The sequence below is a fragment of the Mobula hypostoma genome, chromosome 19 (genome assembly GCF_963921235.1).
Source record: "Mobula hypostoma chromosome 19, sMobHyp1.1, whole genome shotgun sequence".
NCBI classification, from domain to species: domain Eukaryota; kingdom Metazoa; phylum Chordata; class Chondrichthyes; order Myliobatiformes; family Myliobatidae; genus Mobula; species Mobula hypostoma.
This window is the reverse complement of record NC_086115.1, coordinates 26,193,949-26,266,037: the sequence shown is the minus strand read 5'-3', so window position 1 is coordinate 26,266,037 and position 72,089 is coordinate 26,193,949. Positions and strand designations below refer to the sequence as shown.

Below are 72,089 nucleotides of genomic sequence, written 5' to 3'. Positions count from 1 at the left end.
TCGCCACGGTGCTGAACCTGCCTCCGCGGCTGTGGCCGTCAGCCATCGTGCTTTTGGAATGGCTGCAATGCTGAACTGGCTGTGAGCAACTTTTGTAGACTCTACAGTTCATGTTCTGTGCCAGTGGGTTGTTGGCTTCTTGACTGTTTGCACTATTCAAACTTTCTTTTTGCACATTGAATGTTTGACTGTGGTGTGGGGTTTTCATGAATTCTATTGTGTTTCTTTGGTTTGTGGCTGCCTGTAAGAAGACAAATCTCAAGGTTGTATATGGTATGCATATTTTGATAATAAATGTACTTTGAACTTAGATTTGTGTCTATAAATAAAATTAAAGGTTTCTTAAGCAACTAAAACAACCTTATCAACTGGTTCTTCCACCTTAAAATATTTGTGTTTTCCTTTCAGTCAGTACTCAAGAATTAAGAACAATAACTGTTCCGAGTTACAGTGCATTATAAACACTTTGATCCTCGATTAACTGGAAAATGGAAATTGAAAATCAAACCAAAGTGCTGGAAGCAATCCATAAATGTGATTACTTTGCAGCTGTGTTACTTAAAATTATTCAGATTCTCACTGGTATATTCTGCCAGTTGCTACCTATCACTCTAGATGCCGAGGTTCCCAACTTAGGGTCCACCAACCCCTCGTTTAATGGTAGGGGTCCACAGCATAGAAAAGGTTGGGAACCCCTGCTCTAAAGGCTGACTACCAATTCTAAAGCCTACTGAGACCTCTAACCATTTCTATAGCATGTTCAGAACTTTGAAACTACCCAAGAGATACAATTAGGATGCAACAGAGATGAGGAGGAATTTATTTGGCCAGAGTTTCAAAGATTCAAACTACATTTATTATCAAAGTATGTACTATACAGAATACAACCCTGAGATTCATCTTCCCCACAGTATTACAGAGATTTACCCCTTACTAATAATGATCAGTTAGGCACAGAAAGAATCTGTATTTACTGATAAATACTTCTATTGGCTCAGTTCACAAGCGTGTGAATTTACACAACTGAATACCTGTGTGCACACCTACTAAGTTTCCCACACCCTCCATGAACAGTCAAAGAATAAAAAAGATAATATCTTCTTAAGAAAGGAATCAACACTAGCCATGTGTTTCTTGTGGTTGCGATCTCATCTCCATATCCACATCCACAATGATTGCCTCACATTTTCATACTCTTTCCTCACCAATTCAAATGTTGTGCTTCAATCTGCTTGGTGTAATATCACCTGAGTAGCCTGGGTCACCTTACTGGCTCTGGTCCAGGGCTACAATCAGTATTGTTCTATGGCCTTTGCCCTCAGCCTCATGTCTTTCGTTCCTTTCAACTCTGACTGGTTCAAATCGGGTGACCTAAACACTAAACCTAACAACATTACAGATTGCTCCTCCTATAAGCCTGACACTTTACATAATAAATAGCTACTTCTATGAGAATGGTCTCAGGTTTAGCAGCTCATCAGCAGAAACACCTTCTGCCCACATTGTTGTTCTCAATAAGTGATCATAGAGCAAGAATGAATTCATGAAACAGTTCACAAAATGGCAGCTGCAAGGACAGTCTCACAAAATAGCCACCTCCATTCCTGTTCACTGATTGTCATTCTTTCTGGCCAACAGCAGGCAGCCACGAAACAAAGAAATGCCATGGAACCCATTCAAGAAAACATCAAACACCCATCATATGAAAAAAGAACAAATTGCACAAGTGGCAAAAACCAAGTGAACAACACATAGAATATCAAATATCAAACCAGGAGTCCAGTAATATTCAGTTCAGCGTCACACTGCTAGCCCACTGCAGGCCGCAGGGGAAAGCACTCTGATGGAAGTGCCCCAAACCGCATCGATCACTCCAATCAAACTACTCAAAAAACAGCAAGAAAAAGGAGTAACCAGAATCCAGGAGCACATGCAACATGAACCCCAAAGCCCCCAAAACGTGTCAAGAGCCTCTCTGATCAATCCTCGCAATGTGGATCCCAAGGCTCCTGCACTTTCCTCCGACAGCAGCTTGCAAGAGGGAGAGGAAGAACAGTCAATTGTCGGCAGATGGTGCCGAACATTTGCCTGTCCTCTGCTCTCATCCTCGTCAACTTTCAAACTTACGCGATGTGAGAGAAACAATGGAGTCAATTATGGGCTTGTGCCCTGTTTCCAGGATTCCAGGCCCCCAGACACTCCACTCCAAACCTCACCAAACTCCCTCAGAGACAGTAAAGTGCCAGAGTGCTCAATCATCAATTACAGCTTCCAATCTCACACAGCCTAGTGGTAGAATCATACTTTGCTAGTGCCATCTTAACTGATTCAGTGGTTAATCTGTGGAATTCATTGCCACAGATATCTGTGGAGACCAAGTCATGGGATATATTTAAAACAGAGCTTAATATGTTCTTGATCAGTCAGATTGTCAAAGGTTGTGAGGAGAAGGCAGGAAAAATGGTGTAGAGAAGTGTAATAAATCACTCATGATGGAATAGCGAAGCAAATTTGATGGGTTGAATGCCCTAATTCTGCTCCCATGTCAAATGGTCTAAGTGACCGTAGATGCTCTAATCTGGAGCAAAAATAAACTGCTGGAGAAAGACACCATCTGCAGAGCCAAAGGCATTGTTAGCATTTTGGGTAGAAACCCTACATCAGGACTGAGAATGTAGACGGGAAATAGCCAGAGTATAGACATGCTAAGAGCATTTACTTCCAATGTAGATCAGTCATAGGAATATGTGCACAATAGATAATGGAAATAGACAAATTGTCAACCAAATGATCAGACTATCAAGATGAAAATGATCCTAGGCATATAAACATCCTCCTGGATGTGAAGGAAACTTCTTGAAATATCACTGTCCATGATTCCAGTGGATTGCAAATGAGTGCAAAACAGGTAAACGAGTAAGTCCCTTCCTTCCTCTTCTCCCTTTCTCTTAATCTGAAACATTTTTAACACTAACTTTTCCATTCTAATGAAAGATCACTGGCCTGAAACATTAATTCAGTTTTTTGCTCTCCCTCATGCTACCCCAGTTGTTGAGTGTTTCCAGCATATGGTCTTACTTCAGGGGTAAACTATAGAGTTATCTGGAAGCAGCTAATTCAGTATGAGTCAAGGCTCAGATCTGGGATCCATAAATTTGTCCATATGTTGGATTAAAATACTGAGCCTAAAGGGGAAATTTGGAAAAGATGCAGTTAAATACATAATATAAACATTTCCTATTAAGCTAATGATTCAGTCATAAAGGGTTTGCTTTCTTTAACTGGCGACAAACCACTGTGTATCAAACTCACAATTTAGTCCACTAAGCTGCTGACCTGTTCTGAATAGAGATATTCATTTCTGATCTTGAAATGACTAGTTGCCAAATTAAGCTAGTAGTGATCACTTACCAGTGTCCCTTGCCAGCACGTACCTCGTTCAAGTCTCACTTAAAAAAAGTACATTTCCATTTGAAATGTGGGGAAATAATTTTAATATGATAGTTCCTATGTCTACCTGAGAGAAATAATTCACCAAAACATACTTGTAAATATACAATAATATCCAGTATTATTATTTAATAAATACTAAGAACCTGCAAACAGAAAATGCATCAAGAAACATTGGGCAATAGAGCTAAATACATATACTTAGTGTTAATCCTCCAACTTTCACCCTGCCCTCAAGTTTACCTGGTCCATTTCCGACACCTCCCTCCCCTTTCTAGATCTTTCTGTCTCTGTCTCTGGAGACAGCTTATCCACTGATGTCTACTATAAGCCTACTGACTCTCACAGCTATCTGGACTATTCCTCTTCTCACCCTGTCTCTTGCAAAAACGCCATCCCCTTCTCGCAATTCCTCCGTCTCCGCCGCATCTGCTCTCAGGATGAGGCTTTTCATTCTAGGACGAGGGAGATGTCTTCCTTTTTTAAAGAAAGGGGCTTCCCTTCCTCCACTATCAACTCTGCTCTTAAACGCATCTCCCCCATTTCACGTACATCTGCTCTCACTCCATCCTCCCACCACCCCACTAGGAATAGGGTTCCCCTGGTCCTCACCTACCACCCCACCAGCCTCCAGGTCCAACATATTATTCTCCGTAACTTCCGCCACCTCCAACGGGATCCCACCACTATAGCACATCTTTCCCTCCCCCCATCTCTCTGCATTCCGCAGGGATCGCTCCCTACACAACTCCCTTGTCCATTCGTCCCCCCCATCCCTGCCCACTGATCTCCCTCCTGGCACTTATCCGTGTAAGCGGAACAAGTGCTACACATGCCCTTACACTTCCTCCCTTACCACCATTCAGGGCCCCAAACAGTCCTTCCAGGTGAGACATCACTTCACCTGTGAGTCGACTGGGGTGATATACTGCGTCCGGTGCTCCCGATGTGGCCTTTTATATATTGGTGAGACCCGACGCAGACTGGGAGACCGCTTTGCTGAACATCTACGCTCTGTCCGCCAGAGAAAGCAGGATCTCCCAGTGGCCACACATTTTAATTCCACATCCCATTCCCATTCTGACATGTCTATGCACGGCCTCCTCTACTGTAAAGATGAAGCCACACTCAGGTTGGAGGAACAACACCTTATATTCCGTCTGGGTAGCCTCCAACCTGATGGCATGAACATCGACTTCACTAACTTCTGCTAAGGCCCCACCTCCCCCTTGTACCCCATCTGTTACTCATTTTTATGCACACATTCTTTCTCTCACTCTCCTTTTTCTCCCTCTGTCCCTCTGAATATACCTCTTGCCCATCCTCTGGGTCACCCCCCCCCCACCTTGTCTTTCTTCCCGGACCTCCTGTCCCATGATCCTCTCGTATCCCCTTTTGCCTGTCACCTGTCCAGCTCTCGGCTCTATCCCTCCCCCTCCTGTCTTCTCCTATCATTTTGCATCTCCCCCTCCGACTCCAGCTTTCAAATCCCTTACTCACTCTTCCTTCAGTTAGTCCTGACGAAGGGTCTCGGCCTGAAACGTCGACTGCGCCTCTTCCTATAGATGCTGCTTGGCCTGCTGCGTTTACCAGCAACTTTGATGTATGTTGCTTGAATTTCCAGCATCTGCAGAATTCCTGTTGTTTACTTAGTGTTAAGTTGCTCATGTTTATTGGTATCATTCTCATTTCACTGCTAGTAGCAGGTTAGTAACTGAATCATTATTATATACTAGTTATACTCAATGTCAGTAAGACCAAAGAATTGATTGTGGACTTCAGGAAGGGGAAGTCGAGGGAACACACACCAGTGGAACAGGTGAACAGTTGCAAGTTCCTGGGTGTCAACACCTCTGAAGGTCTATCCTGGGCCCATCATATTGATGCAATTACAAAGAAGGTATGCCAGTGGCTATTATTCATTAGGAGTTTGAGATTTGTTATGTCACCAAAGATTGTAGCAAATTTCTCCAGATGTATGGGTGGCGAGCACTCGAACTAGTAGCATCATCATCAGTATGGAGGGGCCACCGCACAGGATTGACAAGAGCTGCAGAGGGTTATAACCTCAGCCATCTCCCCCATGGACATTAGCCTCTCCACCATCGAGGACCTCTTCAAAAGCCGATGCCTCAAAAAGATTGCATCCATCATTAAGGACCTGCATCACCGAGAAAATGCCCTCTTCTCATTATTAGCATCAGGGAGGAGCTACAGGAGCCCAAAGACTGTTCCATAGAATGTTGGGAATAGCGAGGGTGGAGCACCGCGAGAGAAGTGTGGGACACGCGGCAGAAAAGGAGTGCTGGTGATGAAGGGTGACACGAGTTCAGACACGCCCAGGCCCGAGACACCATGCATGGTCACATGTTGCCAAATAAATGGTTTATTGATCATTACAGAATGTCTCTCTGGTGCTTCCTGCTCCCTCCCCTCTCCCTTCCCCTTTTCCCAACCAGGTTTATCATCACTCACATATATCCTGAAATTTGTTTTGTTTTGTGGCAGCAGTAGAATGGTGTACATAAAATTACTACAGTACTGTGCAAAAGTCATATAGTATACTTCATGCATTGAACTGTACTGCTGCTGCAAAACAACAAATTTCATGACATATGTCAGTGATAATAAACCCGATTCTGATTTCTGCTTTTAATTATCAGCTATTATCTAAATATTGGAAATGAAGCACTTGGCTCTGGTAGGTCCTCAATGGCAGATTTACCACTGGTACTGGTAAGAGCATGATCAGGAAGTTGAGTGCTGAAGAGAAATGAAACTCGGTATACAACAAACTACATCCAAGGCAAACATAGCTTTCTGGATGTTTAGTGTATACTCAGTGGCCACTTTATTATGTACACCTGTACACCTTTACACCTGCTCACTAATGCAAATCTCTAATCATGTGGCAGCAACTCAATGCACGAAAGCATGCATTTACGACCAAGAGGTTCAGTTGTTGCTCAGGCCAAACATCAGGATGGGGAAGAAATGTCATCTACTTGACTTTGACTATGGAATGATTGATGGTGCCAGAAGGGGTAGTTTGAGTATCTCAGAAACTGCTGATCTTCTAGGATTTTCATGCACAACAGTCTCTAGAATTTACAGAGAATGGTGCAAAAACAAAAAAAAAAAAAAAAAATCCAGTGTGTGGCAGTTCTGTGTGTGAAAGAACCTTGTTAATGAGAGGGGTTGGAGGAGAATGGCCAGACCATTTCAAGCTGACAGGAAGGCGACAGTATCTTAAATAACCATGCATTACAACAGTGGTGTGCAGAAGACCATCGCTGAATGTACATCCTGTTGAACCTGGAAGGGGATGGGGTACAGCAGCAGAAGACCACACTGGATTCAACTACTGCAACTAAGAAAGTGGCCACTGAGTGTAAGTACACATCTAGTTTATGGAGAATATCCTGTGTCTTTCATGCAAATTCTATGTACTTCACTAACGGTTTTAATCTTTTTCTCTTCTTTTCTACCCATCATCACTTAGTGCAGCAAAGTCTTAAGCTTAACTGAAGACATTAAGGCCCTGATCAGCAACTACTAGGTATTAGGTTCGATTCATAAGTTTTATTTCAAAGAAGGCATACAACAGCATAATCTGAAATCTAAAGATTGTGAAGAAAAAGGACAGAAATGGGGAAAAGAAAGACAAATGGGAAGTGCACGACAGGGTTCAGACAAGAGGATTATTTTCTTTACTTTGAAGAATAGTGACACATCCACAGAGGGACATCATTCAGATATCTATCTGAACAATAAATCCTGTTACGTATCCACCTCGTACTTCATGCCTTTTGGAAAAAGGGTAGTCTTAATACAATAAAGATTCACAATCCTCTTTTGATAACTGTCGGGAGAAAAACCCACAAATGATGCATCACCAAGCTTGGCATGTCCTCAGTCTTTTATAACTATTTCAAGTAAATCTGTTAGTCATACCCACGTGATATAGTTTTGTCACATTGTGAAGCTTGTCCCAAACAGAAACTGTAGACTATTTTAAGAAAAAAAAATTAAGCATTGTCTTCTTAATAGCAGACCAGTATCAGCACGTTGGCCCAGCAATGGCTGAAGTTGATTTGACTATTTTGAAATCCACCTAATAAAGTGGCCACTGAGTGTAAATTGTGGTCTGATTCAGATGTGTTTGGAAATGCATACTGTTTCTGCTCTTTTGAAATGGTTTCATAACATCATTGAGAATTTTTAAACATTCTATTAAAAATTACGAATTTAGAAAATATGTTAAAATATGTCAAATCTGAAGTACAGGATACAACTCATCCTTATAGAATTATTTGGGGGAAATAACACAAAATATGAAATAACAAATTTTGTTTGTTTTTCATCTAGCATTTCTTGACACGTGCATATAAAGTGATAGTTCTTTTTAGCGAAGTAGATTGATTTTGCTGATAAAGTTTTCCATATTATTTACCCTTAAGGTGTCTGAAACAGGCCCAGCAAGCTTAGGTGCAAGTTATAAACCACTGTTGTCTGCTAAGTGTTTTATCATCAAACTATCTTTCTGATATTTGTACTGTTTTATGTGCCACATTCTATATTTTATATGCAATTCAAAGTGTGTGTCTCCCTTCAAACTGAAGGCGGGAAGGCAATAAGCATCTCCAATGGCAGCTGCTAACCACTTAAGCAATTTGTTTCGGAAATTGACAAGTCAATTTCTTAAGAACCCATCACTGCAAACTAGCAGCCTCTAAACCCATCATTACTGTTGAGAGAAAAACTTCCTGCATCTCCACTTTTTCTGTGTGACTTGATGGGAAATAGGGTTTCATATTAGAGAAAATTGTAACTGTAATTTCTAGGAATGTAACCCCTCCATATCACAGGGGATACCTGCATTTCTAAAAATGAATACACTAACAAAATTAAAATCGTAAAGTTAGAAAAGTGTTAATCATGGCATGCTATTTTAATTATTGATTAGATGCTTTTCATTCAGCAATTCACACATAACGACTGGGCATGGAGTTCAGTTCTGAGGCACTGGTAGCTGAATGTTGCTGAAAAGGAATTGGTTATTTATTCATGTTATAGTTGCTGTAATATATAGGCTAGTAAACAAGGTTACGTTATATTTATTTGGGAAAGCAAATGTACACTGTGTGAGTAAATTCTGTATTTCAAAGCCAATCCCAAGGAAAGATTTGATATTCCTCAGTAGGAGTCAGGCAGAATATTCAAGGCCGCTGTATTCATTCCCTGGCTGACAGATAGCAACATTGTCTTGAGAAGTTACATTCTTATTGGCATCTTACACCCCATCTCCTTATTAAAAATGCATTGTGTAGGGTGCACAAACTTGGCTACATCACACTTTAATAGAAGCCATCCTAAATGAATACTAATTACTTGCCCTGTCAACCATGTTACCTGAAGCACTCATAACGTCAATAACAGACAAACACAAGCTTTTCCTTTTGATACAAAACACATGACGAGGGAGGCAGCTGGCTAATCTTAGAAAATATGTTAAATGAGATTCCTCTTGTCTACAATACTTTTCTATTAATAGAATAATTTTAATTTCATTATAACAGAAGTAATATTAATCGAGTGAGTATGACTTAAAAAGTAGTCTGTTGGTTACAAAGTGCTTTGTGTTGTCTTGAGGATTATGAAAGATGTTATATATGGACTAGTCTTTTTTTAGTTTTGATAATTCTGTACAACTTGTACAAATGCCCAGCCTTTGATCTGAACTCCAAAATTCTGAAAGACATTTTTCTGCTATTCTTGAGTGAGAGCACAGTGTATGCTGATTTTTGGATCAAACAAATGTCATCAAATGAAAGCTCTGCCTAAGCATAAAGTCAATGCCGGATGTGTCCATGAAGGATGACTACGACAATTACTCATTCTCCTCCTCGTTCCCATAGCATCACCATTGAGCACATCTATAAGGAGTGCTGCCACAAGAAAGCAGCATCCGTCATCAAGGACCCCCACCATCCAGGCAATGCTCTCTTCTCACTGTTGTCATCAGAAAGGAGATACAGGAGCCTTAGCTTCCACACCACCAGATTCAGGAACAGTTATTACCCCACAGCCATCAAGCTCCTGAACCAGTCTGAATAACTTCACTCACCCTAATTCTGAAGTGATTCCATAACCTATGGACCCACTTCCAAGGAGTCTACAACTCATGTTCTCAGTATTATTTCTTTACATTTTATTATTGTGTTTTTATTTGTCTTCTTTTATAGATTAATTGCCAGCCTTTGTGTGCAATTGTACTGTTCTATCTGAAATGTGGTAACATCAACTAGACAATCAGCCAAACTTCATTTAAAAATGAAATGAGAATCATGATATAGCCTCTTATCTCCTTGGTTTTATTGCAGACTCAATGGCATGACATAGTGAATAAGTATTGAAACTGAAAAACAACAAAATAGAGTGCAATTACCATGTTGTTCCATTTTACACGAGTAAATATGCACAGATAAGGAAGACTCTAGTTAAGTTTCATGCAGGTAAATATTTTAAGATTTGGAGAAGTAAATACCACAGGGTAAATAGTATGTGTAAACCATTAGTATCCAGGTTGGTGTCTAATAAACACAAAAATAACGTGCAATTTCAGCAAAAATCTTACTAATACCTTTAGATTAACTTCTAAACAAAATAACATCAATTTACAAGCAATGCTTCAGCTGGGGAAACAACAGGATGACTTTAGATAGAAACTTCTTTAGCTCCTAACAAAATCCTCTGACCTTCTGCCAGCCAGTGTGCTTTCCTACTTACTATTTCATACTATTTGTGCCCTTGAGCAAGGCACTTAATCACACATTGCTCTGCGACAACACTGGTGCCAAGCTGTATGGGTCCTAATGCCCTTCCCTTGAACAACATTGGTATCGTGGAGAGGGGAGACTTACAACATGGGCAACTGCTGGTCTTCCATACAACCTTGCCCAGGCCTGCGCCCTGGAGAGTGAAGACTTTCCAGGCTCAGATCCATGGTCTCACAAGACTAATGGATGCCTTTATTTCATAACTGCACAGGAAGTGACATAATACTGATCTGAACCTGCTTATTTAAAATAAAAGCTGAATATGCTTAATCATATAGAAAATTATCTATCAATTTCCTAAAGGGCAGAACACTTCCTCCCCGACCTTTGTGAGGTCACTACTGAATACTTTGCTATGATGTTTAACACCAGTCTTCTTTGGGAAATGGAAAGCACTGAGGTACAGCACAAAAAGTAGTTTCCTAGATAAGGTGACTTAGTTGCTGAGGAAGAGTCTCAGAAAGATGATGCAGTCACAGACTAGTGACCTTCAGCGAAAGCAAAGAAGGCTGCCCGGGCACAAAATGGAACATAGTACATAATTTCTTCCCTGTTATGTTTCTAAACAGGTATGGTTAAGCAAGGTTATTGGCCCCCTTATTTACTAGGCATTTTGGAACATTTTGAGGTAGAAGTAAAAAAATGTCTGAACGGCATTAAAGAAATTGTACCAGTACGAGGACGGGTAGGATGTGGATTTGAAAATGCTACTTTTCTCCCTCAGAGTAGCCCAAGATTATCAGTGAGAGCCAGGTGGGCCAAGACCTACAAGGGTGATTACCCATCCAACTGCATTTTATACATATAAGGGCTCCCATGGTTACAAAAGTCTTCACTTACGACTTCATGCAAATTCTCCATACATGTTCAGTTACAGTATAACCGCAGTAACAAAGCAATAAATGCTAGTTGTACTGCTTTAGAGAGAGAGGTTACTGCATAGGTTCGAGTAATGTGCAGCTGCTTTAAATCTTGTAGTGAGTCCCTCCAGGCATCCCACTTGTGGAGTTTCTCCTCTGGAAGGGGCGTGTCCCGGTCACATGTCTGTGAGATGTTCCTTAAGGTGACAGGAGCCTCCAAACCCAGGGGATCAAACACACAATTCACTGCGGACAATATTCCAGACGGAGTGAATGGTTTATTGCAGCTTGATACTGTAAAGGTGAAGGTGTTGGTCACCATCTCCCACAGGAGTCCCAAACTGCATGGCATGGGTGTGGCTTCTCCACTAATGTACTGGTATGTACTGGTCCTCACACTGGAATGCTTTCATAACAGCTTCACCGTTTGAAGCAAGCTTCAGCAGCCGCAGGTTTGACTCACTGAGAAATGCTTGGGTTCTCAGCAGGAAGTCAATACCTTCAACATTGGTAGGTACAGATACAAACCGGTCTTCAACATAGAAATGGCGATCCACAAACTGAATGGTGCCAGCTCCATGTTCACCAATGCCCTCCGGATTGCTCCTCTAAGCCTGTAGATGGCGACAGCTGGGGAGGGGCTGTTGCCAAAAACGTGGACTTCCATTCTATAGTCAATGCCGTCCTTGCTCATGTCATTATCCCTGTACCACAGAAAACTAAGGTAATTCCTGTAGTCACCTCAGATGAGAAAACAATGAAATATTTGTTGTACATCCCGATGGTTAGCACCCTGCTCCTTCCGAAAGTGGATCAAAACCTGAAAGTGGTATTGGCCTCTGAGAAACACATCATTGAGAGACATACCAGAATACTGGGTGCTGGAGTCAAATACCACTCAGATCTGACCAGACTTTTGAGGATGATAGACCCCAAAAGTTGGTAGGTACCTGCATTCCTCATTTTCTCGCAGTAGTGGTGTTACCTCAGCATGGTCATTCTCAAAAACCTTGCCCCTAAAGACACCAAACTGCTCTCCCCTCTCTGGCTTTCCTTTCAGAGTTTTCTGTAGGGAGGTGAGACAGGTGGGTGCTGCTGGGGAACTCGAAAGGGGAGAGGAGCAACACAAATATTTGTCTCCTTCATGTAGACTTCCTCGTCTGCTGTTTTCAGGAAGAAAGGGTTTTCGATAGATAGGGCAGGTTTGTTATCAGACTTGGTCCATTTGAACACGGTTTGTCCACGGGTCTCCTCTGTTACCTTGCTAAAGCTGGATGGACTATCAAGTCACTCCCCACCATGACTGACTTTCTCCTTCAGTCACCTAAAGCTATTGCAGGGGTGAGGATAGAAGGACAACCATTCTCCAGCACACTAGTCTTGAATGTGCTATCACTTGGCCTAGGTGCATTTCCCAAGCACATGTCGCCCACCAGCACCCAGCCCAGATCCATTCTCTGTGTGAAAGGGGCATTGACCTGCTGCCTGACCCTCACTATGTCTCTTCCAAGCAAAACGGGGTCGAGCGATGGAATGTATGCTGCCCCACTTCTCAGATGTCGTTGGTGAAGAGCTGCATCTCGTGTTGGAATTTCAGAGCAATTACTGAGTATCTTGTTGCACTCAGTGGCGGGAGAGAAGGACTGACCCTACATCAAGTGATTCAACCTGGAAGCCTTCTGCCTTCCTCCCAGAACCAGCGCAGGTTGTGAGTGAGTACGAAGATGGGTAGCTTTTAACACTGAACAGCTCAAAGAAGACTGAGCTGGCCAAGGAGTGGTTACTTTGGTTGTCAAGTATGATGTACGTACTGACAGTTCTTTCGCACTGGCCATGAGGGTACATTCTAACAAGATAGACCTTTGAGCAAGAATTAGCTGTGGACCACAGACCTCGGTGCATTGGGAGTTAACAGCAGCCTTGGTAGCAGGGTTTCCTTCTTCTTCCCCACTATTGTCTGATGAGGACGTAAAAGTCTTGAGGGCTTGAGATACCGGACCTGGGTGCATGGCTGGGCTATGGTGAGTGCTATCACTCAGTGCACTTCACAGTAACTTTGCAGTCCTTTGCCAAGTGAGTCACTGAGGCGCAGCGCTTAAAGCAAATACCATTCACTTTGAGAAGGCCTTTCTTTCATTGAGAGTCTTTGCTCTAAAGCCCCTGCATTTCCTGAGTAGGTGTGGCTTGTTATGAATGGGACATCTCTTTCCTGGCCCATTGCTCTTTTTTTACAGAGGAGTCCACATGCAAATTCTCAGCTGAAGGGATCTCTATCTTGTGGAGAGATATGGAGTTCTTCGTGCCGCAAGTCCTGAAGGTAGGTCTGTCTGATTTCCCAGATGCACTGCTGCTACTCAGAAGAGTGAAGCTGGGGTCATTTCTTTTTTGTGCCTCATAGCAGATGAACCTGGTAAAGGAATCAAATGGAGGAAAATGGCACAGTTTTCTTCCTTGAATCTCGAGCCAATGGATATCCACGTTTCCTAGAGTCCTTGGAGAAGTTTCTCCACTATGCTGCTGGCAGAGTCCAGGGAATTCAAACCTGGCACACTTTTCCTTAGTACACTATAGTTCCATAAGAAGGTATCCCAGTTCCCCCAACTTGACATGGTCCTTGTCAGAGATTCTAGGAAAATTGTCTAACTTCTTAAATGGAGACTCTTCCATAATTTCTGGTGTGGCGTAACACTCCTGGAACAGTTCCCAGGTCTTCTCTAGAGCTATGACAAGGTTACATACCTGGGCATATCCTCTTGGCATGAACATTGGGTTCTTTGATGAGCCATTTTGTTAGTAGGTCCAACACTTCTGTCACTGTGAGGCTAAGCATTGTTAAATGATGACTGCCATGCTCTGTAGCACTTAGGTTTGTCATCAGACTGGGAAAGGCTTGTGCTCACTAAGTCACGGCAAGCCGGATACCGTGCAAGGTGTACTGTTGCATGTGCCGGGCTGGTGGAAGCCGCCAGGTCCTGGGGAACAAATGACTGGGCTGTAGCATTCAGTGGTGCACTGTGCGGGTGGTGAGCTGACTTGGCGTCCATCCGCTGCTCGTTCTCCCTCTGATGGACCTTTGTATTGGAATCTTCAGAAAGTGGTATGAAGGTATCAATAAATGTATTCATCAGCAACAGGTGGCTTACCGGTTCTGTTGGTGTTGTCAATGTAGGCCATCTTCCAAAGTAGATCGCTTTATGTCATGAGTTTCTGGAAAAAGAACATAAGAAAATGAGAAATAAGAGCAGGAGTAGGCCATCTGGCCTATCAATCCTGCTCCGCCATTCAATAATATCATGGCTGATCTGGCCATGGACTTATCTCCACCTACTTCCCATTTCCTCATAACCCTTAATCCCCCTACTATGCAAAAATCTATCCAACTTTGTCTTAAATACATTTACTGAGGTAACCTCCACTGCTTCACTGGGCAGAGAGAGATTCACCACTCTCTGGGAAAAGTAGTTCCTCATCTCTGTCCTAAATCTACTCCCCTTAGTTCTAGTCTCACCTACCAGTGCAATCAACTTTCCTGTCTTTATCTTATCTATCCCTTTCTTAATTTTACATGGTTCTATAATATCTCCTCTCATTCTTCTTAATTCCAGAGAGTACAATCCCAGGCAACTCAATCTCTCTTCATAGTCTAATCCTCTCATCTCTGGAATCAACCTGGTGAACCTCCTTTGCACCGCCTCCAAAGCCAGTATATCCTTCCTCAAGTAAGGAGACCAGAACTGCACACAGTACTCCAGGTGTGGCCTCACCAGAACCCTGTACATTTGCAGCATAACCTCCCTTCTTTTAAATTCAATCCCTCTAGTAATGAAGACCAATATTCCATTTGCCTTCTTGATAGCCTGCTGCACCTGCAAACCAACCATTTTTAATTCATGCACAAGCACTCCCAAGTCCCAAGCATGCTGCGATTTTTTACCATTTAAATAATAATCTGCTCTTTCATTTTTTCTTCCAAAGTGGATGACCTCGCATTTACCAATATTGTACTCCATCTGCCAGACCCTTGCCCACTCACTTAACCTATCTATATCTCTCTGCAGACTCTCCGTATTTTCTGCACAATTTGTTTTTCCACTTAATTTAGTATCATCAGCAAAGTTAGGTATACTACACTAGTTAGGTGGTTAGATCATTAAAAATGAGGAAGGTGCAGGATAGATGTATTCCAGAAACAAAGAAATACTCCAATGGCAAAATAGTACAAACATGGCTGACAAGGGAAGGCAAAGCTAATATCAAAGCAAAAGAGAGGGCATACAACAAAGCAAAAATTAGCAGGAAGAGAATTGGGAAGCTTTTAAAAACCCACAGAAAGCAGCTAAAAGAATCATTAGGAGGGAAAGAATTATTAGGAGGGAAAAGATTAAATATGAAAGCAAGCTAACAAACACTATCATAGAAGATAGAAAAAGCTGTTTCAAGTATATGAAAAATAAAAAGAGAGATGAGAGTGGATATCGGACCACGAGAAAATGATACTGGAGAAATAATGATGGGGGACAAGAGATGGAAGATGAACTAAATGAGTAGTTTGCATCTGTCTTCATCATAGAAGACAGTAGCTATGTGCCAGGTGTTGAAAAGTGTGAGGGAAGAGAAGTGAGTGTAGTTACTATTACAAGGGAGAAGGTGATCAAAAAGCTGAAGGTGCATAAGTCACCTGGAGCAGATGAATGGCTCCATAGGGTTCTGAAAGAGGTAGTGGTCGAGATTGTGGAGGCATTAGTAATGATCTTTCAAAAATCATTGGACTCTGGCATGGTTCTGGAGGATTGGAAAATTGCTAATGTCACTCCACTCTTTAAGAGAGGAAGGAGGCAGCAGATAGGAAATTATAGATCAGTTAGTCTGACATCAGTGGTTGGGAAGATGTTGGAGTCAATTGTTAAGGATGAGCTTATGGAGTACTTGGTGACACAGGACAAGGTGGGACAAAGTCAGCATGGTTTCCTTAAGGGAAAATCTTCCCTGATGAACCTGTTGGAATTCTTTGTGGAGATTACAAGTAGGATAGATAAAGAGGATGCAGTGGATGTTGTAAATTTAGATTTTCAGAAGGTTTTTGAGGCTGCTTACCAAGCTAAGAGCCCATGGTATTACAGAAAAGTTACTAACATGGTTAGAGCATTGGCTGATTGGTAGCCAGCGAGTGGGAATAAAAGGATCCTTGCTGGTTGGCTGCCAGTGATTAGTTGTGTTCTGCAGGGGTCGGTGTTGGGACCACTTCTTTTTATGCTGTATAACAATGATTTAAATGATGGAATAGATGGTTCTGTAGTCAAGTTTACAGATGATACAAAGATTGGAGGAAGGGCAGGTAGTATTGAGGAAAAAGGAAGGCTGCAGAAGAACTTAGACAGATTAGGAGAATGGGCAAGATAGTGGTAAATGAAATACAATGTTGAATAATGCATGGTCATGCACTTTGGTAGAAGAAATAAATGTGCAGATTATTTTCTAAACGGGGAGAAAATCCAAAAATCTGAGATGCAAAAACCCGGGGGTCTTTGTGCAGAGCATCCCAAAGGTTATCTTGCAGATTAAGTCTGTAGTGAGGAAGGCAAATGCAATGTTTGTATTCATTTCATGGGGTGTAAAATATAAGAGCAGGGTTGTGGTGCTGAGGATTTGTAAGACACTGGTGAGGCCTCACCTTGAGTATTGTGAATGATGTTGGCCTCCTTATCTGTGAAAAGATGTGCTGGCATAGGAGACTGTTCATGAGGATGATTCTGGGAATGAAAGGGTTATCATATGAGGAACATTTGATGACTCTGGGCCTGTACTCACTGGAATTTAGAAGGATAAGGGGGGGATCACATCGAAACCTTTCGAATATTGAAAGACCTAGACGGAGTAGATGTGAAAAGGATGTTTCCCGTGGTGGGTTCTTGATTGATAAGATCTTGATTGGCCATGGCAAAAAAAGGTTATGGGTAGAAGACCGGGAAGTGGGGCTGAGGAAGGGAAAAAAGGATCACCCATGATTGAATGGTGGAGCAGACTTGAAGGGCCAACTGGCCTGATTCTTCTCCTATGCCTTGTGGTCTTAAGACCTCAGCCTGGACAATAGCTGCAGCTGCCTCTTGGTGAAGGGGAAGTGTACTTTTGCCTCTTCTAATTACAGTACAGTTCTGCTTTTCCCTTCTTAAGCTTTGCCTCCTTTTTAGCAAATGAAGCACATGCTTTTACCACCTTGTCCCTGGCACAGGATCTTACTGCTGCATGAGCTGATGAGGCTGATGTGGTGGGAACTATGAAAGCTGGGTACGGAAGCATTATCCCCTTGTGTCTGATCCATGTTGCAGTTTTTAGATGTAAGGCAGTTTTACCTGTAGCCGCAGTTGTTGAAGGACCAGCTGGTCTCTGCTTTTTCACCATACTGCCCTCGCTGAGGTGTTGTAATGTCAACTAGGCAGTCAGCCAACTTCCCTTCAAAAATGAAATGAGTCAGAGTACAGCCTTCTTGCTCCTTGGTTTTATTGTAAATTTAATGGCATGACAGAGTGAATGAGGAGTGAAACAGAAAAACAACAAAATAAAGTGCAATCACTGTGTGGTTCCATTCACACAAGTAAATACGCACAGGTAAGTAAGAACTTGGATAAGTTTCCTGCAGGTAAATATTTTAAAGTTCCGACAAGTAAATACTACAGGTAAATAGTATGTGTAAACCATTGGTAGCTAGGTTAGTAACTAATAACCTCAAAAATAATATTCTGTTTTGGCAAAATCTTATTGATATCTTTAGATTAACTTCTAAACAATATAACATCAACTTACAAGCATTGCTTCTGCCAGGGAAACAACAGGATTGCTTTAGATAGAAACTTATTTTACTCCTAACATAATCCTCTGGCCTTCTGCCCGCCAATGTTCTTTCCTACTCACTATTTCCTGGCTGCACAGGAAGTGACCTAATACAGATCTGAACCTGCTCATTTCAAAATAAAACCTGATTGTGCTTAATCACGTAGAAAAATATGAGTTAATTGCCTAAAAGGCAGAACAGTAGTTTTTGATTCTGTATAATTTCTTTGTTCTACTGTGAATGCTTGCAATAAAATGAATCTTAGGGTAACATATAATGATATGTACATACTCCGATGATAAATTTCCTTCAATCTTTGAAAATCCTGGTTGGAATTGGCAGGGCTTATGCCTTTTCTACATGAATATTCATGCACAACTCACAAAAATTACAGTCAAACACAGTTTCCTGAAGATCATATGTTGGTAATTAATTAGGTGCAACCTCCAATAATTTACTTCAAAATATGGCAGGAGGTAGGATATAAGGACATAAATATAAACCAAAAAAAATACAAAAATTACATCATATAAGACAGTGATAATAAACTTGATTCTGAACCAGGTGAATTTCCAACACTGGAACATCATGTTATAGACATTGCTCAGTGATCCAACTGCAACCCAATCAATTCAAATTCCATAGTCCTGCCAAATCTAGTCAAGGATTCTTCTGGACAATTAAACTACTACTGGAAGGGAGATCTCATCTTTAGAAGTGGTGGAACTCAAAATGCGAGTGTGAAAGACAAACCTGAAATTTATTAGCAGAAACCTACTCCACCTCAATTTCCTTATGATGGCTTTTTACAAAAGAATTCAATTCAGTTCACATGCTGTCCAGAAAAGACTAAATGCAGTAGAGCCAGCAAAGGTTTGGGTCCCCCTAAAATCCAGCTGTAGAAGTCAAGTACAAAGTTTGGTTCTAGCCAAGATATTTAAGGTAATATTTAACAAGGAATAACATTATGGATTCTGTGGAAAATTGAAATGATGAATTGGATCAAAAATTCCACTGGCTGGAGTCATAAATAATATAAAGGTGGTCGTGGTAACTAGCAGCTAGCCATCTCAGCCCCAAGGGAAGTTAATTTTTGGCCGGTTAATCAATGATTTTTCTTCCATTGTATTGTCAGAAGTGGTACAAGACTGTATTTACAGTTCCATTCGGGACACCTCAAAAAATACAGCAGTTTGTGTCCAAATGCACCAAAGACTAGATGGCATTCAAGCTTGGACTAAGAGTAAAGTAAAATTTGTGTCAGTAAAGTACCAGCTGTCATCTTCACTATAAGATGTACTGCTACAACTCACCACGATTCCATGGCAGCTCCAAATCAACTTTACTGTCTAGAAAGACAGAAGTAGCAAAATCAATAGAATATCATCAGTTACAAAGTTCCCTCCATGCCGATTTGGAAATATATCATCATTCCTTTATGATAGCAATGTGAAAATCATGGAATTCCTTTCCTAACAGTTGAATTTCTCAATTCTTCAGTGGCAGAGGTGGGACAATTGGTAATTTTGATTTTTTTATTATTAAACAATTGTTTGTCTTCTTTTACATATTTGTTTTTTGTTGGTCTTTGTGTGTAGCTTTTCATTGATTCCATTGTATTTCTTTGTTCTACTGTGAATGCCTGCAAAACAATGAATCTTGGGGTGCATATGGTGACATATATGTACTCTGATGATAAACTTACATTTAACTTTGTTTACAATGAGTGTACAAGAAGCTCTCAGGAACTATTTAAGCAGGAAGAACCAGGGCAAAAAGGGACTCTGACTTACAGCATCGCTTTTTCCTTCTCTCCCATGTGCTCCTATTGCTCAATTCCTCATCTGCAGGGTGATGTCAACATTATAAATCTGCTTAGCATGCAGAAAACCACAACAAACCTTGGCACCCATTCAGCTGAATAGTGAAGCACTTATCCAGAGAAATTTTTGTTGCATGAAACGTGTGCTCAATATAATTCCTATCCTACACATCATGTGCATGTATGCATTGGTTCAAGGGACAAGTCATGAGCTATGTATTTAGTTAATAACTCTTGGCATCATAGTAGCTGATATGTAGCCAGTAAAGGCAACGGTCACAGAATGAACAAATCACAATGGTGATAGGATGTTTGGTATGCATAATGTGCTGTCTGTCGTCTCACTGAGGGAGCAGAGTTCTTTCTATTCTGTTAAACTGCCAAACCCAAAGGAGATGTGTGTTATCAATGGCACCTTGCATCATGGGAAAGCTGACAAGCCTTGTGCTTGCTCTGCCTGTGTCTGACAAGAGTTAATGTGATAATTTTTTTTCCTATTGGAACATAGGAACAGGAGAAGGTTCTTTAGGCTCAAGAGCCGGCTCCATATTTCAATATAATTGTGGCTGATCACATTTTCCAACTTTGTCCATATCCCAAATTTCTTGAGCTCGCTGCACGTAGAAGAGGCTCGCATGTCACAAAAAAAGTTTCCATTTATTTACCCTTTTCTTTCTCCTCAATATCATGAAAATAATTAATCTCCCATTAACATTCTAATTCCAAAGAATACAACCCTTGTCATGTAGCTGTGGTTAAAACTTAATCATGGTGTTCGAGCATTATTTTAGCAGACCAGCGCTGTATTACCTCCATGACTATTATGTCATTTCTAAAGTGTAGTGCCAATAACTGTCCCAATATTTCCTACAACTCTGGAATTACTTTGCGTAAAAGTGATCTGGTATGGATGCAGAAAATTTAAAATACAAGTAGAAAATGCCAAAAATGCAAGTCAGGTCAGGAAATACTGTGGTAGCGAGAAACAGAGGAATGAAAAGTGACATAATTCCATACAAAACTGCTGAGGTAACTACACCCAGGTTCAAAGGTGATTTGCAACCAGAAGGGCCCAGTCAGATTTCTGGAGTAACACAATGGGGTGGCACAGATAGCACTGCTGTCTCATAGATCCAGCAACTCAGCTTCGGTCCAGATCTCCAGTAGTGCCTGTTTCTACCACACAGAGAAACAGTAAAGTGCACTGACACAGAAGATGAAATGCTGCCTTAAATGCTTTTCATTTCTAAGCAGGAATGCTTTTTTTTTAAAATTAAGAATCCAATAAATGCTCAAAATAGAACAGTATTACAACGGAACGGGCCACTTAGCCCTCAATATCTGTGCCAAACACGAAGTCAAATTCAATTAAATCTCTTCTGCTTGTATATGTGTGGTAAACCATGTATATAGGTTGTAACTGGGTTACCTGTCTGGACACGCCCCTCTGCTGACTGCTCCTGTGGCTCCTCCCACAGACCCCTGAATAAAGGCGATTGTGTCACCACTCCTCCCTCAGTCCAGGAATGGCATTCAGCATGGACGTGGGTCCATTTTACTGTTAATAAAAGCCTTTCAGTATTTACTCTTCTTCCAGTCTTTTGGAGTAATTGATAGTGCATCAATCTTATTAACTGTAATTTTAAAGCATGGAACACGTCTTGAGACCTGACAAGCTAGACCTCGACCCGCAAACACCTGAAGCCGGAAATGCTTTCGAACTCTGGCTGGCTGGCTTCGAATCATACCTGGAGGAGATTTAAGTGACCGAGTCTGCCGCGAAGCACAGAGTTCTCCTCTCCAGGGTCAGTCCACGGGTCTACTCAATGATTAGAGACCAGCCGAGCTACAACGGCGCGATAAGCGCCCTCAGAAGACAATACTTGCGGCTGGTAAACACCGTCTATGCGCGACATCGCTTAGTGAAGCAGCAGCAGCGGCCTGGAGAGTCGAGCGCTGAGTTTGTCCGGGCCCTACAGACACTCGTGCGGGCCTGTGATTGCCGGGGGCTGACGGCTGAAGAGCATGCAGAGCTCCTAGTGAGAGAAGTCTTCGTCATGGGGACCAGGTCAGTGTATGTGCGCCAGCGGCTGCTGGAACACGCCGATCTTACCTGACATTTGGCAATTGAGCTGGCCAACACGCTGGAAGCCGCTCTGTACAACTCTGATGCTCTCCAGGCACGCGATCTCCCGACGGCCTCGTGGACACCACAGACCCCGCAACCCACCGGCAAATCGACCACGGCTGCTGCCAGTCGCGGGTCCACGAAGTGCTACTTCTGCGAATTCGAGAAGCACCCCCGGAAATACTGCCCAGCCTGAGAAGCTACCTGCTCCAGCTGCCGAAAGAAGGTCTACTTTGCCAAGGCCTGTAAGTCCAAACTGCGAGCAGGATCGAGCAGTGCCGTGTGCGAGGCATGGGGGTCACCATCTTGCCTGCATGCCACCACCATGTGCAAGACATGGGGGCGGCCATCTTGGTCGGCACCACCTTGCACCGCCTACGACCCACGGGTGCTCACCAGGCACCCCACTGTGCTGGACCAAGACAGCGACTCAACTCTGGCCTCCGTGACCCTCGACCAAAGCGCTCCCCACCAGCTCGCAAGGTCAATGATGGACATCCTGGTGGAGGGGCGCAGGACAAGCTGCCTGTTTGACACGGGCAGCACGGAGAGTTTTATCCACCCGGATGCGGTGCGGCATTGCAGACTCACGATACGGCCGGTAAGCCAGAGGGTCACCATGGCTTCCGGGTCGCATACAACAGACATCCGGGGGGGTTGTGTAGCGATGCTAGTGGTGCAGGGCACAGAATATCGAGACTTTACATTACTGGTCATGCCTCAACTGTGTGTCCCTGTGCTATTGGGGCTCGACTTCCAGAGCCACCTGAAAAGTGTGACAATGAAGTACGATGGGCCCCTCCCACCAATCACTCAGAAATCCTCAGTTTTGTAGGAATATGTCACATACCCCGTTACTGACCACACACACACACCGACCCGCACATCCCACCCAACACCATGCCAACAGCCGCACTACCGACACCACTTGCGGCCTCTCCAAACCTCAAGATCCCTCCCCCACCGCTGTTCGCCAACCTGACCCCCGACTGTAAACCTGTGGCAACTAAAAGCAGGAGGTACAGCGCGGGGGACAGAGCTTTTATTAAGTCGGAGGTGCAGCGGCTGCTTAGTGAGGGGGTTATTGAGGTAAGCAGAAGTCCTTGGAGGGGCCACGTAGTCGTTGTTCGGAACGGGAAGAAGAATAGGATGGTTGTGGACTATAGCCAGACCATCAATAGGTTCACACAGCTCGAGGCATACCCTCTACCCCGCATCACGGATATGGTCAATCAGATAGCACAGTACAAGGTGTACTCGAACATAGACCTAAAATCCGCTTACCATCAGCCCATGAGGGAGGGCTGCCCTTACACCACCTTCGAGGAGGAAGGCAGGCTTTATCACTTCCTGCGCGTCCCCTTCAGTGTCATGAATGGTGTATCTGTCTTCCAGAGGGAAATGGACCGGATGGTGGACCAGTGCCAACTGAAGGCCACGTTCATATATCTGGATAACATCACCATCTGCGGTCACGACCGGCAGGATCACGACAACAACCTCCGAAAATTTTTCCAAGCGGCCAAAGCTTTCAATCTCACCTATAACAAGGACAAGTGTGTATTCAGGACCACCCGACTTGCTATCCTGGGGTGTGTCGTGGAGAATGGAGTCATTGGCCCTGACCCCGACCGTATGCGCCCCCTGTTGGAATTCCCTCTTCCCAAAACCCTCAGAGCCCTCAAAAGGTGCCTGGGCTTCTTTTCATATTACGCCCAATGGGTCTCTAACTATGCAGACAAGGCCCGCCCCCAGTCAAGTCCACCACATTTTCCCTCTCAGCCGAGACCCGTGTAGCCTTCAGCTGCATTAAAAGGGACATTGCCAAAGCAGCAATGCATGCGGTGGACGAGGCTATTCCCTTCCAAGTAGCGAGTGACGCCTCCGACTTTGCGCTGGCTGCTACCCTCCACCAGGCGGGAAGACCGGTGGCGTTCTTCTCCCGTACCCTTCAAGGCCCTGAAATTCGGCACTCCGCGGTAGAGAAAGAGGCCCAGGCCATAGTGGAAGCTATTAGGCACTGGAGGCACTATCTCGCCGGCAAAAAGTTCACCCTGCTGACTGACCAGCGCTCAGTCGCATTCATGTTTAATAATCAACAGCGGGGCAAAATCAAAAATGATAAAATTCTGAGGTGGAGAATCGAACTCTCCACCTACAACTATGAAATCATGTACAGGCCTGGGAAGCTCAACGAGCCCTCAGATGCCCTATCCCGGGGAACGTGTGCCAGCATGCAGATCGACCGGCTATATGCCCTACATGTAGATCTTTGCCACCCAGGGGTCACCCGGCTTTTCCACTTCGTGAAAGCCCAGAACCTGCCTTACTCCCTTGAGGAAATCAGGATGATGACCAGGGACTGCCAAGTCTGCGCAGAGTGTAAACCACACTTCTACCGACCCGAAAAGGCACAACTAATCAAGGCCACCCGCCCCTTTGAGCAACTGAGTGTTGACTTTAAAGGCCCCCTTCCCTCCACTGACCGCATGTGTATTTTCTTAACGTAATTGACGAGTACTCGCGGTTCTGACAAGGTGTTCGCTTGAACCCTGTGGGAGGCCATTGCAGAAATTGCAGGGGCCCAGCAGAGATATCTAAAACTTCCTTAGCCATGGAAGATTAGAGAATACGTAATGTTGTTCTTCTGTTTAAGAAAGGCTCCAGAAATACGTCAGGAAATTATAGGCTAGTCAGCCTGACAACAGTTGCGGGAAAGTTATTGGAAGGTATTCTAAGGGACCAGATATATGAGCATTTGGATAGACAGGGACTTATTAGTAATAGCCAACATGGCTTTCTGCATAATAGGTCATCTAAGTAATTTCATGGAGTTTTTCAAGGAAGTTACCAGGAAAGCTGATGAATGCAAAGCAGTGGATTTTGTCTACATGGACTTTAGCAAGGCCTTTGACAAGGTCCCACATGGGAGGTTGGTCAAGAAGGTTTAGTTGCTTGGCATTCAAGATGAGGTAGTAAACTGGATTAGACATTGGCTTTACGGGAGAACCTAGAGAGTGATAGGAGATGATTGCCTCTGTGACTTGTGGTGTGCCGCAGGGATCAGTACTGGGTCCGTTGTTGTTTGTTATCTGTATCAATGATCTGGATGCTGATGTGGTAAACTGGATCAGCAAATTTGAGGATGACACCAAGATTGGGGGGTGTAGTGGACAGCAGGGAAGATTATCAAAGCTTGCAGTGAGGACTGGACCAGCTGGAAAAAATAGTGAAAAATGTCCGACGGAATTTAATGCAGGTAAGTGTAAAGTGCTGCACTTTGGGATGACTAACCAGGGTAAGTCTTACACAGTGAGTGGTTGGGTACTGAGGAGTGAGGGAGAACAAAGTATCTGGGAATATCCATAAATCCTTGAAATTGGTGTTACAGGTAGATACAGTCGTAAAGAATTGGCACACTGGCTTCATAAATCAATGTATTGAGTACAGGAGTTGGGATGTTATGTTGAAATTGTATAAGACGTTGGTGATGCCTAGTTTGGAGTATTGTATGCAGTTTTGTTGACCTACCTACAGGAAAGATGTAAATAAGATTGAAAGAGTGCAAAGAAAATTTCCAAGTGTGTTGCCTGGACTTGAGGACCTGAGTTATAGGGAAAGGTTGAATAGGCTAGGATTTTATTCCATAGGATGTAGAAGATTGAGGAGATATTGACGCAAGTACATCAAATTATGAGGAGCATAGATAGGGTAAGTGCAAGCAGGCTTTTTTCACTGCCATTGGGTGAGACTACAACTGGAGGTAATGGGTTAGGGGTGAAAAGTGAAATGTTTAAAGGGAACATGAGGGGGAATGTCTTCACTCAGAGGGTGGTGAAAATGTGAAACAGGCTACCAGTACAAGTGGTGATCTCAATATTAAAGAGAAATTTGGATAGGTACATGAATGGGAGCTGTATGGAGGGCTATGGACAGGGTGCACATTGATGGAACTAAATAAGTTAATGGTTCAGCATGGAATAGATGGGCCGAAGTGCCTGTTTCTGTGCTGTAGTGTCCTATGACTCTATAATTCTCTTCCGCCTCCTCAGAAAGTAGAAGTGTTGGTAGGCTTTCCTGATTGTACAGAATGTGTTCTGGATAGTCAGCATGGCTTTGTGCATTAACTATAGTTATTGACTCAAAATGTCGATAGTCCATTTCCCTTTGCATATGTTGCCTCAATCAGTGAGTGCCCAGCAGCTTGTTCTCGTTCCAGATTCAAGCATCTGCAGCCTTTTGTGTCCCCAGCTACTGTATTAGTGTTGTTTTCTCTGGAGCATCTAAGGCTGAGGGATGACCTGACAGAGATATATAAAATTATGAAAGGCACAGTGTAGGTAGCCAGAGCCTTTGTACAGGATAGGAATACTAAATGTCCCCCAGAGAGCGTAGCTTTAAGGTGAGAGGGGGAAAGTTCAAGGAGATTTACAAGACAAGTTTCTTTATACAGGAAGTGGTAGGTGCCTGGAATGTGCTGCCAGGGGAAATGGTGTGTTACAAGGATTACCCCTCAATAATAATGATCAGTTAGGTGCAAAATTTACTGACAAGTACATACATTAGCTCAGCTAACAAACACATGAATTTACACAATTAAATACCTAAGTGCATATCCACCGGGTTTCCCTGAACCTCCGTGAACTGTCAAGGAAGAGAAAAAGTTATACCCGAGAAATGGAGTCTGTGCTGGTCAGGCGTTCTTCTTGATGCCAGTATAATCTCCACATTTCCGAATTGGGGAAATCCATTTCTCTGATTGTTGGTGTCCACAAAGTTGTCACTGCCTAGACTCCCGAAACCCTCCATTATTGTTCTTTTCTTTATCAGATCATTTTATAGTGCTTTAATTTCAGATGGAATTAGATTAATATGACATTATGTTCATGGCCCAAATGTTCCTGACCAGTACTGTTCTGATTTCCATTGAATTGTGGTCTCTTGAAACTGGATGAAAATAACTTGGAATCTGCAAACCACAACTTCATCTAGTGTTCACACTGAATGTTTCCAGCATTACCAGCTTTTACTTTATGTTCTACGTATTCAGGAATTAATGTCCAAATAAAGTTTATTCACCAAATAATATATGCCCTTTGGGAATTGCATTAAGACTGCAGGTAGTGTGTTGATAAGGTTACAGTTTAATATACTGAGCTACTCTTTTGTGTGTTGAAATCTGAGCACCTTTTGCAATTGAACAGGCACCAATGCACTACCAGTAATACTTGTAAGATCTTTAATTTGCCTGATCAGAGGTAATCACGAATATACTCGTGCATATCTATCAACTCGAACTATTATAGATTTATAAATGTTTCTTGTTGCTAAATACACTTGTTATAATTGTTCCTGCTCAGACCCAATTTCCATGGCTACAACCATTTCCTGCTTATGAGCTACAGCCTATGCGAAACAGGCCATGTTGAAACCACTTCTGCTATTCTAGAGTTAGTGGATGAGCAGAGCCAATGAACACAAGGTAGAAAATTTTAGAGAATGGCAGTGAAACATGTATGAATAGAAAGTAGGAATGTAAAACATTCCACGTATAATCGTTATGGCAGTTTGGACATGGCTCAGGTAACTTTACACATTAGATTAGATTATGAGGACACGCATTCCTCTTTTATTGTCATTTAGTAATGCATGCATTAAGAAATGATACAATATTCCTCCGGTGTGATATCACAAAAACAAAGGACAGACCAAGACTGAAAAACTAACAAAAAACACATAATTATAACATATAGTTACAACAGTGCAACAATACCATAACTTGAGGAAGAACAGGCCATGGCACAGTAAAAAAGTTCAAAGTCTCTTGAAAGTTCCACATCTCACGCAGACAGGAGAAGGAAGAAAACTCTCCCTGCCATGCCCAACCACAGTCCGACTCTGAGTTGTCCGAAAACTTCGAGCCTCCGATCAGCCCTTCGACACCGAGTACCGAGCACCATCTCTATCCGAACGATTCGACCTCAGCCTCGGTCGCCAGCAGCAGGCAAAACCGGGGATTTTGAGGCCTTCCCTCCGGAAGATTCTCGATTGCCCAGTAGCAATGGCAGCGAACTGGCATTTCAGAAATTTCTCCATATGTTCCTCTGTGCTTTCACATCTGTCTCCATCAAATCAGAATTGTCCACGGCCCCTTGAGGTTTTAAACATTAAGATCATTCCTAGCAGATAGGTACTCTCCAAACAGGAACTCTTGCCTACTATTCCATAAACTGTTAATACCAATTTGTAATATAATGACAATCTCTAATATGATAATGACCTCAAGTTCTTCAATATGCTGTCAAAACAGTTCAAGAACACACAAAATACTGGAGGAACTCAGCAGATCAAGTAGCATCTGTGGAGGGAAATGGACAGTCAATGTTTTGGATCATGGCCCTTCATTAAATGTTGTTAGTGTATCTACTTCCACTGCCTCCTCTACCAGTTTGTTTCAGATATCCACTATTCTCTGCGTGGTAAACTTACTCTTCAGATCTCCTGTAAATTTCTCTCCTCTCACACAAGTCCATGCCCTCTAGATCAACCCTCCTATGACTAGAAACAGTGATTCTGACAGTCTGTTCTTTCTATGCCACACATTAATTTTATAAACCTTTACATAAGGTCACGCCCTAGCCTCTCACATACAGTACCACGGAGAATAAAACCAGCCTAGCCAAACTCCCCTTATACATATAGCCCTAGGTTCAAGGCAACACCTCAGTGAATATTTTGATACAGAACTGAAATTCACCCGATTTTGATTTGGAGAAATGTAAATTATACATTTTCTCTAACCTCTTTTATTTGATCAGCAGGTTCAACATCAAAATTTCTGTTGATGGACTATGACTTCAGCAGATGCATGGGTGTGGGCGATGTTATTGCCAATGATAAGAGCAGATTAGAGTTTACTAATAAATTAGGCCAGTATCTACACCTTCTTAATGTCATAATGTACAGTATGTATGTGACATTTTCTCAATCTAGCTTCCTCCTCCTTGATGTTTCCATACCTACTGACAATCTTCTTATAGTAACTCTTTTCCCAGAATTCTTTTGCATTCATTTTTTTCTCATTTATCTGTTTTTCTCTGTTTGACTGCAGCTTCCCTTCCGCTTCTTTATTCCTTCGCTCCTGCCCTACTTTTTTAAACCCTCCATCTATTGAACTTCACCTTCTCCCTGTATCCACCATCCTCCACTCTCTTGTCCTTTATGGCACCCTCCTCGTAATCAACCTTTGATTCCTTTAAGCCTGGATATTTGACATGTGGGTGTCACAGCAGCAGAGTAGTTAGTACAATCACTTTACAGCGCCAGCTATAAGATTAGGGTTTGATTCCCACTGCTGTCTATAAGGAGTTTGTACATTCTCCCTGTAACCACATGGGTTTTCTCCCAATCTTCCCTCTAATTTGTAATGACCAATGTGCACAAAAATCTTGTGCCATACAATTTTTTGCCCAATGACAACACGCGCACACTGAATTTTTAAGCGGAAGTAAACCTGAAGCTATTCTCAGGATAATAAAGGACCAAATCCAGTTTGTTGTTTAAAGCCATTTTAAATTAACTAGCAGTTCTTTTGCATTTCACACCCTTTGCTTCTTTGGAATTCAACATATTGAACCAATAATTTCTTCAATAAAAACCGTATAAATAAGCCATTTCTAAAATCTGCAGACAAATCATTGTCTGCATCAGAAACTAGAAAAGGAAAACTGATTGCGTATGATCGTGCACACGCACACACCTTAAAGGGAATATTGTTTCCTCCGGGTGCTCTAGTTTCCACCCACATTTTGAACACATACAATTAAGGTTGGAGAGCTGTGGGCATGCTACATTAGCACCAGAAGCATGGCGACACTTGCAGTCTGTCGAACCACAATCCTTGCTGATTTGATTTGACGCCAATGTAGCTAATGTTTATTCTTTAAATCTGAGGCAATGAATATATTAGGCTTTGCAAGCAAATCAGGCACCTAGCAACATTTTTAGTCACCTTGCCTTAAAGGTCATAACAATTAGTGTTGCTTTCTGATACATACAGTTAACCATAGGAGGCTCTCTCTCAATAGGAGATGAGAAAGTCATGAATATTTGAAATTATTAACCTTGAAATAGTTTCAGAGGCTGTCACTGAATAGATTCCAGATGAACATTAACACATATTTAAATCACAAGGGCATTTAGAGGTATGGAAAACGGCAAAGAAAAAATGATGTTTAATGTAAGATTGGATCACCCATCATCTGATTAAATGATGACATAGGCTACTTACTTTGTACTTAAGTTCTGTTTCCCATGTGCAATGATTCAAGACTATTCCTCACAGTGGAAACAGGACTGGAGCTCAGTGCAGGCCATCCAGAATGCCATAGAATTGTACTGAACAATTCTGATCAGAAACTGTGCATTTGGAATGAATGGCTCCCAAAACAAAGTATTTTTAATTAAGAGATTAGCTATGCATGTCATAGCAAGTATAATTGCAAAACATGACCTGCAAATCCCAACTGACAGAGTGGGCCACAAATACCAATTGGGCCTCATGTAGTTGTGTCATAGGCCTTGGCTCCAGCACCATTGTTGTAATCTTTCAACACTTGCTATGGGCAAAGACCTCTTTTACTGTTTTAAAGTGATAGGAGTATTATATTGTTTAAAATAATTGGAAATGTATTAAAATGATAAAAAAAATTAAAAAGTGAAATAAATTTAGCTAAGATCACATTACAGTATCACAAATTTGCTAAAAACATAATCACACAGTGAGATTAAAATAGTCAAAATGCCTAACTAAATTTATCTTTTTCATGAAATTTGCTAATCCCATTCAAATAAATGGGGTGCCCCCTGTTGGCCAACCATTACAGGCTTAAAACTAGGGGACAATGTGTTAAGTGTGTTGCAAAGCTCAGTTCAGAACAGGACAGGACAGGACAGTGGTATTGTGGCTGGTCAGATATGCCAGCTTGTGCATAGAAATATACATACATAAAATTGCCAGCATCTAATTGCTGGTGTTTCTCATACTTCTGTGCTGTAATGCAGACACAGAAATCAGAGATGCACTAGACAATAGATGACAATAAAGCACAATTTGTTAAAATCTAAAATATAATTCACTTTAAGATAGAAAAATTTTCTTGGGAAATCTAAACACTCTAATTGTAAATGCATTCCATTATATACAACTTTTAAAAATAATCTAAAATGAAGAAATGAAAATTTTCATGAGATCAAATGTTTCCACTAATTCATAATCATAAATATACGTAATGGATTTCCATGAAATCAAATTAGTTCCATCTTAGACATGGATCTGGAGGAATAGTTAGCAAAGAATAAAATTTGATATTGAAAAAATAACTAAATACAATTTGGAGTTAAACTGAGAAGAAAAAAAATTGAAGATTTAAAAACAATCTAAATTATGCCAAGTTAATAAGTATACTTTACCAAAGACTTCTAACTTATAAAACAGCAGATATAATAAATTCCCTAACATGATGCCAATAGGGTCAAAATCCCGGAGTGTCAAGAACTGGTAAAGGCCTGAAAATTTATTCCAATGTAATTATATTGTCAATATCAAAAGATTAGAAATGGACAAGTGTGCGGGGTGCCACCTTCTTCCTCCTACTTCTCTTGTGCAACTGCTCCAGCGCATGACCTTTAGCCCTTGGCTTCTTTGTGCTGATTCCTTCATCAGTGACTGCAAATTTCAATTGGCAAGATTGAACAGTTGCAAGCAGAGGACAATGAAATAGTGACATTTGCTAAGTAGCGTGTATGGTGCAGGCAAAACAAACACAACTTCATAAGAAGCAGGTGTATGGTAGTTGTACACTTGAGTCTGCTTTTCCACACAGTTAGGTTCAACATTCAATGTAAACATATTATCAATGTCACCATTCACAATCATGAGATTCATTTTCTTATAGTCATGGCTGATCCAAACTTGGCTTTACTACTTTCCCACTCTCTCTTCATACTTATTAATTCCTTTGTAATTAAAAGGTCTGTGAATTTCACTTTGAGTATATTCTATTACTCTATTTGCGGAACTCTTTGGGTAAATAATTACGAAGAATTTGTCACAGAAATCAACATATTAAACCTTCTTTGCACCGTCTCCAATATAAATATATCCCTCCTTTAGTATGGTCTTCAAAACTGCATGCTATATTCTAGGTGAGGTCTAACCAATGCCATATAAAGTTGGATCAAAAGTTCTCTTATTTTATATCTCATACCTGTTGTAAAAAATGTCCATCATTCTATCTGCTTTCCTAATTACTGTGCTTACTTGCTATTGCTGTGTGTCTCATGTAAGAATACCTTTGTGCATTTTATAGTTTCACTCTGTTTAAATAATAATGAAATAAATTAAATGAAAAATAAATGAAACAAATTAATTAAACTCTGTCTAATTCATAATTTGTTCCTTTCATTCTTCGTCCGAGCCTGAAATCTCCAACTACCAACTTCATTGAAATTGAAGTAAAGAAGTTTGTCTCTTTGCAAATCTAATGCCTGTTGATCTCTCTGATACAGCAGTGTGCAGCAGGTTGGAAGACAGGGCAATGCTCCAGCCACTTTGAAAGATCCTGTGTCAATGAAATCGACAGTCAATGTGACCTCCATAAAAATAGCAGTCAAGGAACAAGAAAATGTTCGCAGGTTTTTCTATATAATTTTTTTTCTCTTGATAATGAAATCAGAGAAAAACCAGGGCATGCAAATAATCATTCATTGTAAAGCTCCAGGTAGGATGCGATGTCTCTGAAGACTGTCAGTGGAGTGTGCCCTTCATTGATGGGCCTGCCTTTGCTTCCTGATCATGACTTATCCTGAAGGGATAGGCTGATTGAAAACAATGCTTCCAGTAATAAACTGCTGTCAGTAGTGTCAGCACTACTGAATGAATAACATCATGGCTAAATTCTGGAAAAATAACCTCAATACTGGAACGTCTGGGCACCAAAGATGAATACATCTGGATGCTCTTTATCGTCTACAGCTCAGCATTCAATAGTATCATCACCTCAAAACTAACTAAGCTTAATATCTCATTATGTAAATAGATCCTCGATTTCCTCACTTGCAGACACCAGTCAGTTCAGGTTGGCAACAACATCTCCTCCACAATCTCTATCAGCACAGGTGTACCACAAGGCTCTGTGCTTAGCCCTCTGCTCTACCTGCTTTACATTTATGGCTAAGCACAGCTCCAATGCCATATTTAAGTTTGGTGACAACATCACTGTTGTAGGCCGAATCAAAGATGGTGACGAATCCGCATATTGGAGTGAGATCGAAAATCTGCCTGAGTGGTGTCACAACAACAATTATCAGCAAGACCAAGGAACTGATTAGTAACTTCCGGAGGAGGAAACTGGAGGTCCATGACCCAGTCCTCATCAGGGGATTAGAAATGGAAAAGGTCAGCAACTTTAAATTCCTTGATGTTATCATTTCAGAGCAACTGTCCTGGGCCTAGCATGTAAGTGCAATTAAAAAGAAAGCAAGGCAGTACCTCTACTCCCCCAGAAGTTTGACCAGATTTGGCATGACATCTAAAGTTTAGACAAAATTCTATAGGTGTGCTGCAGAGAGTATATTGACTGGCTGCATTGCAGCCAGGTACGGAACCACCAATGCCCTTGAGTGGAAAATCCTACAAAATGTAGTAGATATGGCCCAGTCCATCACGACATGAATAAAGCACTCCCTACCATTAAGCACATCTTACACAGAGTGTTAGCACAGGAAAGCAGCATCCATCCTCAGGGAGCCCCACCACCCAAGACATGCTCTCTTCTTACTGCTGCCTTCAGGAAGAAGGTATATGAACCTCAGAACACACACCGCCGGGTTTAGGAATAGTCATTAACCCTCAACCATCAGGCTCTTGGATCACAGGTGATAAATTCACTCAACTTCACTTGCCCCATCATTGAAATATTCCCACAACCCATGGACCCACTTTCAAGGACTCTTCATCACATGTTCTCAGTATTTATTGGTTATTTATTCATTTATTCTTTCTTTGTTTTTGTTCTTTTTATATTTGCACGGCTTGTTGTCTTTTACACACTGGTTGTCCACCCCACTGATGCAGTCCCGCAAGAAAAATAAATCTCGGGGTTGTACATGGTGATGTATATGTACTTTGATAATAAATTTACTTTGAACTGTTACTTTCTGCACAGTCAGGATTTTAAACATTTGAGCAGACTACAGTCATCTCTGCATTTGCCTAGTTGATCATCTGATGTTCTTTAAATAATGGCAGTAAAAGATAGGGAATAAACTAGTGCAACATGCTCCTAGTTTGACTGAGGTTGCTCAATGATGATTAAAATATGGACTCTTCTGCTCTAATTTATGTCACTATAAATATATGACTGATGATATCATTTGGTGTATGTCTGATGCTGGGTAAACTTCAGGTGCTTTAACATTAATGCACAGAAGTGCTTGTTCAAATTCCAATTTCACTCAGAAGTGCTCTCCAGTGTGATTTACTGTGAGTAAAATGGAAATTAGATTGAAAACCAACCATTTTATAGATGTTCAACAGTCCTATTTCTAGCCATTGAGCTTCAGGAAGGAAACGATTTATGTTTTTTTAAAATGGTATTCAGAACAAAAACCAGCAATTCTGGTTTCTATGTCTTGTTTCTATGGAATATTACTGGTTTCCACCATCTTTGCAATGTGGAGACAAAATGGACTGCAGATGTTGGATTCTGGAACAAAAAAACAAACTGCCTGGGAAAGTCAGTGAGTTTAACAAATTTCAAAGTAAGTTTATTATCAAAGTATATATACGTCACCATTTACAACCCTGAGATTCATTTTCTTGCGGGCATACTCAATAAATTCATGCTAGAATAATAACCATAATAGAATCAATGAAAGACTGTACCAACTTGGGTATTCAACCAGGGTGCAAAAGACAACAAACTGCAAATACAAAAGGAAAGAAATAATAATAATAAATAAATGAGCAATAAATATCGAGAACTTGAGATTTTCATATCATCCAGGTGATCCAAGGCCATGTGATTCAAATTGGTATGCTAAGCACCTTTGGAAAATACTCTTCATAAAGTTTCCCATTGGTGGCTCTCCCATTTCCAAGATACAAGTTAAAATTCAGCCATTGTATGGATTAGGCACTTCATACTGTAACATGCCTGGAACTCTGAGGTGATATTGTCCCCTAGTGGACAATAGATGCAATAAATTTATCAGAATCAGAATCGGGTTTGATATCAGAATCAGAATCAGGTTTATTATCACCGGCATGTGACGTGAAATTTGTTAATTTAGCAGCAGCAGTTCAATGCAATACATAATCTAGCAGAGAAAAAAGAAAATAAATAATAATAATAAATAAACAAGTAAATCAATTACATATATTGAATAGATTTTAAAAAAATGCAAAAACAGAAATATTGTATATTAAAAAAAAGTGAGGTAGTGTCCAAAGATTCAATGTCCATTTAGGAATTGGATGGCAGAGGGGAAGAAGCTGTTCTTGAATCACTGAGTGTGTGCCTTCAGGCTTCTGTACCTCCTGCCTGATGGTAACAGTGAGAAAGGGGCATTCCCTGGGTGCTGAAGGTCCTTAATAATGGATGCTGCCTTTCTGAGACACCGCTCCCTAAAGATGTCCTGGGTACCTTGTAGGATAGTACCCAAGATGGAGCTGACTAGATTTACAACCTTCTGCAGCTCTTTCAGTCCTGTGCAGTAGCCCCTCCATACCAGACAACGATGCAGCCTGTCAGAATGCTCTCCGCAGTACAACTATAGAAGTTTTTGAGTGTATTTGTTGACATGCCTAATCTCTTTAAACTCCTAATCAAGTATAGCCGCTGTCTTGCCTTCTTTATAACTACATTGATAGTTTGTGACCAGGTTAGATCCTCAGAGATCTTGACACCCAGGAACTTGAAGCTGCTCATTCTCTCCACTTCTGATCCCTCTATGAAGATTGGTATGTGTTCCTTCGTCTTACCTGTCCTGAAGTCCACAGTCAGCTCTTTCATTTTAAAGTCCACAATCAGCTCTTTCGTCTTACTGACGTCGAGTGCCAAGTTGTTGCTGCGGCACCATTCCACTAGTTGGCATATCTCACTCCTGTACACCCTCTCATCACCACCTGAGATTCTACCAACAATGGTTGCATCGTCAGCAAATTTATAGATGATATTTGAGCTATGCCTAGCCACACGGTCATGTGTATGTAGAGAGTGGAGCAGTGGGCTAAGCACACACCTCCGAGGTGTGCCAGTGTTGATCGTCAGCAAGGAGGATATCACCAGCATATGTCGTAAAATTTGTTGAATTTGCAGCAGCATTACAATGCAAAACATAATAATAGAAAAAAATCATGAATTACAGTAAGTATATATATTAAATAGTTAAATAAGTAGTGCAAAAAATAGAAATAAAAAAGTATTGAGGTTGTGTTCATGGGTTCAATGTCCATTCAGAAATTGAATGACAGAAGAGAAAAAGCTGTTCCTGAAATGTTGAGTGTGTGCATTCAGGCTTCTGTACATCCTTCCTGATGATAACAAGACATGACCTGGGTGATGGTGGTCCTTAATGATGGATGCTGCCGTTTTAAGCTATCACTCCTTGAAGATGTCCTGGATACTATAGAGACTGGTGTCTGGTTTAAGATGGCGCTACTGAAGATGGGCGACAGCTTACTGATGGCTCATAAAGCAAGAGATACAATTCAATTCTTTATTAATAACACATTTTCTGTGGAAAATTGAGATAAATGATCACTGCAATCAATGAAGAGGCGCGCGAAGGCAAGGCTGAGTCGAGGGTCAAGGCATGCAGGTGCGATGCAAAGTCAGAGCAAGGTTGAGGCATATTCGAGGAGAAGTGGTCAGAACAAGGTCGAGGCACATTCAAGACAAAGTTGGAGTGAGTGGTGCGTAGGAGTTTTGGATCTCTCCACCTAAACCAGCAGTGAGGTCTGATCAATCTAAGCACCGGGCCCATTTGGAAAGGTCAGGTACGGACTAGAACATGGCGGTGGGGTCCAGGCCCTGTGCACATTGATGCGGCGGAGCCCAGGTCCTAGTGTGGGGAATGACCCAATGTTTAGACAATTTAAATGCTGGGCCAGTTGGATTGAAAAGTCTAGTTGTTGGGACCCGAGGCAAGGGCTGATCCTGTTCTGCTCGCTGCTCCATGATGTTCACTCTGCTCTCTGCAGCACCGAGGTTGAAGCTGTGGCCTGCTCTGGGCTTCATGTCTGCAAGCTCGGTTGTGCTCTACTGTGTGCTGAACTGGGGCTGAGGCTATGGGCTGCTCCAGGTGCTCTGGGCTTTGTGTCTGTGAGCTCGGTTGTGCTCGGCTGTGTGATGAACTGGGGCTGAGGCTGTGGCCTGCTCCGGGCTTCGTGTCTGTGAGCTTGGTTGTGCTCTGCTGTGTGATGAACTGGGGCTGAGGCTATGGGCTGCTCCAGGTGCTCTGGGCTTCATGTCTGCGAGCTCGGTTGTGCTCTGCTGTGTGATGAACTGGGGCTGAGGCTGTGGCCTGCTCTGGGTTTTGTGTCTGCGAGCTCGGTTGTGCTCAGCTGTGTGATGAACTGGGGCTGAGGCTATGGGCTGGCGCCGGCTGTCCCGGGCTTTGTGCCTATGGACACACTTTAGCCGGCTGTTGCTGGGTTTTATTGTTTGCACAATTTGTGTTTTTTTTCTCTGAGCAAATTGGGCTTTTGTTAGTCTTTTTTATGGGTTCTTTCAGGTTTTTGTTTTGTGGCTGCCTGTAAGGAGATGAATTTCAAGGTTGTATAATTTATACATACCTTGATAAAAAATATACAGTACATTGAACTTTGCCCATGATGGAGCTGACAGTTTATAACTCTCTTTAGCTTATTTCAATCCTGTGCAGTAGCCCCCCCCCCAATATGGTGATGTAGCCAATTAGAATACTCTTCATAGTACATCTGAAGAAATTTGTGATTGTCTTTGGTGACATAGCAAATCTCCTCAAACTCCCAATGAAATATAGCTGCTGTCATGCCTTCTTTGTAGCTGCATCAATATGTTGGGCCCAGGATAGATCCTCAGAGATATTGACAGGAAAATTGAAACTACTCACTCTTTCCACTTCTGATCCCTCTGTGAGAACTGTTGTGTGTTCCCTCATCTTACCCTTTCTGAAGTCCATATTCAGTTCTTTGGTCTCAAATTGAGTGAAAGGTTGTTGCTGCAGCACTACTCAACCAGCTGATATATCTTGCTCCTGTACGCCCTCTCGTCACCATCTGAAATTCTACGTACAATAGTCGTATCATCAGCAAATTTATAGACGGCATTTGAGTTCTGCGTAGCCATACAGTCATGGGTGTGGACAGGGTAGAGCAGTGGGCTGAGCACATATCACCAAGGTGCGTCAGTGTTGATTGCCAGCAAGGTGGAGATGTTATTTCCGATCCGCACAGATTGTGGTCTTCGGGTTAGGAAGTCGAGGATCCAGTTGCAGAGGGAGGCACAGAGGCCCAGGTTTTGGAGGCTTTCGATCAGAAATGTAGGAATGATTGTGTTAAATGCTGAGCTGTAGTCAATAAACAACGTCCTGACATATGTACTCATATCATCCAGGTGATCCAAGGCCGCATGAAGAACCAATGAGACTGCATATGCTGTAGACCTATTGTGACGATGGACAAATTACAGTGGGTCCAGGTCCTTGCTGAGACAGGAATTAATTCTAGCCATAACCAACCTCTCAAAAGTACTTCATCACCATAGATGTGAGTGCTACTGAATGATAGTCGTTAAGGCAGCTTACACTGTTCTTCTTGGACAATGGTATAATTGTTGCCCTTTTGAAGCAGATGAGAACTTACACCTGTAGGAATGAGAGACTAGAAATGTCTTTGAACACCCCTGCCAGTTGTTTGGCACAGGTTTTCAGAGCCCTTCCGGGTACTCCATTGGAGCCTGTCACCTCACAAGGGTTCACCTTCTTGAAAGGCAGCCTGATGTCGGCCACCAAGACAGAGATCACAAGGTCACCAGGTGGTGTAGGGATCCTCATAGCTGTAGTATAATTCTCCCTTTCAAAGCATACATAACAGGCATTGAGCTCATCTGGGAGTGAAGCATTACTGCCCATCACGATGTTAGGTTTCGCTTTGTGGGAAGTAATCGCCTGCAAACCTTGCCAGAGTGGACGTGCATCCGATTTCGCCTCCAACCTCTTTCAGAATTGTTCCTTTGCTCTTGAGATAGCCCTTCGCAAGTCGTGGGTGGTTTTCTTGTACAGACCTGGGTTGCCAGACATGAACGCCACAGATCTATCCCTCAGCAGACTGCAAACCACCTGCTTCATCCACAGTTTTTGATTTGGGTATGTACAGTATGTTCTCATAGGCACACACTCATCCACACAGGCTTTAATGAAGTCAGTGACAGCTGTGGTGTACTCATTCAGATTCGAAGATGAATCCCTGAATACAGTGCAGTCCAACGATTCAAAGCAGTCCTGTAAACACTCCTGTGCCTCCCTTGTCCATACCTTCTTCTTTCTCAATACTGGTGCTGCAGTCTTCAGTCTCTGCCGATACTCAGGGAGTAGGAGTGCAGCCAGGTGATCAGACTTTCCAAATTCAGTGCATGGGATAGCACGGTAAGCACTCTTGATGGCGGTGTAACAGTGCTCCAGTGTGTTAGTTCCTTTGGTACAAGTGATTTGTTGGTAATAATTATTTAGAGACTTTTTCAAGCTGGCCCATTTGAAATCCCTCAAATTGATGGGGAAGGCATCAGGTTGCGCTGTTTCATGGCTGTTTATTATGTCGCTCAGTTTGTCTAGAGCCTGTTTTACACTGGCCTGAGGTGGAATGTACACTGCTACCAAGATGATCACTGAAAACTCCCACGGCAGATAAAATGGACAACACTTGATCGCGAGATGTTCCAGGTCGGGTGAGCAGGACTGGGACAGTACCGCACTGTTTGTACACCACAAAATGCAATAGCTTTTAACGTCCCTCTGGTACAGCAGTCTAGCTCTGAGATCTTCGAATTTATTTACCAGAGACTGTACGTTTGCCAGCAAGATGGTCGGTATTAGGAGTCAAAAGTCACGCTTCCTTAGACGAACTTTTAAACCAAAGTGGCATCCTCTTCTGCTATCAGGTTCCTCATGCCGGTGACCAGAATCTGTTTAAGTTCCGTCGGCTTTCAGTAGTGATAATTTTTTTTAAATTGCCTTAAAATAATGTGACTAACTGTACAGACATTAAATGTAGTTGTGGTTCTCAGCTGTAGCAGACTGAAACGGGAATATTTGATTGTTTCCATAGAGCTACTTGCACAAATCACCTCCTTTATGGCACCCTGGAAGAGGAAGATTTATGTTTGATAAAGAGTTAGATCTGTGAACCTAAAATATCATCACTTCTCACAATGTTTATCATATGACCTTTGTAAAGGAAGCCAATTATTGTAAACCTTTTGCGGTTTTATAATTTGTTCCACATCCTGGACACATTTTACCTATGACTGTGTGTCTAGGCACAGTTCAAATGTCATTTATAAGTTTGCTGATAAACTGTTACTGGCAAAATCTAAGATGGTGATGAGGAGACATACAGAAGTGAGATAGATCAGTTGGTTGAGTGGGGACAGAAAAACAACCTCACACTCAACGTCAGTAAGACAAGGAATTAGCATCATATAGACCTATATCTTTGTTGAAAGTGGATTCTAAAATCTTTTCCAAAATATTAGCAATTAGAATAGAGAAGGTACTACCACAAATTGTTTCCAAAGATCAGACAGGATTTATTGAAAATCGTTACTCACATTTTAATGTTAGGAGGCTATTGAACATTATATACACTACTTCAGTTAAAACCCCAGAATGTGTTATTTCGCTTGACGCCGAAAAGACATTTGACAGACCTGAATAGGAATTTTTATCTGATATACTTGAGAAATTTAATTTCAGCTCAAGATTTATATCCTGGATTCAATTGATATATCATACACCTCTGGCTGCTGTATTTACCAATAATCAGAGATCCCCATTTTTTAGGCTTTTTCAAGGAACTAGACAGGGCTGTCCTTTAAGTCCCTTACTTTTTGATAGTGCCCTGGAGCCTTTGGCAATTGCTATTCGTGACTCACTTAATATATTTGGCATTATTCATGGGAATGGGGTGTATAAAGTATCACTATATGCAGATGACCTGTTACTATATCTCTCTAACCCAGAGAAATCCATCCCTGCAGTAATAACATTATTTGCTCAGTTTAGTAGTTTTTCTGGTTATAAATTGAATCGTAATAAGAGTGTGCTTTTCTGATTAAATATGCAAGTTCCAATTTATAGACAATCACTATTTAGATTAGTTACAGATTATTTTACTTATTTAGGTGTTAAACTTACTAAGAAGCATAAGGATCTATTTTAAATTAATTTTTTGCCCTTAATCAATCATACTAAACAACTGTTTACTAAATAGTCCCCTTTGTCTTTATCTTTGATTGGTCGAATTAATACTATTAAGATGATTATTTTACCTAAATTTTTGTATGTACTGTATTTCAGGCAGTATTAATTTTTATCCCTAAATCTTTTTTTGATATTATTGATTCTAAAATTTCTTCATATATATCTGGCAGAATAGAAATCCCAGGTTAAGTAAGAAATATTTACAGAAATCAAAAAAAGAGGGTGGTTTGGCTTTGCCGAATCTTAAATTCTACTACTGGGCAATTAAGATTCAATATTCAACGTTCTGGACACAAGAACTGGATGAAACTCAAAGTCCACAATGGATGAACCTCGAGCGGGAGTCTGTACAGGGTTTTTCACTGGCTTCTATTCTAGGAGCTGTGCTTCCCTTTGCACTTACTAAATTAAATAAAATTAAAATTAAATAAACAAATGATAAATCCAATAATTAAACATGCAATACGAATATGGTTTCAATTTCGTAAATTCTTTGGATTGAACAAATTTATCCTGTCAAGATTTAATTTTTTCTTTCAACCATCTAGAATTGACCAAGCTTTTTTTCTATGGAAAACAAAGTGAATAACATGTTTTCGTGATTTATTCATGGATGACTGTTTTATGTCTTTTGAACAGTTGTCTAATAAATATAATTTGCCTAGATCACACTTTTTCAGATACCTATAGATTACTGTATCTACCTTTTCGATATCATCATCAAATTGAAGTTACAGAAAAAATTTCAGGTTTAAACCCCTTTCAGAAGAGTTTATAGCAATTATTTATGATCTCATTACGAAAATATGTCTAGGTACATCTGATAAAATTAAGTATGAGTGGGAAAGAGAACTTCAAATATCTTTACCTACAGAGAAATGGGAAAAATTCTTCAACTAGTCATTACTTCTTCAATGTGTGCCAGACGCGCCTTGATACAGTTTAAAGTGGTTAATAGGGCTCATATATCCAAGGATAAGTTATCTCGTTTTTATTGCCATATAAATCCTATTTCTGATACATATAATTCTGAGGTAGCTTCCTTGACGCATATGTTCTGGTCTTGTCCTCTTTTAGAAAAATATTGGAAAGATAGTTTTGATATTATTTCAGCAGTTCTGCATATTGGTTTACAACCTCATCCTATTACTGCAATTTTTGGACTACCAGTGATAGACTCTCGACGTTTATCCAGGTCAGCTTGCCGTCTAATTGCATTTGTGACATTAATAGCCAGAAGATACATTTTATTTAAATGGGAAGATTCTAATTTCCCCCACTACATTTCAATGGTTTTCCCAAACAATAGCATGCCTAAACTTGGAAGAAATCAGGGGTGGTACTACAGATTCTTCGGTTAAATTTGAAGAAACTTGGAGGCCATTTATTCAATATTTTCATATGATGTAAGTTGACCCTTTCTGAATCCTTTGTAGTCATTTTTTTCATGTATAGAGGAGCGGAGTTAACGACAAATAATTTTGGCCGAGGTAATCTGACAGCCCAAGCTTTGTTTGTTTTTTTTAGTTTAGTTTCTTTTTAGTTTAGGGAGTTTTCTTTTCTCTCTTTATTAATATCTTTTTCATGGTCAATTACTATGAGATTGGGAGGCTAAACTATATTTGCTACTTGGAATTTGTGCTTGTACATGTTAACTGTTATTATTGTAATCCCGATCTCTATGTATCATTACTATTATTGTTATGTTTAATTTTGAAACCTAATAAAGAGATTGAAAAAGAAAGAAAGACAGAAAGAAAGACAAGGAATTGATTTTGAACTTCAGGAAGGGGAAGTCGAGAGAACACACACCAGTCCTCAGCAAGGGTCAGCAGTGGAAAGGGTGAGCAGTTTCCTGGGAGTCAACATCTCTGAAGATCTATCCTGGGTCCATCATATTGATGGAACTACAAATAAGGCACATTTGGAGTTTGAGGTGATTTGGTGTGTCAACAAAGACTCTAACAAATTTCTACAAGTGTACCATGGAGAGCATACTAACTGGTGGCATCACCGTCTGATATGGAGGGGTGACTGCACAGGATCAGAAAAAGCTGCAGAAGGTTGCAAACTCAGCCAGCTCCATCATGGGCACTAGCCTCCCCAGCATTGAGGGCATCTTCAAAAGGCAATGCCTCAAAAAGATGGCATTCATCATTAAGGACCCCCATCAATCAGGACAAGCCCTCTTCTCATAACTAACAGCAGGGAGGATGTACAGGAGCCTGAAGACGTACAATCAATATTTTAGAAATAACTTCTTCCCCTCCGCCATAAGATTTCTGAATGGACAATGAATCTCACTACTTCTTGTTCTCTTTTGCATTACTTATTACATATGCATATTTCTTATTTTAATTTATTGTTTTTTTTTACATATTGCACTGTGCTGCTGCTGCAAAACAACAAATTTCATCACATATGCAGTTACTATTAAACCGGATTCTGATGGAGGGTAGGCTAGTTTTCAAATTGTACTGGTTGTGTCAACAACTTTCAGCTGTTTCTTGTGGTCTTTTGGGCAAAACAGTTATCATACCAAGCCTTGATGCATGTCGACAGGATGCTTTCTAAATTGGTGAGGGTCAACGGGATGTGCTGTGTGGTTCTTCAAAAGGCAAAGGCTCAAAAAGATAGCATCCATCACTAAGGAGTCCTCCACCGCAACCCAAGGCATGGCCTCTTCTCATAACTACCGTCGGGGGAGAGACAGGAGATTGAATACACATATTCAATGTTTTCTGAACAGCTTCTTCCTCTTTGATATGAATTTTCAGATTTCTAAATAGTTCATGAACACTACCTCATTATTTTTGAGCAAACACAAGGAAATCTGCAGATGCTGGAAATTCAAGCAACACGCACAAAAAATGTTGGTGAGCCAGGCAGCATCTATAGGAAGAGGTTATTTTTGCTTCCTTTTGCATTATTTATTTAAATGTTTTAATATATATCACTATTGTTATTTATGGTATATTTATATGTATTGCACCATACTACTGCCGTAAAACCACAAATTTCATGACATATGTCAGTGCAACTAAACGTCCATCATTGTCGTGTTATTTAGCTATCTCGGGGGCTGATCCTTGTGAATTAAAATACCACTTAAGATGATCGGGGGGGAAAAAGTTCCTTAGCAACTTGATAAACATTACCCGTCCGTCAGACGCTCGCTCCTCCTTCACCCAAAGCACTGCCGCTTTGATGTCTCCCTTCGCGCCCTTCTCTTTGGACAGCTAAGAGCCGGGCGAAGGACCCGTCCCTCCACTCTGATTGGTTCCTTTGAATCCAAACGGCGGCGCTGATTGGCGGCCGGCTTGAATCGGCGAGCGGTTGGAATGCGTTCCTGACTTTCAAACAGCGGCGGGAACGGTAGAGGTGCTCGGGCCTTGGTCGACTTCGCTCCGGCTGGCTCGTCTCTCCTCGTTTCGTGTGTCGGTGGGTGCAGAGTTCCCCAGGGTCGCTGGGGTTCGGGTTTGGAGATTTGCGCAAGGGTTGTACTATAGGGAGCGGGAGGAACCATATCCCTGGGCGGCGGCTATTTGCCCCATTGGGCCTCCCAGGCGGGCTGGTCCTGCTGTAGACAGATGCGTTCCCCTGAGTTGGGCTCTCACTAACGTCAACGTACCTGCTGCTGGAACGTGGGCCTCTGCGGTGTTTCATGTGTCCGTCCACCCGCTGCAAAACTTCAGCTTCACTTTAGAATTCTAGGAAGAGGTACAGTCGACGTCTCGGACCTCTTCCTAGAGATGCTGCCTGGCCGGCTGCGTTCACCAGCAACTTTTATGTGTGTTGCTTGAAATTCCAGTATCTGTAGATTTCCTCGTGTTCATTTTAGAATGATTCGTTTTACAAGTAATAGATATAAGCGCAGTAATGCCCGAAAGGATGGACGCTGGAGGTTGTTACCTGTCTAATATAGGGGCCCTGCTGTTTCCTGAAAGCCTTATGAGTGTTGGAAGCACATTTTTAGTGGTCCCTTTAACGTCTTCTAGTCGAACTGGGTGATGGGAAGTGCATCACCAAAAAATTTTGAACTAAAACTGTTTACTTTGAAGGATTTACGGTTCAGTTAATACTCGTTATAAAAGATGTGTGATCTATTACTTTCCGGAAAGCTTCCTGAACAATCAATTTCTGCACAATTTATTTTGTTTTTAAATCTTAAGTTCCTAATTCTGCTTTATCCTTTGAGTTCGTTTAAATGTCTTGCTTGTTACTGAACTGTAATTGTAACTTCGATGCTCAAGATCCAAATTCAGGAAATGCTCAGCAGGTCAGATAAGATTTGTGGGAGGGAAACAATTGAAATACTCCCTCAGAAGCAGGAAGTGGAAAAAGATAGTTGGGAGAGGTTGAGTACCCCTTAGACAAAATTTCAAAATACAATAAGATCCAAAAATCTGTTTTGTCCTGAGTGCTGATGTGATGAGTGGGAAGGTTCCCAGAGGATGTGCAAGTCTCTGAGCACCACAGCCGGTTCATACGTAATGACAAAGATAATGAACAAAAGTCCAAGAAAAATAGTAAAGTGCTGCATAAAGCACAAAATGAAAATCTCAGTGGTGTATCATGAACATATGCTGGTTATGAAACAAGCAAGGATGTATCACAATCTGAAATTTGAAGGTAATGAAATTTGAATATTCAGAAGACCAGTTGCTGAAATTTAAAAGCACAGCAGTGAATTTTTAAACTGTAAGCTGATCATTAAATCTAGCACCATAGAAAGTCTACGATGCTGATTGTTTTCATACACAAAACCTAAAAAAATTAAAATACAAATAGTGTACTGTAACTTTTAAATGAAAACAGCTTTATAGTTGGAGACTGAAACCCTGCCAATGTTAGTTCAACAGCAGATTTCCAGTATTCTCTCGATTCTGCTATTGTTACCATACACACATTATGTTAATGATATGTAATAATTTTTACTGTTAAGTACATGTGTGATGAAAAAGTGTAAGTCAAAGACTGCTTACTGGTAGCACAAATTCAGAGTTGGAAATGATGGCGATCCCAAGCTACCTCATTCTAAAATCCGAAACACTTCCAATCTTCAGCATTTTGGATAAGGGGTTCTCAACCTGTATTGAGTTACAGAAGGCTGTTTGGGACGAACTGAAGTGAGTTTATTATCGAAGTGTGTGTGTCACCAAATACTACCTTCGGGGTTCCGAGGCTTCACAGCCCTGGGGGCGAGCTGATGCTGCCAACTGAAGCGTTGCAGGTGAAAATGGAACAGCGGGTCACCAGATGGGTGCTCTGTACTTGGTTGGCATGGAACAGATTGTTGCCAGTTTTTGAGCTCAAAACCTTGGGAGTGGCGGGGAGGGAGTGACATAGACCTTAACACTGTAAATCAAGAATCAAGTTTGTCTTTTGGTCTCCCCTCTTGCTCTGAAAGGGTGACACCTCTTTCCATTTATTATGGAGACAGCCTATGGTACATCACATTGTTGGGTGAATGATTAGTTTTTGTTGTATTGCAGATCATTATCTATATTAGGGGAGCTTTGCTATTGCTTGGTGGGTGGAAGATGCTGAAGTAAGTGTGGAAGGCCGTTGCTTTGCTTGTGCGTGAGAGGGGGAGTGGTGGGGATTTGGGGTTCTAATGTTTTTACTGTCACTAATAATTTAGGGCACTATTTTCACGGATGTCTGTGAAGAACAAGAATTTCAGGTTGTATATTGTATGCATTCTCTGATAGTAAATGAAACTATTGAACTATTTGCAGGCATTCAGTGTCACTGGAAAGACATTGTACAAATAAGATGACCCGTACAAATGAATAATACTGAGAACATGGGTTGTAGAGTCCTTGAAAGTGTGTCTGCAGTTCTGTGGAATCAGTTGAAGTGAGTGAAGTTATTTACTCCACTTCTGGAGCCTGTTGGTTAAAGGTAATGTGTTCCTGAACCTGGTGGTGTGGGACCAAAGGCTCCTGTACCTCCTTCCCAATGGCAGCAGCAAGAAGAGAGCATGGTCTGGATGGTGAGGTCCTAGATTATTTTAATTACATCTGCAGACAAAAAAATGAGATACTGTTACACAGGTTATTTGGCATTGTTGTAACAGTTCATAAAGGACACATGCATTTTGGTAAAAAGAAACAATAGTGTGGATTATTATCTAAATAGGGAGAAGGTTCAAACATCAGAGGTGCAGAGGGGCTTAGGGGCCTTCGTGCAAGACTCCAGAAGGTTAATTTACAGGTTGAGTCTGTGGTAAGGCAAATGCAATGTTGGTATTTATTTTAAGGGGAGTCAAATATAAAAGCAAGAAGATAGTGCTGACCCTTTAAGACATTAGTCTGGCTGCACTTGGAGTATTGTCAACAGTTTTGGGCCTCGTATCTCAGAAAGGATGTGTTGTCATTGGTGAGAGTCCAGAGGAGGTTCACAGGGATGATTCTGGGAATGAAAGGGTTAACATGAGAAATGTTTGGCAGCTTTGGGCCTGTACTCACTGGAATTTAGGAGATTGTGGGGGAGGGGTCTCATTGAAACCTGCTGAATGTTGAAAGGACTAGATCGGGTGGATGTGGAGAGGATGTTTCCTCTGGTGGGGGTATCTAGAAGTAGAGGGCAAGGCCTCAAAATTGAGGGGTGACCTTCCAGAACAGAGGTAAGGAGGAATTCTTTTTTTAAGACAGTAGTAAATCTGGAATGTTCTGCCACAGACTGTGGTGGAAACAAAGCCTGGGTGTATATTTAAGGTGGAAGTTGATTGTTTCCTGATCGGTTAGGGCATCAAAGGTTATGGTGAGAAGGCAGGTGTATGGGGTTGAGCTGGATCTGGGATCAGCCATGATAAAGCAGACTCGATGGCCTAATTCTGCTCCTATGTCTTCTAGTCTAAAGTCCAATCTATACTTCTGCGTCAAATGTACGCCGTAGGTACCACGTCCCCTATGCCGTAGGGTGACGTGCACCTCCCCAAAAAAGTTAATCACACGTCGCGGCGACGCAGACCGCAACAACTGATTGGTCTGCTTGGTAACATCGCATTTCCTCCAACGCATTTCCGGTTGCTTTTCTCCACCATGTCTGTACACTGATGCGAAATAAATGGTTGGAGACGATGAACCAAATCGTCAAATCTACCTGCTGACATCCGAAAATATTTGAAATGCATTTCCTCGTCCATGTCTCTCACGAAGAAACTTAACATATGGCATAGAAACCCCACCATGAACTAGCGTTTTGGCGGTGAATTGCAGAGCGCAGATACAACAACGCATACTTGCTACGGCGTAGGGCTACACAGTGGTATAAATCAGGCTTAAGAAGACTGACCTGTGTAAGTTTGACATCTGTGCCAATATTTGATGCTCCTCAACACAAGCCTGGACATCCACCTCACAGCTGGACAGATACGTGGACAGGAAAGCTTTAGAACTATGTGTGCCTTATGCAGGCAAATATGATTATCTTGGAGGGGTATATGGCTGGCATGGACCAGTTAGACCAAAGAAGCTGTTTCCATATGGTATGACCCTGCAACTTCATGATACTTGAGCAGACTGATTGGACTGAATGGCCTAATTCTGCTTCTGTCTTGTGGTCTTCTGAATCAAGGACTGGTTGGAGTGCGGTAGAAAATAATAGCAGCAGGTTTAATTGAATGTGAATGCTCCTTGAAGTGATTACCCAATCAGGACTGGAATTTTCCCCAATGTAATGAAAACCAGTTTGCATATACTGGAAGAAGTGGAAATGAATTGCTGCTTCATTTGCAAGGACTCAGAATTTTGACAATATGGGTGACATGGGAAGATATATCTGGAGGAGTCTCAGTAAAAATGGTAATACTGGTAGATGAGCTGTTGATTAGAAGGCTAATCTGATGGAAGATGAGAACTGGTGAATTTGGTCCTTCCTCTGTCCTGGAAAGGAACTGGCAAGCAGAGTAGCAAGAAAGAAATAAAATGCAGTTCATGTCTCTTGTCGTATATGCTGGATGTGAAGCCACATTTCAGGAAGAAGGAAGACTTCCTGAAGCACCAGTGAGGAAAGTTACTTAATGGGCACAAATGGAACCAAGATGAAGGATCTAGTAGAATGGAATGGAGGCCTTGCAGGAGTAAGGGTGGGGATGAAGAGTTGATATGGGAATCTGGCAGCTTGTAATGCAAGTTATTAGCCTAGATGGGGACAAAATCCAGAAAAGGAGGGGGAATTGTGATGTAGCTATCATGGAGGCTTGGTTACAGGGGGGCAGGACTGGCAGCTCAATATTCTGGGGTTCTGTTTTTGGACATCATAGAATGGGAGGGATTAAAGGGAGGGTGGTGTTATTAGTCAGGGAAAATGTCATGGCAGTGCTCAGTCAGGACAGACTTGAAAACTCCTCTAGTGAGGCTATGTGGGTGGAGCTGAGGACTAGGAAAGGTATGACCACGTTAATGGGCCTATGCTATATAGATCACCCAACTGTCCATGGGATTTAGAGGAAGAAACTTATAGAGAGATTGCAGACCGTTGCAAGAAACTAAATGTTATGCATGTAAGTAGTTTTTAAATTTTTGCATATTGACTGGGGCACCCAAACTATAGAAGGACTAGATGGATAGTTTCCTTAATCAGTACATACAAGTCCCAACGAGAGAGTTTGGGAACGTGATAGGGCAGGTGATTGATGTTTATGTAGGGGGAGCACTTTGCATCTAGTGATTGTAATGCCATTAGTTTCAAGGTAAGTATGGTTAAAGATGGGTCTGGTCTGCGGGTTCAGCATATAAATTTTGACGGTATCAAAGGATCTAGCCAGTATGGATTGGCACAGCCTGTTTTCTGGCAAAGGTATACTTAGTAAGTGAGAGATCTTCAAAAGTAAAATTTTGAGAGTACAGAGTTTGTATGTGCCTGTCACAATTAAAGGTTAGGGGATTTAGGGGACCTTGGTTTTCGAGAGATATTGAGACCCTGGTTAAGAAAAAGAGGTGCATAGCAGGTATAGGCAGGTAGGAACAAATGAGGTACTTGGGAAGTAGAAGAAATTAAGAGAAGAATTAACAATCAAGAGGGTTAAAAGAAGGCTTGAAGTCACAAGCAGACAAGGTGAAGGAGAATCCTAAAGGCTTCTACAAATAAGACGAAAGGATTGCAAGGGACAAAATTGATCCTGTGGAAGATCAGAACGATAATCCATATGTGGAGCCAAAAGAGATGGGGGAGATCTTAAATTAATTTTTTTGCAACTCTTTACTCAGTAGATGGACAGTCTACAGAAGCAAGGCAAAGCAGCATTGATTTCATAGACCCTGTACAGATTATGTGTTTGGGAATGTGTTTGCTGTCTTAAGGGTAGATAAATCTGCAGGGCCTGACAAGATATTCCCTTGGACCCTGTGGGGGCGGGGGGCAAGTCCAGAAATTGCTGGGGCCCTAGGAGAGAGATTTAAATCATCCTTAGCAACCGGTGCAGTACTGGGGGATTGGAGGATAGTTAATGTTATTCCGCTGTTTAAGGAAAGCTCTTAAAGAATAAACTTGGAAATTGTACAATGGTGACCCTGACAGTAGTGAGAAAGTTCTTGGAGGGTATCCTAAGGGACAGGACGTGAGTATTTGGTTAGGAGGGACTGATTAGGGATAGTCAGCGTGAGAGCTTTTTGAAGAAATTACCAGGAAAGTTGATGAAATAGGGCAGTGAATGTTGTCTACATGTACATCGATAATGCATTGACAAAACAAGGTCCCACATGGGAGGTTGATCAAGCAGGTTCAGTTGCTTGCATTCAAGATGAAATGGTGGATTGCATTAGATATTGGCTTTTGCGGGAGAAGCCAGAGAGTGATAGTGGCTTTTCTCTATGACTGGAGGTCTGTGACTAGCAGAGTGCCACAGGGATCAGTGTTGTGTCCATTGTTTGTCATCCTATTCCAACTAATTGGATGATAATGTGACTACCAGGATCAGCAAATTTACAGATGATTCCAAAATTAGGGATGTAGTAGATAGCAAGGATAACTATCACACTTTGCGGAGGGATCTGGACCAGCTTGAAAACTGAGGTGAAAAATGCCGATGGAATTTAATGCAGACAAATGTGAGGTGTTGCATTTTGGGAAGACGGATCAGGGTAGGTCTTACATAGCTTTAGGTTACTGAAGAGTGCAGTAGAACAGAGGGATCTGAGAATACAGGTCCATAATTCATTGGAAATAGCATCACATGTAGATAGGGTCATAAAGCTTTTGGCACATTGGCTTTAATATAAAGTATTGAGTCCGAGTTAGGATGTTGTATAAGACACTGAGGCCTAATTTGGAGTATTGTGTGCGGTTGTTGTCACCCACCTACAGGAAAGATGTAAGATTGAAAGGGTACGTAGAAAATTTACAAGGATTGTAAGGAAAGGTTGAATTGGTTACTATTTTATTCCCTAGAACGTCGAAGCTTGAGGGAAGATTTGGAAAAAGGTATACAAAATTGGTACGGATTGGGTAAATGCAAGCAGGCTTTTTCCACTGACTCCAACTACAGGTCATGGGTTAAGGGTGAAAAGTGAAATGTTTAGGGGGAACATGAGGGGACACATCTGCACTCAGGGCAGTGAGTGTGAAATGAGCTGCTAGCACAAGTAGTGGATGTGATTTTGATTTTTGGATAGGGACATGGTTGGGAGAGGTACGTTCCATTGCAGGTTGCTGGGACGGGCAGTTTAAATGGTTTGGTGCAGACTAGATGGGCCAAATGGCCAGTTTCTGTTCAGCTTCCTATGATGGACCAAACGTGAACCTTGTGAATGTGGGGACAGGAGGCAAGCTGGCAGCAAAAGGTTTCCGAATAGGTTTAGGAAAGTAATAAGAGTTTGTGAAAACAGTTGAGAAAGCTGACCTGAATAGGACTGAAACAAAAACTATGCCACAAAAAATGTTATTGGGCCCAAGTCAACACATCTTTGATTTGAAGAAAATGGAGTTGAAGGTGATCAAATGAGATGGGTAAATCAGTATATTAGGGGAGGGGAACTGATTGGTTGTCTGTTCAGGAAAGTAGAGGCCCTTCAGACAATAAAGGACATAAAAGGATTGTGTATCCTTGTTGAAGTTGCCCTTATTTGTACCAGAAAATTGTCTAAATCGTGAAGGGTGAAAATAATTAAGTCTAAGTATGAAGAATTCAGATTGGTGCAAGAGAAGGGAAAGCAATGGGTCTGCTGCGACACAAGACTTGAAGCTGGGTGGGGGGGTGGGGAAGAGGTCTCAAGGAACCGAGGCCCATTGTTGACTGGGAGGTAGTCTGATATTAGTTGACTGTGTTAAGGTTCAGCGGTGGGAGTGAGGATGTGCCTGAGAGATGATGCTTTGCCACTGAAACACAGATCAGTTTGCCAGGCACAAATTGTGCCTTTATCCGAGTTTGTCATTAGAATTCGTGGTGAAGGAAGCTCAGCAAGTTCATATAGGATCAGATGCAAGTGAGTGCAGTAGGGAAAAATCAATTGGAATCACATCAACAATGAATAGATTTGGAGAAGGTGAGAACTCCTGAGGCCTAGGTGGATAGAATGGTAAAGGAGTCCAGTTATAAAGTTGTACAGCACTGAAATGGACCCTTCAGTTCAACGCACCATTTTCATGCTGATCTTTTTACCTATTTACACTAACTGCCTACTCTTGGGTAAAGATTCCCAGCCACAGGAATAGTAACAGTGCTAGCAGAAAAATCGAAGTGTTGGGTTTGGAATTTGTTCAGATGTGAATGAAACTGAGGCCTCAAAACTTGGGACCAGGAGGGGAAAGATCAGGAGTAAAAACGCAGTAGGGGTGAGACTGCTGGGAGAGAAGGATAGTCAAAATAATTTGGGGGGCAAATGTTTTGAACATAATGGTCCCACCACTAAATTCCAGCACATCTGCCTCGCCCCAGGAGACTTTTTTTAAAAAGGCACTGGTACATTGAGTGCTTATATAAAATGCTGGAGGAAGTTGGGTCAAAGGAGTAGGTGTTTTGTGTTGAAACCCTGCAATAGAACTGAGACTACTAGAGGGAAGCTCACTAGTACAACGGAGAGAGGAGTAAGATGGTTCATACAATTGATGAGTAGATCAAAGGGAGTGTGAATTACCTGAACTACTAGTTTATGTTGTAGCTGGAATATCAGGTGAAAGTCTTGAACTTTTTATAAATACAAGCTTCTGCAGATGCTGAAAATCCAGGGTATCGCATGCAAAATGCTGGAGGAACTCTGCAGGTCAGTCAGCATCTCTGGAGAGGAATAAACAGTCAATGTTTTGGGCTCCAATCCTTCATCAGGACTTGTGTTTTCTTTATGCTGGATAGATAAAGGATTTATTGTGATCTCTGTGGAAAAATGTGGCTGCAGTACTTAATCATACTAAGCAAAAAGATGACAGGAGAAAAACACAATAGTGTTCTGTAGTGGCACTCTGTACATTCCCAAGGCGGTATCAGCATTTTTATTTCCTTTTTAGATCTTTTGATGGGCAGTTTGTCTTGTATATCAGATACAAAGGTGTAATTTTTACTTAAAAAAAAGAATTTGTATAGTGTATAGCCCAATATTATCAGAGTAATTATAGGCCATGTATTTTCATTAAATGATGAGTTAATCAGCAACCAAAATGGTTGCCAACAAAATTGTTTTTGTCACAGTTTGGGCATCACCGTTCTGACTGTAAGAGTAATTGGAGTTTCAAAGTGAGCAATTGGTACAAACATGATGCAAGAAGAAAAACAATGGAGTGAATGCTTTTCAAAACATTCCTTAATCCTGTTTCTTCCCAAGCATACACCACTTGTATTTTAATGTTTACCCAAAATTTGGTGAAAGGCTTTTTTGAGCAACCTGAGGCTCTAACAATATTCAGCATTAGAAACTGATGCCTCTATTCCTTGAAAAACATTTAATACTTTGTTTCATTAACAGGCTGAAGTGTGAATACTAGAATGGATGATTATGTGAAGATAGAGAAAATTGGTGAAGGTGAGGATTATTTTTAGTTTCTCTGAATATCTGCAACAAACCCGATGCTTGTTTTTGGTAAAGTTGTGATTTGAACTGGTTACACTTAAGCAAGTTATGAAATGTTTTAATTTTTTGGATCCAAATTCTCCCACAATCAGCTCCAGAAATGAACTTGAAAGACGCAATCTACATTTTGAGTATTCATTTTGCTGTATTAAACTAAACTCCTCAGCATTTTCAAACAGAATTTCAATGCTAGCCACAAGGTGAAGTTGGGGGCACATGGAAAAATAACTGGTCAAATTTTAAAAAAAGGGCAAAATGAGCATAGTGAACTGAGATGAAGGTGGCAAAGAGCAAACTAATTAAATTCTATGGTAATCCTGTGGAATTGAAGTGGCATATCTTTACTGTAATTCAGGGAGAAGTGGGCACATTTAGGAGGCATGTGGAGAAGAATGGAATTAATAACCCAGTGCAATCGTCTAGAAAATTATAGGAACTTTACCTGATTTTACTAAGCATTTGTAATTTGACTTGAATATTTTAATGTGAATTTTTTTTTAGGTACCTATGGGGTTGTTTATAAAGGCCGCCATAAAACTACCCAGCAGATAGTGGCCATGAAGAAAATCCGATTGGAGAGTGAAGAGGAAGGTGTTCCCAGCACTGCAATCAGAGAGATTTCTCTTTTGAAAGAACTACAGCATCCGAATATAGTATGGTAAGTGCAATGGCTTAATCTTCAATACTAGAAATTCACATCTGGTCTGATGAAAATATTGGTATTCAAACACCTGAGATGGCTGCAGCAAGTCTTTTTGGAATATTTCAGTTTTAACAAAGCATTTTAATTCCTTTTCAGGGGTCAATAAAGTTGAGCTGAAATGTGTTTTGTTAGATGTTTCACATCTGTATTTAAATAAATGAGCAGAATGAACCAAGCCCTGACAAGTTCTGGCAGTGTTTTTCAGTTGCTAATTAAAGATGGCCAACAGGTCTTGTGGAAAACTGAAATTGTTCAGGAGTTATGGTAGTACTGTACCATGATTTTGAATCAATAGATGTGCATCAAAACTGAAGAGTTCACAGGTTTAGTTATGAAACAACTGAGCAATAAATGATGTTATTTTCCGGTACTGAAAATATGCTTATGGCTGAAAGCTGATCCATTGTGGCAAGTGGATATTTATAGCAATTATATCATTTTGAGCTTCTGGGTGGTATATTTTAATATATATAGCTTATAATATTTAACATAGCAGTGATGGATAACGGATAGAAATCTGAATGAGCTGAATACAATATTCCAGGGCTGTACAAACAAGTAGGTTTATTTGTTTTAGACTTGTTAGAGCAGGGAGGAGTTTGCAGTATTGCCACTTGAAGAACTGTCATTGCTTGATGTGAGTTTGATAACAGCCATTTGTACAGCTAAATTCAATGTTTCTCTCTTGATTGGGAGGAAATACACCAGTATTCTCAAAGTACTGTTTTCAGTAAACAAGTTTTTTTAGACCATGAGATATAGGAGTAGGCCATTTGGCCCATTGAGTCTGCTCCACCATTCAATCATGGGTTGATCCAATTCTTCCAGTCTTCCCTACTCCTCTGCCTTCACCCCCATACCCTTTGATGCCCTGGCTAATCAAGAACCTATCTATCTCTGCCTTAAATACACCCAATGACTTTGGCCTCCACAGCCACTTGTGGCAACAAATTCCACAGATTTACCACCCTCTGACTTGTTTAAAAAAAAACTACTTCGACTTATAACGATGCTTAGTGAGGCACAGAGAGATCTGTGTTTACTGACGAGTACCTTTATTGTTCAAACTAACAAGTACGTGAATTCACGCACTAAATACCTTGTGTGCACACCCATGAAGTATCCCTGACTCTCCTGAATAGTCAATAGCAAAGGTATTACCCGGGCAAAGGAGTTTACGCTGGCCAGGTGTTCCTCGTTGTCCCGATACACTCGCCATGTGTTTCACCCAGGGTTGCTTAAGCTTGTATCTGCGATGGGTATTCTTTGAAGTTACCACTACCACAATATACCATCCAATTTTATATCCATTCCTTGTCAATTCAAATATCGTATTCCAGTGTCATTGGCCACAGGCCATGTGTCTGTCCTTTAACACCTTGTTATTGGCTCTGCCCCAAGCCAGCATAAATTTATTGCTCTCTTCCCATCAAGTGACAGTTGATAATTTATGGCTCTTTGTTCTCAATCAGCAATGAGCTCGAATCACTTCAGGCAGACATCAACCCAACATTCACAAGCCTGCATGTTATAGCCAACCAAAGAACATCTCACAAATAACTTCTTATTTGGAAATTATCTCCAGTCCAGCAGATTACCTGAAGAATCATTGTGTCTTTAAAACATTGATCAAGCCCAGCATGTCAAACTCAAAATGGAGAAGTGTCTTCACAAAATGGCAGCCTCCGACCCCAAGCATGCAGCAAGAATAAAGACTGCTTCCACTGTCCATGATTCATTTGAATTCACTGATTTGTAGATTGGCATTCTTTCTGGCCAACAGACTAAAGTAATTTCTCCGCGTCTCAGTTCTAAATGAATTTTTTGGATGTTTTAAAGTATATTGCAATATTGAAAGAACAATGGTTTCTTCCTGTTCCATCAACCACTGCAAATGTGTTGGTTATTTTCTTGCTATGTGGAATTGGGTGCCCCTATTTTAAAGTAGCCAACCAACAACTGGTATGTGTCAGAACAAAGCAAGCAGTCCTCTGCTGTGTTCTCGGTATGTTCAAATATGAATTGAGATTGCCTGAATGTATTTTGACTACTGTTGCAACCATGGGATTTTAGTGACGTTGCAAGTGTCTTTAATGGAGTAGTGTATTGAGTTTGATAACAGTTTGTTTGTTTCTTCAGCCTTCAAGATATATTAATGCAGGATGCAAGGCTATACCTTATATTTGAATTTCTTTCAATGGACCTGAAAAAGTACTTGGATTCCTTGCCTTCTCGTCAGTTGATGGACCAAATGCTAGTTAAGGTAACTGTAGTACATGATTATTGAAAACCTTTGACATGTTTGGTGGGAAGATTGGAAAATTATTGCAGTGCTCCTATTTAAATTATCAAACTTTAGAGCTTAGGTGCTTGCTACTCATGGCTATCTGGCTGATATATCTTTGATTCTTCAAGCTGCTTTATTCATCCTAACCTTTGTCTACTAATAATAGTAACACAGAAATAACCTGTGTTGCTGATGCTATTATATTCATCAAACTTTCCGATCTCCATGTTTATCATTGGTAAAGCTGAAGGTTTTTATCTTCTATCCTTGAGTGAGTTTTCTTGAATAAATTCTAAACATTTGAAGTTTTTGTTCCAACTAATATTATTTTCCTTGGTGCTTTGCATTTTTTAAATATTCTATTAGACTTGGAATCAGAATTAAGTCTGTCACTGTCTTGGATGAAATTAAGCTTGCTTTAAAACGGCTGTACAATGCACAGACAAAATTACTGTAAATAAAAAAAATAGTGCAAGCAAAGGGGAATTATGAGGTAGTGTTCATGAACTTTTCTGAAATCTAATGGCAGAAGGGGGGGGGGGAGAAAAACCTAAATCATTGAGTGAGAGTCTTTAGGTTCCTGTACCACCTCCCTGATTAATGAGGAGAATAATTGGAGGAAAGAGTTGTGCCTGTGATGGAGCTGCCTGTATCTATGATCCTCTGTTGCCTCTTGCAATCCTGTGTATTGGAGCCTTCGTACCTAGCTGTGATGCAGTAAGTCGGAATGTTCTCCATGTCTATATAATTTGTCATAGTCTTTGACATACCAAATCCCCTCAAACAAAGTAGAGCTTCAGGCATAACTTCATAATTCGGCCTGCGACACCCAGGAAGCTCATCCTTTCCATTCCTGACTCCTCATTATGCAGCGGTGCACCTTCTCCAACTTCTGCTTCCTGAAGTCGGCAGTCAATTCCTTGGTCTTGCTGATGCTGAGTGCGATGTTGTTGCAACACTACTCAACCTGCTGGTGGTGTCTCACTGCTACATTTGTCCTTGTTTCCATCTGAGATTTTGCCGACAACGCTGGTGTCATCTGCAAATTTGTAAGCAGTATTTGAGCTGTGCTTAGCCACACAGTATGAGTGTAGAGAGTAGAACAGTGGGCTAAGCACATATCCTTTATGCACCTGTGATGATAGGAAGAGACATTATCACTGACCTGTGCTGACTGGTCTCACGAAGTAGAGGATCCAGCTGCAGAACACTAATCAATAAACAGCAGCCTGACATATTCTGCGGTTGCCTTGGTGCTCCGATGCAGAGTGGAGCCAAGTCCAAAAATTACTTCCAAAGATATATTTTACCACTTATTCCAAACACTAAAATCATGAATTTTGTAAAGTTCAATTGTCCACATTGGTTTTGATATCTTAATCTTAGGCAGAATATTAAAAATATGCTTTGTAATGCAATGAATCCTTTTTAATTTGATGTATTTTTAAAAAGCTGTCACTTCGCCTTGAACGTCTTGAAGACATGGTCATGTTTCTTGACCCACAGACATCAGATTTTACATTCTTTAATCAGTGTTTCTTGTTTTAACTCATTCTTCCCAAAGGACTTTTTCAATCTTTTCATCTTTATCCTGCAATTGTCAGGCTTGTTCATTGTTTCTTGATTTGTCTGTTCATTTTTCACTGCTTATCTCATGAAGTCTATTGATCTGAGTTTGGCTTCCCTGTTTCAAAAAGGAACAAATCCTGCATTAAATGGAGCTGATTTGCTTAGTTATTTTAAATTATTGTTTAAAAACTATTTCCAGTGCAATTTCTTTTGATTCTGATCTGAACCCTGTAAGATGAATAAAGGAGTAGGATTGATGTTTGTTCATTTTTTTGGAAATTTGGTATATATTGATAAACTTTGTACTGTCCCTCATTTCATTTGTGGCATTCATTTGGTTTAAAAGATAAGTTGTCCAACTGCAGATGTACAGTAGCTAGGGAGGCCTGCATTCATTGTCAATCCCTAATTATTCCTGAACTGAATAGCTTCCTGAATCATTTTGATCATAACTGTGTGCATATGTGGAACAAACTGGAAAAGGATGGCAGATGTGCTTTGCTGGGGGCCATTAATAAACCAGCACTTTTCATTTCCCATAATTCAGTCGTTTTGTTACTAAAATGAAAGTTTCACAATGGAGTTGCACTGGTGTCTGGCTGTTGGTTTAGTAATGCCCAATGTCATATACAGACTATTCAGTCTATTATTTAATTCATTCCTAGCTGGTTCAACAAAGCAATTTAAATTTTTGACGTAGGGCTGAGTTTGTAATCTGTAGATTGAGATTGAAAATCTTTTGCTTAACTGTTCTTAATGATTGTATGTTGTTTGCCCTTTTCTAGAGTTATCTATACCAGATCACACAAGGGATTGCCTTTTGTCACTCAAGGCGGGTTTTGCACAGAGACCTGAAGCCTCAGAATTTACTGATTGATAGTAAAGGAGTTATTAAGTTGGCCGACTTTGGTCTGGCTCGTGCCTTTGGAGTCCCTGTCAGAGTTTATACACATGAAGTAAGTCTAGCCATATACTTTGTTCTGTTATAGGTAACTCGCTGTGTTTAAAACAAAGCTTTCATAATAGGATTTATATGTTATTGCTTTGACATGAAGTTAAGTTTACCAGCTTCAACTATTATTAAAATGCTATTTTATTAGTTTTGGCTAGCCTGCTGAGGGTCTTTTTTTGTTCTCTGATTTCTCTTCCTTGATGAGGTGGCATTTTAGTAATGACTTGCCTTTACTGTTAGGCATTTAGTTGCGACTTGCATTTTCTACTCTTATGGCTTTAACAGCTGATGTTGGTTCTAGTTATAAATCCTACTTATTCAAAAGATGTGAACTTCAGACTGTGCTAGCATTGAATTTCCCATTCTTGTGGGACTCTAAGGTAGCAGTAAGTTGCCTCCTTGAGCCTCTGTAGTCCCTGAAGTATGAGAATACTGTACAATATTATGGAGCCAATTCTATTAGATCTCCACTCAACCTTCAGAATTCCAGCAAATACAGTCCCAGGTGACTCAATCTTTCCTCACAGTCTAACCTCCTCATCTCTGGAATCAACCTGGTGAGCTGCCTCTGCACCACCTCCAAAGCCTGTATATCCTTCAAGTAAGGAGACCAGAACTGCAAGCAGTACTCCAGGTGCGGCCTCACCAGTGCCCTGTACAGTTGCAGCATAACCTCCCCGCTCTTGTATTCAAAACATTCCATTTGCCGCCTTGATAGCCTGCTTCACCTGCAAGCAAGGCTTTTGTGATTCATGCACCAGCACTCCCAAGTCCCTCTGCACAGCAGCATGCTGCAATTTTTTACCATTGAAATAATCTGCTCTTTCATTTTTCCTTCCAAAGTGGGTGACCTTGCATATACCAACATTGTACTCTGTTTACTAGACCCTTGCCCACTCACTTAACCTATCTATATCTCTCTGCAGACTCTCTGTATCTTCCGCACAATTTGCTTTTCTACTCAATTTACTATCGGCAAACTTAGATACACTACACTCAGCCCCAGTCTTCCAGATCATTAATGATTATCGTGAACTGTTGCGAGCGCAGCATCAACCCTGGTGGCACACCGCTCACCACTGATTGCCAACTTGAGTAACACCCATGTATCCCAACTCTCTGCTTTCTATTGGTTAACTAGTCCTCTATCCATACTAATACACCGCCCCCAACTCTATGCATCCTTACCTTGTGGGCAAGTCTTTTATGTGGCACCTTACCGAATGCCTTATGGAAATACAAGTAAATAACATCCATCTGTTCCCCTCTGACCTCCAACTACAACTTTTGTGCTAGGTATGATTCTAACTGGGAATTTCCTTCTGATTCCTATTAACCTCAGCTTGGGGTAGGCTCCTTGATGCCGTACTCTGTCTAATGCTACCTTAATGTTAAGGATAGTTACTCTCACTGCGTCTCTGGAGTTGGTTACTTTTTGCCCATGTGTAGTTTATGCTTGTAATGGGGCTTGTTTGGGTAATTTTGGCCGAACCCAGACTGGGCTTCTGTAAGCATTTTGTTGCTAAACAAGTGCCGCTTGATAGCACTGGTTATTCGTTCCTTCCCTTTGCTAATGGTAGTGAAGGCAGCAATTGGCTGGTTTGCATTTACTCTGCTTGTGGACAAGATTTACTTGGGTAATTTTCAACATTGCCAGATAAATGCCTGTTTTGTACTTGTACTGGAACAGCTTGACCAAGGGTGTGCAGCTTCAGAAGAACAAGTCTGAGTGTTGTCAGAATGTGGCCAGAGCCCATAGCTTTGGCTGTATTCATTGCCTTTAACTATTTCTTGATATTATGTGGATTGGATTGAAGACTGGTATCCACCATAGCATGATCCACTGAAGAAAGCAGAGGTGGATCATTCACTCAGCACTGTCTGAAGATTCTTGCAATGCTTCACTTTCTCTTTGGCACTGATGTGCTGGGATACCCTGTCTTTGAGAATAGAGATATTTGTGGATCCTGTTCCTTCAGTGAGTTTAAATGTCCAGCACTTTTCATGACTGGGTATACTACGACTGCAGAGCTGGGATCTGATGCATTATTTGTGGAATCACTTCGCTCCATGTTGCATGGTGTTAGTAATTTGGCATGCGGGTGGGCCCTGTTTTATAGCTTAGCCAGGCTGATTGTTCATCTTGAGCTATACCTGGTGCTGCTCCTGGTTCTCATTGTCCTCATTGAATCAAGGTTGATCCCCTGGATTGGTGGTGGTCAAGTGGAGGAGATACCAGGCCACATTTTGTGGTTGAGTACATGTGTTGATGGCCTATATTGTGTCATGAATGCCCAGTACTGAGTTGCTGGATCTGTTTACAGTCTGTACCATTTTAGCATGTGTGTATTCACCAAGACTAATCACTTGTGGGCAACAGGTAGATAAATAAGGATGAGATAAAGTAGGTTTTTCTTCACTTTTACAGCAAAATAACCTAACTTTGAAATGCAAGCTTGTTATGGTAAAGAGACGAAAAGAAAGTTGTATTGAGATTTTAATATTTTTGCACATTTGTTCAATTTTTTTTGTTTGTCAGAGATTGAATTGTTGGAATGTAACATCCAAGCTGAAGTGTCTTGGCACTCCTTTTATTCTTGTCACATCTTAGTTTGAGGCTCCATGACTTTAGATGTGAATTTTATAAGCCTGCAAGTAATTTTTAATCTGACTTGATTTAAAAGGTGGTGACACTGTGGTACAGAGCTCCTGAAGTACTGCTGGGCTCTGCTCGCTACTCAACTCCTGTGGATATCTGGAGTATTGGTACAATATTTGCTGAAATGGCTACCAAGCGACCTCTCTTTCATGGAGACTCGGAGATTGATCAACTTTTCAGAATTTTCAGGTTTGTTTATAAAAATGAATCCCCAACCGTGACTTGCATAATCTCTGCCACCTTCTGTGTTATATTAATCTTCTCTCCCACTCCCTTAAATTCTATCTTTATTTAGTTTGTCTTTGAAAGATACAGTTAAATTTCTTCTCACTTCTACCCTTTGCTGTGCATTCCATGCCTTAATCATTTTCTGAGCCATGAGCTCTTCCTTGTTGGAACTAACTCGGAAAACGTGCAGCTTGGATGTTTGATAATTGGGTTGAGTTGTTCTCCAATACTTGGCAATGATGATGTCTCCTCATATGGTGATGAAACATTTGCAAATGGATTGCCAAGATCAAAGAATGAATGAACCCAGCTATCTCTTCCTTGTCTTGTCAATTTTTTTTTTTTTTTGGTTAATTTACCATCAGTTTCATTCTGACCTCGTCCTTGAATGCTCCATCAATAGAAATGCTATGTTTACTCAGTATACTCTTAATGATTTTGAATGCTTCCAAATGAAATACAGTGTTGGAAAGTGTATGGTCATGCACTTTGGTAGAAATAAACGGGCAGACTATTATTTAAATGGGGAGAGAATTCAAAGTTCTGAGATGCAATGGGACTTGGGAGTCCTCGTGCAGGATACCCTTAAAGGTTAACCTCCAGGCTGAGTCGGTGGTGAAGAAAGTGAATGCAATGTTGGCATTTATTTCTGGAGGAATAGAGTATAGGAGCAGGGATGTGATGTTGAGGCTCTATTATGCGCTGGTAAGACCTCACTTGGAGTACTGAGGGCAGTTTTGGGCTCCTTATTTAAGAAAGGATGTGCTGACATTGGAGAGCGTACAGAGAAGATTCCGGGAATGAGAGGGTTAATACATGAGGAAAGTTTGACCGCTCTTGGACTATATTCGTTGGAGTTTAGAAGAATGGGGGGGGCCTCATAGAAACATTTCGAATGTTGAAAGACACGGACAGAGTGGATGTGGCAAAGTTGTTTCTCATGGTGGGGGAGTCTAGTACGAGAGGGCATGACTTAAGGATTGAACAGCGCCCATTCAGAACAGATGCGAAGAAATTTTTTAGCCGGAGAGTGGTGAATCTGTGGAATTTGTTGCCACTGGCAGCAGTGGAGGTCAAGTTAATGGGTGTATTTAAGGCAGAGATTGATGGGTATCTGAGTAGCCAAGGCATCAAACGTTATGGTGAGAAGGCGGGGTGGGGGGGGTACTAAATGGGAGAATGGATCAGCTCATGATAAAATGGCAGAGCAGACTCGATGGGCCAAATGGCCGACTTCTGCTCCTTTGTCTTATGGTCTAGATCCATAATAAATGTGTTCTGAAGACAAGAGCCCCAGCTTCTCATGTCTTTACTCCAACTAAATGTGTTATCCCTATCATTTCAATAAATTTCTTCTGCCAATCTTTAACATCTTTCATTAGAGTGTTGTGCACTCTAACTGCCCTGGATCCCTTGGTTCTTAATTTTTATTTTTAAACCCAACCTACTTTCAGTAAACTATGTGCACGTGTTTTCAGAACTGTTTGTCCTCAATGCTGCTGCATTAGTGCTTGAAGGTCTTTTACTCTTCACAGGACAATGCTTCCATATTTAGGCAACTGCAAATTTGGAAACTAAGTATGCCCAATTCCAAATCATTACATAAAAAGTTGTATGGATCTGTAGTATCATCACTATGCTTTTCAATGTTTCCTATTTTATAATTTGTACGCACACTGTCCCAGCCCTATTTTATTCCCTGCCCTTCAATCTTTAGGTGATTATTTGTTGCTTTTTTAAAAACAAAAATGCTGCATCTGAATTTCTCTCATTGACTCTCCATGTTTAAGAACTCTGGGTCATTTGGCCTTCCCTTTAGTAAATCAATGCATTCTTAAATCAATCCACACTTGTTTAAGTGACTGCTAAGTTGATCTCTTTATTTCTATACACTGCCCTTGGGTCTGTAAATATTTCAACTTTATGCTTCCTTGCTTCCCTCTGAGACCTAACTTGATTCTCATCTGAATTAAAAGTGGTATAGAAAGTCAGTCTTTGTTCTGTCCGTCCAGCATGTCTATTATATTTTCCTTGTAAGTTCTACTAATGTTACCTTTCTTGGTGAAAACTGATGTAAAGCTTTTTAACATCGCATAAGTGTCTCAGCTGCCATTAATGTATTTCCTTCCCGGTGTCTGAAAAGTTTTCTCTTTCAAGTGTTTTACTGTTCTGTTTGCCTGCCTATACAGTATTTTCAGATTAGTTTCTGTTGCCTGTCAATCCTTTCTTGATCTTTATATACAAGCTCCTGATGATATGGGAGAAATGTGCCCTTCTAGCCACCACATACTTGACCACCACTGAAGACATGACAGCTCGCATTCTGCACATGCATGCAAAATGATATAGGAGTTAACAGTCGCACCGGCAATATTTTCCAGATTCCACACGCCTGCGATGTAGGGAGGGAAGTTTTTGCTCAGGTCCCCTCTGAACATCGAAGCATCTTTACAGAAATGCAAAACATTGTTTCTCTTGCTTTCAGGACGCTAGGTACACCAAACAATGACATTTGGCCAGATGTTGAAACATTACCAGACTACAAGAATACCTTCCCCAAGTGGAAACCAGGAAATTTGTCTCAAGTGAAGAATTTAGATCAGAATGGCCTTGACCTGCTAGCGGTATGTGATGTTGCAAATATCATCAGTGCATTTTTTCCCTGTTTTGATTAGAAAAGCATAAGTTGATTCTGCAGTGGGATCAGTTATTTACATATTTTCCCATAATAATCAATTCTGAACTATTTCTAGACTTTGCCTTTCATCTTGTGGAAGGTAATCCTGACTGCACTCACTGATGCAGTTAAATGTGATCGTTAATTTGCCATATTTCTACATTTAAGCAAGCCTGCATTGTAAAGGTTGCTAATTGGAAGCAGTTATACTATTCTGATTATTTCACAATTTCAATAAAACCAGTTTGCATTGAGATGAGTAGACTTTAATTGACATCATTGGAAGCAATGAAAAGCTTGCACTGAAATAATTTTAAAATGCAACATGGAATGAGCAACACGTGTTCAGGTATGCCACTGCTCAGCAGTTAGTTATTTGCCCTAGTGCATTATATTGTTGAATTGGTTGCTAAAATGCAGAAAGCATCATATCAGTTTTACTGTCCTTGAAGTGGAATGATTATTTCATGCATAGCTTGCATTTTTAGTGTCTACAGTCCTATGAAATTCAGTGATGGGCATATTTTATAATGCCTAATGTTGTTTAAAATGGTATCACTTCATGATGTTTTCTAATATACTGTTTTCTTTTTATTAGAAAACATTGACTTATGACCCTACCAGAAGAATCTCTGCAAAGGAAGCTTTGTTTCACCCATATTTTGATGACTTGGATAAGTCTAGTCTTCCTGCCAATGTTTTCAGGAAGTAATTCCTGAAGGTTGGTTACTGTCTCTGTCTGATAGCAACGCTATTGTCAATCATTGAGAATTCATTTTCAGTTTTTTAATTCTGGTTACAACTATAACTGTATTGAAGATGTGCTGTAGACTTATTTGTGTGTATCCATGTATTTTTTTTTTCCCTTCTGGCTATCCTCAATAGCTACACAATTGTTTTTGTACTTGTATAATTGTAAATATAAATAAAGTCAAATTTGCACCATATTCTTGGATTTATAAGATAACTGGAGATATAGTTGCAGTGTGAATTTTTTTTATAGGTTGGTTGAAGATAATCTTGGGAACTCTGTTTAAGATCAATGCATTTGCCTCATTGGAGATCTGCAGTGCAATTTGCACTGTTAGAGTTTGTAACAGAATTGTAATTTAATACGCATTTATTAAGTTTCCTGTCATGTATGTACAGATCATATTTGGATATTAAGTATGCTGCTGAGCTAAAACCCATGATCCTTCAACACCTAAAAGCTAAATTCAGTGTAATTTTCTCTTTGCTGCTTCCATCAGTGGGCTGTCTCAGTCTCTGGTACTTTCAACGCAGGTACGTGAATTTCGGAATTTCACAGTGTTCCAACTATCCTTTGTGTTAAACTACATTAGTAGGTTTAATTTTCTGCTACTTCATGTATAAATGCATTTCAGATTAGCATATATGAATTACTTTGGAACTCATGCAAATTGTGAAAACATAGTGCAAGTACCAAATACCCGAGTCATCAGTATCACCTATGGGTGGTAATCCAGAGTCTTGTATAATGAATTTGGAAAGGCAGAAGCAAGATTGTTTGCCCTGTATCCTCCAAGCACTGTACGACATTCCATCGCTCAAACACCTTTTTGATTTTTAAATGAACCAAAATGAGCAAAGTGATGCAGTTTTGGTTAGTAGTCTAAGGAAATACTGATACCTTATTCTAGTTAATTGGGCCACATCAGGATCCGTTTGTTTTTGCCCAATTAAGAGGCTGTCCAATTACTCAAGTTTCATGGAAATGGTTTAAATGGCAGTTTTTGGTATACATTTTAACTAACAAATTGTGTAATACAGAACAAATTAGAATGCTACCACTACTGCAGATCTATAAAACTATTTATGTAGTTCATACTGGTTATCAGCAGAGGAATTTTAATTGACTGTCAATAAACAAAATTAGAGCAGGCACCTGGTGCAGCTAAGGCCTTGCCTTCATACAATGCTTCTGATGATTGTGTCCTCAAGTCTTCATTTTCATTTTAACATTCAAGATGATTGTCAATACCTAACTTGAAGTAGTGAAATTGTTTCATTTTCACTCCCAGCTGTTGCTGGCATCTTCAAGCCTGAATGCTGGAAATTGCAGTGAGCAAAACAGTTCTGAGTTGTTTTACTGATTACTCACCAACTACCTGTGACAAGAAATCACTTTTTTTAAAACACAAATCCACGCAACTGATGCTATTTTAAAAATTTCACTCTAAGCACAGTGTAGTTTACTAATGGCATCACAAGTACACGTGACTGATGCTAGTTAGAAACTCTTCAGAAAGTGTTTTCTGTTCCAATTGTGTGAAATTGGATCTCTAGTATTTTAAATTTAAGTCATGACAATGACTGGGATAACTTCTGAAGATGTGTGTATTCTACAGTTTCCCACTTATGAATTAGTGTCCACTGGTAAATGTTGGAAGACTGTACATGATGTTGAATTGTTCTGGCTTGAAGGTGTCCCTGCCATCAATTCACTAGTTTTGGTTAGACTGTGTAGCAATTGTTTTCAAAATTCAATACCAGAGCTCATGGTGTGACAGGCAGTTTGATTACTTTCATGCTTTACTTTAAAGCGCCAGCAGTTACCAATTAGTGTTGAACTCCTGCCTGTAAGGAATTTGTACGTTCTCCCAATGACCACATTGATTTCTTCTGGGTGCTCTGGTTTCTCTCCACATTCCAAAGACGTACAAGTTTTGGTTAGAGTTGTGGGCATGCTATGTTGGAGCTGGAAGTGTGGTGACACTTGATGGCTGCCCAGCAAAATCCTCGCTGATTTAATTTGGCATAAACAATGCATTTGACTCTTTTGATATACCTGTGACAAATAAAGCTAATCTGTTATGAGTTTTTTTAAAAAAATTAATCTGCAAAAGCCATTCATGTGGGGACAAGTAAGCAGTCCGCTTCTATTTTTGGCTGAGTGAGGTTCGAGGAAGAGAAATCAAAGGGCCTTGACATGAGACTGAACCCACCTCATTTTCAATAAGTCTTGGTTGAGGCTTAAATATAAGATGACTTGGTTTAAAATGTCCTTACCCCAGGCATGACTACAACTTCAAGGTGAGTGTTGACTTTAGGTATTTTATTGATTTCAGAGAAATTGGTGTCACAGTAGCATTACAACTGTTCATATATATAAATATTAGTGAACTATGAACGAATAAAAATGTTACCGCAGTCTAACAGGAGTTGATCATTGCTTTCCCAACTATAGGTTGACTTATGATAGAGCTTGATGGCCAAGGGTAAGAATGACTTCATAGTGCTCTTTGGAGCAGAGTAGTTGTCTTAGTCAATTACTATAATTGCTCCTCTGTTCACCCAAGGTGACATGCAGAGGGTGAGAAACATTGTTCAGAATTACCAGGATTTTCCATAGGGTCCTTTGTTCCACCACAGCCTCCAGTGTGTCTAGTTTGACTCCTATAACAGAGACAGCCTTTCTAATTAATTTATTGAGCCTGTTGGCATCACCCGTGTTGATGCCATTGCCCCAGCACATCACCACACAGTAGATTGTACTGGCAACAACAGACTGGTAGAACATGTTAAGGAGAGGTCTGCATACTCCATTTGACCTTGGTCTCCTCAGGCATTAGAGACAACTCTGGTCCTTGTATGCAGCCACTGTTGGTGATGATGGTATTTAACTTCCATCCCCCCGCCCCCCAAGTGTGGGGATGGATAGTTTTGTAACACTTGGTTCTTGATTCACTGTTTCATAAACTGGCTGTTTAATCTACGCTAATGGAATGAGGAAGAAAGCAGGAATTGCACATGAAAAGCTTGCAGCAGAAATGGCTAGTTTCAATGTTTGTTTAGAATTTGATATGGTGTCCAAAGTCCTCATGGAAGAAGAAAATTAATCACCATATAAATTATACCTGAACTGATTGTTTTCACTGTTTTCTTTTCATGTCTGTTTTTCAATACAACATAGCTGGTTCAGTGTGGTCTCCATTTGCCAGCAGTTTGAACATAGCATTGGACTCATTCAGCCAATTAAGTGTGCCAAGCAGTTCATTCAATCCTATTCTATTAATCTTTGTAGCCTACTGTTTCCTAAAAGTGACTAGCCAATTCCTCTTGTAAAATGTTGATAGTTTTGAGATCCTCCATTGGTCAGGGTTGATCAAGGATGTTGCACCTGGTCTACGTTACACTGAGTTGATATGCAAGCCAGGGCAGTATGACAGGGAGGGCAAGCTGTTTCCCATGCAGTAGGCTCCCCCTCTCCATGCGGCTGATAAATCCAAAGGAATGGCAGAGACTGACACTGGCAACCAGGAATGGCCAGTTAACATTGAACTCAATGCAGGATTGCCTTAGGGTCTCCAGCTCTGGATTTTTCCTTGGGATTTACTCCTGAAGCCTTCCTCATCATGCTGGAATTATTTTACCTGTCATTGACATTTCTATCAAAGCTTTTAGGTCTCTTTTGCTGCGAATAACATCTAGCTGCTTCATTCTATCCTTAGAATTCCTCATCTTTTTTGAAACAATTATAGTTGGTAAAGTTGATACTCAACTTTTCAAGTAGTATTTCTGGAAAAAGAAACACCTTTCTCTCTTATTTTCTGTTTCTATTTTCAGCACTTGCAGTTTTTTATTTGTATCCTTGAAAGCTACTTAGGCTTTTGCAAGCTGCTTAAAATATAGTAACTAAAATTGTAGGCATTACAGTTTCTTATATAAAGGTTTAATGTTGCATCATAAATGCCTCCTGCCATTCAATAATATGCCTTTTTTAATCTTGGCAACCATTTCATTTACCTGTCTGTTCTTGTGAACTTTGATTTCTCCTATAACCCAAAAGTCCATTACATCTTTGATTTATATGCTTTGATTTAAACAGTATGGAACTTGAACAGAGAATGCTAAAGATTTTCTCCTCTAGTAATGCCCTTTGATTTTAAGCTTTCCCCTTGTAGCGTCTACTGCAGGGGTCCCCAGCCCTTTTTGCACTGCGGACCGGTTTAATATTGACAATATTCTTGCAGACCGTTGGGGGGGTTGTTCAAGTAGGGTTAAACTCACCTCAACATGTCTTTTACAGTTAGGGTTGCCAACTTTCTTACTCCCAAATAAGGGACAACAGTAACAGTCAAATCCCAGGACACTTGACCCAGGAAAGACTACCATGACCATGAAGCCTTGCATGGGCACCTGTGCGCATGTGCGTACGTGCCAATTTTTTTTTCTCTCCCACAAATCGGTTTTGCCTTCTTCCCGATTGTACTGTACATACATTATTTCTACTTTATATAGGCTGTTTATCATATTCCTGCTTTTACTATATGTTAGTGTTATTTATTTTTGGTTTTATATGCTATTTGGTATTATTTGTTAGCTTTGTTTTGGGTCTGGGAACGCTCAAAAATTTTTCCCATATAAATTAATAGTAATTGCTTCTTCGCTTCACGCCATTTCGGCACGAACGGTTTCATAGGAACACTCTACCTGAGCAGGGGAAATACGGGACATCCCATATTTAGCCCAATATATGGGATGTCCCGGCAAATACGGGACAGTTGGCAACCCTATGTTTAAGTTCAACAGTGTGTAACAGGGAATAAGGAAAGGTGCACCTGTCTCATATAGTTTCCTCACGGCCCGGTAGCACATGCTTTGCAGCCCGGTGGTTGGGGACCGCTGGTCTACCATGTCAACCCTCTTCAGAGTCTTTCTTTCAATAATATTCGCCCTTAAATTCCTCAAATAGCCCAACCTTTCCTGATCAAACAGCTCCCTCAATCTAGAGAATCTTTGATCTACCTTCAATAATAATTAAATAGGAAACCAAAATTGTGGACAGGACTATGGATGTGATTGCCCATGGCCTGTATGCATGTAGCAACATTTCCTGATTTGTATTTCATCCCTGTTATAATTTTGTAACTTCAATTTGCTTTCTAATTACTAGCTGTACCTCTGCAGTAATTAAAGGACATCCAGATTCTTCTATACAGCACTACCTTGTTCTCTCTCTCCATTAAGCTTTGTTCATATTATCTAGCAAAGGTTTTTATAGTAGTTTAGAGGTTGTAGTCAGTGGAGGGAGAGAATGAGGTGGCCATTAATTTGGACAGTAAAACTTGCTCTCCGGTATGATTGTTGAGACAAGTGGGAAATTGTAAATGGGTGCATCAGCCAGATTTGGGTAATATGTGCTTGAAGTAATTAGTGAAGTTGTCGGCTAAAGGATAAGGATGCCTAAAATGGGAGGAAGTAAAGAAGTAGCCAAGATGATTGGTATTACACCTGCAGAAAGATTACAGCAACAATTAAGTAATTAACAGATTGAAACTATTAATAAACTGATGTTTTTTTTTCCCAAGGTATAAAATTTATAGTTGACTGGCTTTTTCAGTGGTGGGAGATGCAAACAAGTGACCTGATACTATCAAGGTTGAGAGATAATAAGATCTTTAAGCAGAAAGAGGGAGAAGAGCAAGCTAGTTTGGAGAATGGACTGCAAATGTGGGCTAGGAAACAAGATCTATTTTGGCAAAACAATGATAGATAGGATGGATGTAGGAAATTAATAGGGTAATGATG

General features: G+C 41.0%; 1 protein-coding gene across 1 annotated transcript; it reads left to right on the top strand.

The window, feature by feature from the left end:
- Positions 1–44,757: 44,757 nt before the first annotated feature.
- cdk1 (cyclin dependent kinase 1) lies at positions 44,758–66,503 on the top strand. The gene is made up of 8 exons (XM_063071164.1): positions 44,758–44,893; positions 54,358–54,414; positions 54,964–55,120; positions 57,305–57,428; positions 59,807–59,977; positions 62,658–62,821; positions 65,346–65,484; positions 66,136–66,503. The coding sequence occupies exons 2-8, from the start codon at positions 54,378–54,380 to the stop codon at positions 66,247–66,249; spliced, it is 906 nt and encodes a 301-aa protein (XP_062927234.1). The 5' UTR covers positions 44,758–44,893; positions 54,358–54,377; the 3' UTR covers positions 66,250–66,503.
- The last annotated feature ends 5,586 nt before the right edge of the window (positions 66,504–72,089 follow it).

Coding starts and splice junctions, on each gene's coding strand:
- cdk1 (XM_063071164.1), top strand. CDS start 54,378: ATGGATGATTATGTGAAGATAGAGAAAATTGGTGAAG. Junction 55,121..57,304: donor CAGCATCCGAATATAGTATG/GTAAGTGCAATG, acceptor TTGTTTCTTCAG/CCTTCAAGATATATTAATGC. Junction 65,485..66,135: donor ATGGCCTTGACCTGCTAGCG/GTATGTGATGTT, acceptor TCTTTTTATTAG/AAAACATTGACTTATGACCC.